At 40.7% G+C, this 71785-nt stretch overlaps 3 protein-coding genes, 1 non-coding gene and 1 pseudogene across 4 annotated transcripts; 2 read left to right on the top strand and 3 right to left on the bottom strand.

Moving 5' to 3' along the window:
* Positions 1-15025: 15025 nt before the first annotated feature.
* DEFB128 (defensin beta 128) lies at positions 15026-16614 on the top strand. Its single transcript, XM_030308993.1, has 2 exons — positions 15026-15077; positions 16379-16614. The coding sequence occupies exons 1-2, from the start codon at positions 15026-15028 to the stop codon at positions 16612-16614; spliced, it is 288 nt and encodes a 95-aa protein (XP_030164853.1).
* Positions 16615-22110: 5496 nt separating this feature from the next.
* Positions 22111-32872, top strand: LOC115511191 (annotated as a pseudogene).
* A 1545-nt stretch (positions 32873-34417) lies between these two features.
* DEFB127 (defensin beta 127) lies at positions 34418-36241 on the bottom strand. The gene is made up of 2 exons (XM_030308992.1): positions 36193-36241; positions 34418-34671 (listed from the first exon to the last, which is right to left on the bottom strand). Exons 1-2 carry the CDS (start codon positions 36239-36241, stop codon positions 34418-34420), a joined length of 303 nt encoding a protein of 100 aa, XP_030164852.1.
* Positions 36242-48929: 12688 nt separating this feature from the next.
* DEFB125 (defensin beta 125) lies at positions 48930-56209 on the bottom strand. The gene is made up of 3 exons (XM_030308991.1): positions 56152-56209; positions 49122-49445; positions 48930-49024 (listed from the first exon to the last, which is right to left on the bottom strand). The coding sequence occupies exons 1-3, from the start codon at positions 56207-56209 to the stop codon at positions 48930-48932; spliced, it is 477 nt and encodes a 158-aa protein (XP_030164851.1).
* Positions 56210-67001: 10792 nt separating this feature from the next.
* LOC115511315 lies at positions 67002-67105 on the bottom strand. The gene has a single exon (XR_003967987.1). It is a non-coding gene; the product is annotated as a U6 spliceosomal RNA (small nuclear RNA).
* Between the last annotated feature and the right edge of the window lie 4680 nt (positions 67106-71785).

Below are 71785 nucleotides of genomic sequence, written 5' to 3'. Positions count from 1 at the left end.
TCTTGGTCGTCTCCACGTTTTGGCAAAATTATGAAAAAAGCTGCTTTAAACTTCTGTCTGCAGGTTTTTGTGTGGGCTTAAGTTTTCAACTCCTTTAGGTAAGTACAGGTTTCCCGCAGTATCCAAAAGTGGAGCGTTCCTGTGAAATCTTTTGTGAGATGGCATGGTGTAAAATGAAGAGACAGTTACTATTAATTTATATGGGAAAATTTGAGGGTGTTCCCAGACCCCAAAAGTAACCTCTCTTAGCCTTTTCCGATACCTTAGGACACACCTTGCCAATGAATGCACAGAATAAATTGAGACAAAGCACAGATGCTCACAAACCCACTTTCTGGCTCTGGTGGCCTGATGCTGTGTACCACGGCCAAGCAGGGCCATGGACTGTGCTCTGCATCTGGGTTGGACTGTGGGCTGAGGACCCTCCCGGGCAGAAATGCTGACTGTGTTCCCTGGCCAGAGGGATTGTTGACTTGGCTTCACAGGTGGGAGGAGCCACTGCCCGGCCTCTCTGTTTGGGCAAGGTCATGGCTGCAATGTGGTTGCAATGCAGTGCTGGTCACTGTGAGCCCCCCACCCCTTCTTTGTTCCAGCTGCCTTGCTGTGGTCTAGGTCTGTCAGTTGTCCCAGTGTTCTCCGAGATAGAAGTGGGCTCCCAAGGAGGGACCCAGAAATGCTGGGGAGGCTAAACGTCTGGGGAGAAATTGTGGGCCCAGGAGATCGCGCTTGGTGTGGCACTGTGTTTGCCTGGGGGAGGGCTGATCTGGTCAAAGTGAACCTGCTCCTCTTACCTTTCTAAAGTAGGTTTCCTTGGTTTCGGTGCTTCAGCCTCACTCTGGGATTTTCAGAAAGGCATCTTGTCTGTGGATATTTGCTAATTTGTATTTCTGTGGGGAGGACTTGATCCAGGGGCCTCCTCTTCCACCGTCTTGCTACCTTCAACAGCAGAAGTACATTTGGTTGCAACACAGAGACTGAATCTGCGTGTATTCATGGGAGTGACCGTGGGACGGGAGAGAATGGAGAGCTCTGAGTAGAGAGCATATTCAGAACAGCGTATAAAGTATGAAGGAGGGATCTTAGGAATGCCATTCAGTTTTTCTCTGATAGTGTCCTTTCCCGCTCCTCTCATAAGCAACCTCCTACTGATTTCTCAAGTCTCTGCTTCATTGGAACTTCCAAAGCAAGTCTCTTTAAACCCTGGACTACTGTTGACCATTTTAAGCTCTTCTTTGTTTAATGTCCTCATTAGTTATTTATTGAGCATGTATCACATTCTAGAAACCGTCTCAGGGGCCAGTAGTATGTACCACAAGCAGTTCCTACCGTCATGGGGTTTACATTAAAGTGGTTTAAAATAGTGAGCAAAACCAGGTACGGCTCTCACTTTCATTGAGCCTTCTGTTGAGTGAGGCAAACAGGCAGTTCAATGGCTGCTGCTGAGGGCTCTGTAAAGATTGAAAATGACAGATTCAGATGCCACTAATCTGTACAGTTTTGTGATTTTTATCCAGCGTTCTTATCAGTTGTTCTTTTTTTTTCTTTTTTTCTTTTTGAGAAGGCAAGCACTTAAAAGAATCTGGGGGTCCAGTCAAGTGTCCAAGTTCAGCTGGGGTCATGGCCTCATGGTTCGTGAGTTCGAACTCCGCATTGGGCTCTCTGCTGTCAGCGCTGAGCCCGCTTTTGATCCTCTCTCCCACGCTCTCTGCCCCTCCACTGCTCTCTCTGTCTGTCTCTCTTAAAGATAAATATTAAAAAAAAAAAAAGAGGGGCGCCTGGGTGGCGCAGTCGGTTAAGCGTCCGACTTCAGCCAGGTCGCGATCTCGTGGTCCGTGAGTTCGAGCCCCGCGTCAGGCTCTGGGCTCATGGCTCAGAGCCTGGAGCCTGTTTCCGATTCTGTGTCTCCCTCTCTCTCTGCCCCTCCCCCGTTCATGCTCTGTCTCTCTCTGTCCCAAAAATAAATAAACGTTGAAAAAAAAAATTTAAAAAAAAAAAAAAAAAGAAAGGAGCTAAGGTTGAACTTTTTCCATACAGATAGGTGCAGAAAATGATAGCGTTTGGATTCTTAAGATGTTGGCAAGAAAGCAGTTGAAGCGATCAGTCATGGAGTGGCCGCTGATAAAGAAAAGCGAGGAAGGAAGAGTCTGATTGACACATGGAATGTACTTGAGTCAAGGGAGTATATATCTTGATGAGTTCAAGGAGAAGGCTTCCATAATAACAAAATCAGGGAGCTGAAGATGTGACTGGGTGTAATCCCAGGAGGCGGAGTTAGGCAGAACAGATTCCATTCAGCTTACACTGCTCACACATTAATGAGACCCTGGAGAAGTCCTGTCAAGCCTCTGAGCCTCAGTTTCCAAATTTAAAAAACGCTGGCAATGACACCAAACTCGAAAGTGTTATGAGTTTTTTTTTTTTTTTTTTAACGTTTATTTATTTTTGAGACAGAGAGATAGAGCATGAACAGGGGAGGGGCAGAGAGAGAGGGAGACACAGAATCGGAAGCAGGCTCCAGGCTCTGAGCCGTCAGCCCAGAGCCTGACGTGGGGCTCGAACTCACGGACTGCGAGATCGTGACCTGAGCTGAAGTCGTATGCCCAACCGACTGAGCCACCCAGGCGCCCCGAAAGTGTTACGAGTTTTAAGTGTGGTAACTTAAGTGGCATTCAGTGCATGGTTGGTGCCCATAGAATATTTGCTTCCTACTGTGTGATGCCCCCCAGCCTTCTTTTATTCCTTCCCTTTCTCCTGTTCCTATTGTTAGAGTCCTAGCGAAGTTATTGTCCCATGAAATGAGATGAGGAATAAAGAAATTGTGCAGGAAATCCAGGTCAAGGGACTAGAAGATAAAAGACCTTAAGAAGGAGAGCTTGAACAAGGTCAATTCCTTCATCTAGGTCACATGACTAGGGCGATTTCAGGGATCAAGGTAGTCCAGTGTGGGAAGTACAATGAACTTTTCGGGGAGCCGCTGGTAACCCCTCTGTCTGGGCAGACAGATCCCAATCTCTTTGTACCTGTGACTTATCTCTCCTAGTCCTACGAATGGGCCCTCACCCCAGGGCACCCCAGGGCACAGCATGATCTGCAGCCACTTACGCACATACCCTTCTGCCATCGTCCAGAGAGCAAAGACCTACAAGAGATTTCCCATCTCCCAGTGAAGACAGCCTGGCATGCAGGGGACTGAAAATTTGCACGGGTGATCATGGGGTGGGTGCAGAGTTTGTGCGCCTGTAGTTCTCCGGAGGCGAAATTTGTGTAAGTGTCAGAAACAAGATAGGTTCATTTATAAAGCTGTATAATAGCAGATAAGCAAGTTGAATACAGTTCTATTTGTTTTGGGACAATGAACCACGATTCTTTGCGTTACAATAGCAAATACAAAGAAAACGTACCATTTTAGTACAATACAATATACATTGGCACTTTATGTAATCCCAAACTGGTTGGAGTCCTCATTACCTAGCCACATGATTACTTGGGTATTTAGACTCTGGAAGCACGTTGACGCAAAAATGTCTTTTCTTGTTGAATGCTTGAATATGTAACAAATTGTGCTTTCTTTTTTGGTGATTGTTATTTGTAAAATAAGAAAAGAGTGTTCACTCGTTTCTTTTGGTGTCTGTGCCCTCCTGTCATAGACATGTGGCACTATCTTTTAGCTACCCAGCATCTTTCAACTCCTCTGTACCTCTCTGCGTCTTTCAACCCTCCTCTATACCTGTGGCCACTCTGTCCAGCTTTCCCCTGAAATGCGTCCTCCCCTTCCATAGTATATAACTGTCACTTGGAAAAGGTTGCCAATGTCGCATTCCCCCTGCATCTAAGTGTAGTCATATAATTTGTTCTTACCAATAACGTGTGAGGTGAAATGATTGGTGTCACTTCTGGGAAGAGGCTTTTAAGAATCAGTTATGATTTCCTTGTGTTTCCATCCATTGGCACCAATAGTCTGGACCTCAATGGTCTGTTAATGAGAAACATAAAGAAAGCGTATGAACTTGTGGGGCACCCGGGCGGCCTAGTTGGTTAAGTGTCCCACTCTTGATCCCAGCTCAGGTCTTGATCTCAGGATCCTAGGTTCCAGCCTTGTGTTGGGGCTCTGTGTTGGGTGTGAAGCCTATTTAAAAAAAAAAAAAAAAAAAAAAAAAAAAAGGAAAAAAAGTGTATGAAGTTGTTAAATGATCAGGGTTAAGGTCTCCTTACAGCAGGAGATGTAGATCCCGGTAGGAAAGCTTACTGATGCATATGATGGTGGCCTCTACAAGTGACATCGTGGCAGTGCCTTTCTGCAATGGAGCTAATGTGAACCCAGTCCCTGTGCTACTGCACATCATAATGCCCCTTGTTAGGATAGATCAGCATTATACTTGCTAATAGAATGGCATAATGCATTTTATGGCATAAGGCTTTACAACAATCTACTACCATATCAAGGAGCACACGAATGTCCTAGAGCTCCCTCTAGAGGAGTAAGCAGGATGTTTTACAGGTGTTTCTTGTGGGCTGAGTCCCAGTCTTCACTGTAGATCTTCTTTTCTTAAGTGCTATGGGCAGTGTGTCGCCTTCACTTTCTCCATTATATACTTCTAGATTAGTTTAATTTTTGTATAAAGTCATATAGAACCTTGCCATTTTAGAAACAAAATAGATTAGAAAAGAATCACTCTGATTGTTGGAGTACACGGTGGGGGGCAAAGAAACTAGGGAAGAGAGTTCTGTAAGAACAGGTGGGAGGTGATAGGGAATGAAGCCGGGAGGAGAAGGTAGAGCTAGGGAGTGGGGCATAGGTGTGGAGGGGTGGGGGGTGGCCAGTAGAGGAAGTAGAGGATGAAGCATCTAGGTGTCTGCTTCAGTTACCAGTGCATGTGGTGAGGACACAACCTCCACTCCCAGTGATCTCATGTACTCCCCAAATTACAGAGCGGGTCTTTCCTAAAAGGACAAAGGGGCATTTTTATCCCAGGGGATAAGCTGAACGAATAGCTTAGAATACAAGAACTGGGGTGGACATCTAGTCCAACGTTTATGTCACAGGCAGGAAAGTGAAGCTGAAGAAAGAAAAGGGAGTTATCAAAGGATCACTTAGCAAGGCTGTGAATTTGAGTCCTCATCGATTCACAGACCAGGGATCTGTTTCCTTTATTCTCATCTCCCTCTCCAGAAGAAACTAAGATTAAAAGTTGGTTGTATAGACTTGTATATATCTTAAAAATGTTTTTCTAATGTTTATTTATTTTTGAGAGAGAGAGAGAGAGAGAGAGCAAGCGTGAGCACAAGCAGGGAAAGGGCAGAGAGAGAGGGAGACACAGAATCTGAAGCAGGCTCCAGGCTCTGAGCTGTCAGTCAGCTGACGTGGGGCTCAAACCCACGAAGCATGAAATCATGACCTGAGCTAAAACCAAGAGTCAGGTGCTTAACCAACTGAGCCACCCAGGTTCCCCAGTAATGCCACAGATTTTTAAAAAGTTTGTTTGTTTGTTTACTTACTTATTGAGAGAGAGAGAGAGAGAGAGAGGGAGAGAGAGAGAGGGAGAGAGAGAGAGAGAGAGAGAGAGAGAGAGAGAGAGAGAAGACATGTGTATAAGTGCTGACAGCACAGAACCCAATGCGGAACTCGATCCCACAAACTGTAAGATCATGACCTGAGCCAAAATCAAGAGTTAGACACTTAACTGACTGAGCCACAAAGGTGCCCCTCTGAATTTGTTTATTTGTTATAACAAGGTTTTTTTTTTTTTGTGGAATCTTTAAGGTTTTCTGTATATAATATCTTGTCATCCCCGAACAATGGCAGTTTTACTTCTTCCTTCCCCATTTGGATGTCCTTTTTTTCTTTTTCTTGCCTTATTACTCTAGTTAGGACTTCTGATGCTGTATTGGATAAGTGGTGAGAGTGGGCACGCCTGTCTTTTTCCTGATCTTAGAGGAAAAGCTTTTAGTTTTTCATGGTTGAGTATGAGGTCTCTGTTCCGTGGATACAAGATAGTTTCTTCCGTTGTCATAGACTGTGGTTTTAACTTCCAACAGAATATGTCATCTGTTAGAAACATAGCCAAGAAACCTGACCCCATATCTGAGAAAGCATTATTAAAGGTCATGACATGTTTGTGAATCAGAGTATCTAGCTTTAAGTAAAGATATATATCTTGTATAATAAAACTGATTTAAAAAAAAATTCACTCCAGGACCATTCAATTTAGAGTTTTACCTTCCCTTCCCCCTCCCCTTCGTCTTCCCTTTCTCTTTCTCCTTCTCCTTCTTTTTTTTCTTTTTAAAGAGAGACAGAATACCCGAGCAGTAGAGGGAGAAAGAATCTTAGGCAGGCTTCATGCCCAGTGTGGGGAGCCCAATCCCATGACCACGAGCTCATGACCTGAGCTGAAATCAAGAGTCAGATGCTTAACCGACTTGAGCCACCCAGGCGCCTCTAGAGCTCTTTTCTAACATAGCATTTGCTTGATGTAAAATGGCTAGTGGTGTGGTTGGGACAACTTGCTTCTCCTTATACCTGATTTTTAATTTCAGAAGATATTGTGCACACAAATTTGTTTAGAGTTGCCTACACAGGGTAAAAACTATAATGGTTGCTTTTGAATTTTTAAAGGTTTTCCCTGATATTAGAAAATTCTTTTGTTAATGTTTTGAAGTCTCTAGATGTCCACGGACCATGAAGAACAATCATAGAAACATGTTCATCATGGCTGGGGCTCTGCCTTGAAGTTCTGGAGTTTGGAATGCTTGGACGGCTAATGAGAGGATTTGCTTTGGCCACTAGGTGGTGCTCGAAGTCCAAACTACCTGAATGTTTTCATTTTCATTTTATTTGTTTGTTTGTTTGTTTATGTTTTTGATTTTGGTTCCATTATAATTAGCGTACATTGTTACATTAGTTTCAAGTGTGCAGTTTAGCGATTCAACAATTCTATATATTCCTCAGTGCTCGTCGTGATAAATGCAAACTCTCTGAATTCGACAGTGAAAAGGATGGAAGAAAGGGGGAGCAAGCATGACTGCAGTGGGTTTTACGGGGGCTGCAGGAATACTGGATGGAGTATTTCAACTGGGAAAAATATGCCTAACATCTTCTGTTGCCTCTTGGGCTGATATGAAGGGAATGGATTAAGAACCCAGTTTTGCCTAACCTTGAAAGTTTATACATGCTCTCTGAGGTATATCAATTTTGTTGCTTCAAAAAGTTTACGATTATCTGTAACTATTGTTTTCAACCTAAAACAATATGGAAAAACTCCAGATGAAGTAGGTGTTTTGTTGAGCCATTACCTACATACCTAGTTTGCTCTCTCAGTAAATGAGTTTTCAAAATAACATTTTTACCCTAAAATTATTTTGAGTGAAAAAAAATCTTTTTTTTTTTTTCATTTTTCTGAACATCTGAAGGTGTATGTGAACTCCTTCTGGGAACATAGGCTTTCCTCCATAACCTGGCCTAGAGGTACCTCAGATCTCTCTGGATTGTTCTCTCAAAGGATGAATGTATCTCTAGTTTGTTTCTTTATTTTTAAAATATTTTATTATTTTTTAAAGGGTAATCTCTATATCCAGTGTGAGGCTTGAACCCACAACCCCAAGATCAAGGGTTGTGTGCTCCACCAACTGAACCAGGCAGGTGCCCCTGTGTCTCTAATTTAGGTTTTAAAACTCTCAGAGAAAAACCCCTGCAAATGAGTTATTTCAGGCTTTACTTTCTGGGCTAGGAGATACCAATTGTCCTGTGTGAATAAAGTGTCGGTTCAGGTTTGGAAGCTTGCTGGCAAAGTATGCCCTTTCTGACAGTACGTGCTTTGTTATAATCACTCGGCTGAGTAATGGAATTGTTCTAGATCACTGGAAGGAGCCTGACCTCTGGACACGAGATTGAATATTGTCTTCGTTTCCTATTGGTGCAATTACAAATTACAACAAATTTAGTGGCTTAAGCCCACACAACTTTACCATCTTACAGTTCTGCAGTTAGTCCGGAATGGGTCTCACTTGGCTAAAAGCAAGGTGTCAGCAGGGCTGTGTTCCTTTTGGTGTCTTTAAGGGAAAATCTTTCCTCGTCTTTTCCAGCTTCTAGAGGATTGGATTCTTTCCTTCTTCAAAGCTAGCTACGTAGCATTGTCAGATCTTTCTTTGACACTGACTCGTCTACCTCCCTCTTCCACGTTTAAGTGATCCTTGTAATCACATGAGACCCATCCAGTTAATCCAAAATAGTCTCCTTATTTTAAGGTCAGCTGATTAGCAAGCTTAATTCTGTCTACAACCGTGACTCTCCCTTGCCATGTAACATACATGCACAGCTTCTGAGAATTAGAATGTGGATGGACATCTTTAGGGGACCATTGCTCTTCCTACGATAAATATTATTAATGCAATTTGTTTTTCCCACCTTTAGAACTCAAAATTTCACATATAGATGGTCCCTGACTTACGATGTTTTGTCTTAGGCTTTTTGATTTTACAATGGTTGCGAAAGTGATACATGTTCAGTAAAAACCATACTTTGAGTTTGAATTGTGATCTTTATTTATTTATTTTAATTTTTTTTGCATTTATTTATTTTTGATAGAGCACGCACACAAGTGGGGGAGGGGCAGAGAGAAGGAGACACAGAATCCCAAGCAGGCTCCAGGCTCCGAGCTGTCAGCACAGAGCCCGATGCGGGGCTCAAACTCACAAACCGCGAGATAGTGACCTGAGCCAAAGTCAGACGCTCAACCGACTGAGCCACCCAGGCGCCCCTGAATTGTGATCTTTACCCAGGCTAGTGATGTGTGGTAAGATATTCTCTCTTGATGCTGGGTATCGGCAGTATCCAGTCAGCCTTGCGACCGACCGTCAGGGTAAACAACCAATACACTTAACAGCCATGCTGTAACCATCAACCATTCTCTTGTTCACTTTCAGTACAGTAGTCAAGAAACTACACGCGATATCCAGTGCTCTATTATAAAATAGGCTTTGCGTTAGATGATTTGCCCAACTGCAGGTTGATGTAAGTGCTCTGAGCGCATTTAAGGTCAGCTAGGCTAAGTTATGGTGTTCAGTGGGCTAAGTATATTAAATGTATTTTTGATTTATGATATTTTCAGCTTAGAATGGGCTTATCAGGATGCAACTTCATCATAAATTGAGAAAAATCTCTATAACATGTTGGTTTTTACTATCAATTTTTTTTTATTATTGAGGGAGAAGAGAAATATTTAGCTGAGATCAACTTGGGTTTAGATACACAGAAGATGAAACATGAAGGCATCTGGCATGTCGTTGGTTGATTGACAGATCTGGTTTCTTCTGCTTATGTTTTTTTTTTTCTTTTTTAATGTTTATTTATTTTTGAGAGAGAGAGAGACAGAGTGTAAGTGGGGGAAGGGCAGAGAGAGAGGGAGACACAGACTTAGAAGCAGACTCCAGGCTCCAGACTGTCAGCACAGAGCCCGATGTGGGGCTTCAACCCACGAACTGTGAGATCATGACCTGAGCCAAAGTTGGAGGCTTAACCGACTGAGCCACCCAGGTGCCTACCCCTCTTCTGTTTATCTTTAACTAGAGTTCACAATAACAGGATATTTGAACCATCCAGTCCTGGACACAGCTGAACCATCATGGACATGCATGTGATTTTCTCTTCAAGTCATATCAGAAGCAGAGTCAATCTGGGCCATCTAACACTCTTTGTTTTTATTTTTATCTCTTATTTTTATTAAAAAAATTTTTTTAATCTGTAATTTTTGAGAGAGACAGACAGACAGACCCTGAGTGAGGGGGAGAGAGAGAGAGAGAGAGAGAGAGAGACACAGAATCCAAAGCAGGCTCCAGGCTCCGTGCTGTCAGCACAGAGCCTGATGCAGGGCTTGAACTCATGAACTGTGAGATCATGACCTGAGCCAAAGTCGGACGCTTAACTGACTGAGCCACCCAGGTGCCCCTATCTAACACTCTTTGAACTTAAAAAAAAAAAAGTCACTAAGTTTTTCAATCATTAATTATTACTAGAGACTTACTCTGACCATCTCTAAGGCCAATCTGCTGAAACCAGATTCACTAATTATCAGTTAACCATTTATTTCTCATAACTAACATATGATCTTTTTCTTTTGTGTTCCTCTGACCTGATAGTTCTTATCAACAAAAGCCTCGAAGAACCAGGCAGACATGGGTAGCCATACATCTCACCTGGAGAAAAGTCTCTCTTTGGCATGCTACGGAATGCCGCATCAAAGCCACTGGTGATACCTCTCTATCCACATATCATGGTATTATTTAACTACCAAAAAAATAACAAAAACAAATAAAACCTCAGATTCATTTTTGATTTTATAATATGATCTGAAACACACTGCAGCAAGGAGACCAAATCATGACATTGTTTATTTCATATACTTTCATCTGTGAATAGTTCTGGGGGGGAGAAAAAGGAGAGCAATGGTTAAATGGCATATTTAAAGCTACTTAAAGTACTTATATCTTTGAAACGATTTTTTTAAATGTTTATTTTTGAGAGAGAAAGAGACAGAGCGACAGCAGGGGACAGACAGAGAGAAGAGACACAGAATCTGAAACAGGCTTCAGGCTCTGAACTGTCAGCACAGAGCCTGACACGGGGCTCGAACTCACAAACTGCAAGATCATGACCTGAGCCAAAGTTGGACGCTTAACTGACTGAGCCACCCAGGCCCCCCCAGCACCTCTATCTTTAGTATTTAAGCAAATATCGTTTGTGAACTATTATTATCACGAGACATTTGTATGCTTTTTGTGTATTGTTTCACACTTATTGTCCAAACACACACACAAAAGTTCCAAATGTGCATTTCATAAAATATGACACATTCCTGGTATACTTGGGTCTCATGAGTGCAGTGGAATGAGAATGAACAGTAATATATAGCAAATTGCAATCCTAATTGGGTCCCTCAATCTTAACCTAATAAATCTATCTTGTGAGACAATTTATGGATTAAAAGCCGATTCTCTTAAAACGAACATTGTATTTCTAAATTTATATCAACCTTCTGCAAGAAGCACATACATACTTTGTTTCTGTGATATTGCTTGCCTATTTTCTACTGGGTCATTTGTCATTTTGTTATTGATTTGTAAACACTCTTTATATATTATGGATTTTAATCCTTTTACGGTATAGAATGCATTTATAAATTTTATTTTACTCTGATTATCTTTTTTTTAAGTTTATGTATTTTGAGAGAGGGAAAGAGAGAGAGAGAGAGTGGGGGAGGGACAGAGAAAGAGGGAGAGAGAGAATCCCAAGCAGGCTCCATGATGAGCATGGAGCCCGACACTGGGCTGAATCCCATGACTGTGAGACCATGACCTGACCCAGGTCTTACACTGGGTTGAACCCTCTCCTGCATGCATTTTGTTATAAAGATGTTACGCACTTTATGTAGTCAAATCTGTCACTCTTGTCATTTTTAATAATTCTCTTTTGTCCTCATTATTAGCTTTATTTCCTTTGAAGTTATTTATCCTTATTCATTTAAGTTCTTCTTTTATATTTTTTATTTTTCTGAAACTATCTGGTGGCATATATTTAGGCATAATGGTAGATAGCAAACATAGCCGAATGTGGTTCTTCTGTATTGGGTCATGTCTGCTTTGCCAATAGGCCTGTTTCTTGAATCAGAGAGATGAATGTAGACTTTGTATGCTTATAAGTATGTGTGTGCCCACGGAGTGTTGACTAGCAGACTCTATTTTAAACTGAGTGGCTGAAAAGCAAGCAAGCTCACTTTATTTCATCTTACTTCTTACACAGTTGTCAAAATAAATGACTTTTGGAGTGTAATATCTAGAAGGCTAAACATCAGTATGTTAACAACAGAGGCAAGAGTATGGGTGGTCTATTTTCACCTTTTTTGTTTGTCTGTGTGCCTGATTTTTTTCTAGCATGAAGTGTTAATTCAACTTCCTCACATCTCTAAAGAAAGAACAACAGGGGCGCCTGGGTGGCGCAGTCGGTTAAGCGTCCGACTTCAGCCAGGTCACGATCTCGCGGTCCGGGAGTTCGAGCCCCGCGTCAGGCTCTGGGCTGATGGCTCAGAGCCTGGAGCCTGTTTCCGATTCTGTGTCTCCCTCTCTCTCTGCCCCTCCCCCATTCATGCTCTGTCTCTCTCTGTCCCAAAAATAAATAAACGTTGAAAAAAAAAAAAAAAAGAAAGAAAGAACAACAAAAGAATCTTGCTTGAGTCTTCCAGTCTTTGTAAGAGGGAATTAGGAATCCTATTCCTTGTCTGGATTTAGCCTATTCAACATTTTGGGAAGATAACATCTTGAGTAGAATTCAGAGGATATTTCTAAGAAATATAACACATTTAAAGTCCATTTATAAGTAAGGTATTAAAAGCAATTTGTATGACTATGGGTCACAGTGGGAGGTTCAGTTACAAACATTGATGGGTGATTTTTCTTTTTAATGACCACAACTAAAATGCAACATTTAATTATGCATCCCAGTCTACTCAAGGGGAAATCTCTTGCTTAGCCACAAAGGGCTTTGAAAATGAGACTGTGTGCTTTTTGTGCCCCATAAGGATTGCAAAAGGTCTCTCTGATATTAAAGAGTTGACACAGGTGACAAGGAGTTGACCAACAAAGACTTAGGAATCTATTCAAGCAGGCAAGAGATATTACTTACAGGATATAACAATGTCACCTGTGAAAATCAGAAATACGAATTCTCTCAATATAGGTTGCTCTCTGAGTGGTGAGTGGGATATAAGGAGGTGGGTGGGAGGATGTCCAGTCAAGTGCATGACCAATAAATTTTGTGAACAAAGCAACATCTTGTATTTGAATATTTTGTCTTGGCCTCCCAAAGACTGACCCAAAGGAGGCAACTGCCCAAAAGAGGCAAGTTAGCTAATAGCTAAGGCCTTTACTTTTAGGTTCATGGAGAACCTGGGTTGATCATGGGATCAACCTGGGTTGATCCTAGTTCATTCCCTACTAGCTGTGTGACATTGGACACATTAGCAATTCCCTAAATCGTAGTTTTCCAACTGGAAAGAGAGAAGTATTAATTTTGTACTTCATAAATGCAAAGGCTTAAAGTAAGTGATGTATACAAAATGCATTTGTCATATAGTAGGCACATGTGAGAGGTCATTGAGCTGAAACCAATGAGGTACTGGTGGGACTAGTACAGATCTGGTGGGGCCACTGGTCAATTCTTGTTCCTCATCTTGAAATATCAGTAGCATTTGGCACTTCCTCCTCCTTGACAAATTTAATTCACTCGGGTTACTGGCAAACATAATATGCTATACACAGTATTCATTCCTAACCCTAGCTGTAGCCTGAACCCTGTGTTGTGATACAAGTTTCATTATCATCAACAAATATTTATTCAGCCTTCACATATTCCCAGATTCTTTGTGGTCACGGAAAGCTATTTGGGTGGGCTGTAATTCAAAATTACTGTAATTACTAATTACTGTAAATTCAAAGTTCTGGTGTCCAGAAATTGGAAAACATGGTAAACAGAATTCTTTAGGAAATGTCTTAATTAACTTCATTACTGTCTTGGGCATTTTATAGAGCAATAATTTGTTTGGTTCTTTGCAATCATTCATTCCGTAATTACACACTGAGAATATAGCATGGGTTTTGTGTTGTGCACTAAGAACTCCAAATTGAACAAGGCCAGTGGCCTGCCCTTGAGGGGCTCATAGATTATTACAGATGAACAAATAATTGGAACGTGACGTATGGTGACCGCCACCAAAAATATGGACAAGATACAGTGTTGACAAAAGAAGGGAGTTTGCAGCATATTTAGTTGGGTCAAGGGAAACTTTCACAGATGTGGAGATGACTGAACTCGGTTTGGAAGGAAAATTAGGAGCTCAATAGGGCCAGCTTGATGGACAGGATGGGAGAGCATGATATAAATTTGTGAAGAGAGATTTATTTTTTATTTATTTATTTAAAAAAATTTTTTTAATGTTTATTTCTTTTTGAGACAGAGACAGAGCATGAACGGGGGAGGGTCAGAGAGAGGGAGGGAGACACAGAATTGGAAACAGGCTCCAGGCTCTGAGCGGTCAGCACAGAGCCTGACGCGGGGCTCGAACTCACGGACCGCGAGATCATGACCTGAGCCGAAGTCGGCCACTTAACCGACTGAGCCACCCAGGCGCCCCAAGAGAGATTTAAATGTGCAAAGAAACAGGTTGTGGAAGTAACAAGTTGGGTTGAGGCACCCACACCAATTTGGCAGAAACATAAGTGGTTCTCTAAAATGCCTAGAGAGGTGAGCAGAGACTAGCAGGGGCTAGTTCACAATGAGTTGAACACTGTGCTCATGAGATCTGATCTTTTTTTCTTTTTTTTTTTAATTTGCTCTTTTGAAAGACTTCATTTGTAGAATTGCTCTGTACTGGAGAAGACTTCATTGGAGACTCCAAAGTAATACCAATCTATCTGGGCAAACCTTAAGGCAGTCTTAAGATGCATTAAGACTAGATGACTTTCTGGAAGTTTCATACGTAAAAATACTATTTTTCCTACAATAGTTTCATACAGTAAAAAAATTACTGTTGGATGTGTGTATGTGTCTGCCTTTATCAGCTAATGATTTACTTAATCTTCCAAATGGGTTACTTTTGCGAGTAAAAGTTGGCATCAGCTGGATGGGACATTGGAACAAGAAGAATAAACTAGGACCGACTCACACAAATAAGGACATATGACCAACCAATTGGGCTGATGGCCCAGGTGGAGAAATCAATGTTCCTGCTCTCTGGGAGCTCACATCCTCAGTAAAGAAGAGTGGGTGTGATGCGATGGAACATTCTGTAACTGTGAACTCCAAATATGGGAATGAAGGTAGGGTAGGCTTGGATTTCCTGTCCATCCATATGGGTTAAAACGAGAGCTCAGAATGCTGATAGCACCCAAAACTCTAGTTTCGTTCTTGAAAGACCGTGTGTGACAGAGATCGCTGGGCAACGAAATTGTGCTGCCTGTTTCTCTTGGGAAGTCTGTAAACATGAAGCTGTTTCTGGTTCTCATTATGCTGCCCTTTGAGGTCCTACCAGCAGGTAACTTGTCCAAATGTACCATGAAACCCTAGGAGATACTACTCTGTCTGTAGGAGCGGGGCCAGGGCCTTCAGATTGTTGCTGTCTTGCCAATGTCATCAAAAGTACCCACTCTCCCTGAGTCTGTGTCTTAGAAGAAAGCACTCAGGGTGGTAAGAAGACATCAGGGCTGTACTCTTGGAAGTCCTTTCCAAAGGGAGGCATGAACCCATCCTCTAGAATGATCTTTGTAATTGAACATAGTTTTCACACAGGAACCTCACCATGCCTTTTTCCATCCAAACTCATTTTCAGCCTATGCTACAACAGTAATGAGAACAGTACAAGCTTTGGAATCATGTAGATGTGAGGTTAAAATATATCTTGATCACTGGTTAGTTGTATGAATCGGGCTAATTATTCCCTTTGAATTTCAGTTTTCTCATCTGTCGATTGAGTATGGATGACCCAGTTTCATAATGATTGAATTTCATGTGAGGAAATGTCTCTTTTCTCCCTCTTTGTTCTGTGAGCTTGTCCAAATATGGGTACAGGGGCAAATAAAGAATTAGAAACAGGTGATTTAGGACCTCAGTACAATACTCCGAATAGTTTGGATCTCTAGGGAGATGGGTACTCATGGAATTGAGTTTGATTCCCTGGGCAACACATTTATTTGAGACAAAAAGGAGGAGAGAGAGAGACAGAGAGAGAGAGAGAGAGTGAGAGAGAGAGAGCAGAGCCAGGAGGAGCATGGTTATGAAGACACAGAGGCTGGATAAAGGAAGTTCTCTGCAGCATTTATTGCGGAGACCCACGAGGTGTTGGCAAAGGGAGATTTCTGCTGCCCGTGTCAATGAGTGTGAAACCCACTGTCTCTCTTAACTTAAAAAGCCCTGTCTGTGATACTCTCTTAAAGGTTAACTTGGCTTTGAGTCATGCCACGGTGGCAAGTTGGCACTCTTTGGGGACACTGGACCGGGGAAAGGCTGAGCGAGTACTGACTTTGGAGCATGGGAGACAGAGTCAGATTTGCCAGAGTCCAGGGGTGGGACATAACAACAGTTGATAACCATGCGTTGGTCTCTTTTTTCTGGTCATACAGGTTCTGATGTTCTCAGAGATAACTGGGTATTGGCTAGGAGCCTGGGGTTTTGATGTCCTTAATTTGGGATGATTTGCCAGGAGGAGGCGCTTCGTTTTCTCTCACCAGCATAAGGTTGACTTTGGAACCACAGGAGGCCAAAACTTAGGGGAACCACACACGCCTTCTACTCTGCCTCCGGAACTAATCTGCGTCCAATGTTGTTTTCTGTGCACAGATACGGCACGACCCAGGAAATGCTTTAGTAATATAACAGGCTACTGCCGGAAGAAATGCGAGATGGGGGAAATCTATGAAGTGGCATGTCGAAATGGGAAATTATGTTGTGTTAATGAAGGTGAAAACAAAAAACACAAGAAAGCCCCAAAGTCACCTTCCTTTTTGGTACAGCCTGATGGGAAGATGGACTATGTTATTTTACCCACTACCACACTTCTTACAATCCAGATATGAATCAGGGGCTGGCTCCGCTGGTCTCCACTCTTCTTAAACCAAAAACGCCACCTCTTCCGACATGCTGGGGCAAGAGATGTATCTACTTCTTCTGTGACCTTGATTCTCCACATAATAAAGTTTTTTTTTTTTCTTTTTGCTTTGCTCTGGATTTATTTATTAATGTATTCACTTATTTTTTTGAACACTTTAAACATAAAGGAATAGTTATCATGTTCCAGGCATTCATCACGCTGGTAACATGGGTGACGTAGAGATGAAAAGAACATGTTGGTAGAGGTGGAAGTTAGCCACCTAACTTTTCCGCATCGTCTGCAATTTCATAGCATTTCAAATATTACTCCTCTTTTATTTATGTATTTTTGTTTTTGAGAGAGAAAGAGAGAGAGAGCATGCACTTGCGCACGTGAGAGGGGGAGGGGCAGAGAGAGACAGACTCTTAAGCAAGCTTTGTGCCCAGTTGGGAGCCCACCATGGGGCTCCACCTCACAACCCTGAGATCATGACCTGAGCCGAAATCAGGAATTGGACACCTAACCGACTGAGCCACCCAGATGCCCTACTCTTAGTCTAAGCAGATCTAAATGTCCCAGCTTTGTGTGCGGGGTGGGGGGGTGGTGGTGAATACAGGGGGTTTGGCTAACAACCAAGAATTCATTAGAAGAAGGCATGATATTGGAATATTTTCACAGCATTTATTGGCCAGGTCTAATGGACAGTAATGACAGCTAGTGATAGTTCCAATACAGGTTACCCCTCCTATCCAAAAGTAGAGTTGATCCTAGGAGACCTTTCATAGGCCAAAATGGTGTGAAGTGAAGAAGCAATTACCACGAACTTATATGGGAAAGTATTTGAGTGTGCTGGACCCAAAAAATAACCACTCTTAGGCTTTTCAGATACCTTTGGACACATCTTGCTAATGGATGCACAGAATAAATCAAGATAAAGCACTGATGCGCCCAGACACAGTTCAAAGCTATGATGGTTTCATGCTGAGATGCTGAATGTAGGTCCTCGGAAAGGAGCTTGGCGGGGGCGGGGGGGGGGGGGTGGGGCGGGGGAGGTCCACTCTCGCTGCTCACGGTGCCCACAGCCTCTGTAATGGTTTGCTGCAAAACCAACATCGGGTGCTATTTTTGCTTTTTGCCTTTTTAATGCAGCAGGCAATATCTTCTTCAGATCTCTTGCAGTTAGTGAAAACAGGTACTAATGCAGGTGTTTTGTAGAAGTGAAGTCGCGTAACTGGGAACTTTCAAAAAGTGGGGGACACCTGTACGTAATTTGAAACTCATTTAATGTGTATGGTCCATTTCCTTTTTTAGTAGCAATTTGAACATTCAGTTGACGCAATTTTAAGGCTCTTTTACTCTTAGAATCTTTAAAACCGTTACATATTCAATAGTTTGTGAACAGTGAAATTTACAAGCTCTCAGTTTCAAGGTGAATGAGGTCTGAGGGTCTGATGTGAAATTCAGTGACCATAGTTGAGCACACTATGTCCTATAATTGAAATGGGCTAGGACGGTAGGACTTAAGTGTTCTCTCTCTTTTTCTCACATACACTCACAACAAAACAAAAAACCAAAACCCAAACCCCCAAAACCACTAGGTCAACATGAAGAGGTAATGGGTGTGTTAATTAACTAGATGGGGAGAGAGTCCTTTCATGCCATATACATATATCAAAGCACCATGATGCACACTTTAAATATCTTACAATTTTTAAAAATTTTTTTTTAACGTTTATTTATCTTTGAGACAGAGAGAGACAGAGCATGAACAGGGGAAGGTCAGAGAGAGGGAGACACAAAATCTGAAACAGGCTCCAGGCTCTGAGGTGTCAGCACAGAGCCTGACGCGGGGCTCGAACTCACGGACTGCGAGATCATGACCCGAGCCGAAGTCGGCCGCTTAACCGACTGAGCCACCCAGGCGCCCCAAATATCTTACAATTTGTAAGTCAATTCCACCTCAATAAAAACTGCAAATAAATAAATAAAAAACTGTGTGGAATTTAAAGCCTCATACACGAGAGAGACATATTTAAGAAGCTTCTCATGAACGAGGCAGACTTTCAGTAAGTGATGATGCCCTCCAGATGAACAGAACAGAATATTTTGTGGTGACATCCATTAATGTTGCTTGGTTAAAGTATTGGCCAGAAATAACTTTTGTGGAGCTGACATTTGCTCATCTGAGATAAAGAAATCAATGGGCCTTATCCCTCCATGCGCAGCACCCAGCTTGTCTCACTGGGACAACAGAGAGACACATATTTAGGTGGATACGTTAACATTTTAAGGATCTACGAAGATCTTACTTTTAGTCGTTGTGGATTTTGAGAATTCTGGAGACATGTACAGGAAACCAGGACCAGACTAAATTGTAGAAATTTAGAAATTATTTTGTTGATGATTTCGCCATAGGAACTAATGTATGACTGTTTCAGTCTAACTCTCAGAGGGGTTTTTCAAGGGGCCCAGATAAGAAAGCCCGTTCTTTATCTCAATACTTCATAAGCCCCTCTTTTTCAGTATTCCGTCACTGTGGATCACCAGAGGCATTTTTAGGGAGGGTCCATTTTGTCACCATGGTATGAAGAGGGATCTTGTCCATTGTCTTTAATCTATGTGTGTCCTCTATTCTGTATGAGTCCATTGATAAATTAGATACACGAATCTGTTTTGGCTTAGTTTCAGATCAACCAGTGAAGTGTTGCCTGAGTCAGGAGCGAGGTGTAATGAACTGAACAGATAAATCAAGCCTCAAACTCCGCTTTGAGTGGTGGACCTAATCTTTGCTTGGACTTTCCCCCTATGATACTTTTTGTATCCCCTTTATACTCATAGAAGAGTGGATGTGGTCAGTATTGTTAGATACATTTTTTTTGGTCCTTATTTTTATATACAAAGTTAAGTTGAAATCCGATACTTTTATTATGTATCCTGTGGCACAGGCAATATTATTAGTGCCTTATTTCTTTTGGATCTTAGAACACTCTCCAAAGTCTTATTTATAGAATATTGTGAAATTTCCAGAATGTTCCAGATACATTTTTCTAAGAAGTCTCAGCATTTGGGACCACTAATCTCTTTGGGGGGAGGGCGGTCTTGGACAATGATCATGACAGGTGCCAGAGATAGTAATCATTTCCCATCCATATTCACACCTTCTTAGAAAGTTTGCTCATAGCCTTTCTCAGGGAATCTATTTCAATATGCCCTGGCAAGAGAGTAGAGGGCCAGAGAACCTTATTATTTTGACTACGAGTAATTGGACCAGGGTGGATGACAGATGTATATGTAGAGACTGAACTCTTTTGGATATCCAAGTTGGGTCCTGGTGCACTGATGAATAGGAAAAGATAGAAAGAGAAAGTGAGGGAGGGAAGGCGGGAGGGAGGGAGAGAGAGAGAGAGGGAGAGAGATTTCTAGTTACTGGTTCTAGACCTTTAGGCCTCATGTAATTACTAACATTTCTTATGATAGGTGGGCTTGAGTGGGCGTATGTTCCTATGACCTCATATCTAAGACATGAAAATTGTGTATAGGGCAAGTTTTCAGGCACAGAAGTACAAATAGAAGGTTTGCTCATTAGTAATAATTAGTAAAGACTAGGGTGGGGTGCCTGGGTGGCTCAGTTGGTAAGCATCCAACTTCAGCTCAGGTCATGATCTCGGGGTCCGTGAGTTCGAGCCCCGTGTCGGGCTCTGTGCCCAACAACTAGTTTTAGAGATAACCAAGTACTTAAGAGACGCCATGTTCAAAGCAACTTTATGATGATATTTTGTGTTTGTAGTTAACTTCTAATTTAGCTTCGATTACTCAGTGGCCCTTGGGAATATGTAGATATTCATTGACCCAGTGTGATACTTTTCAAGCTTTCTAAAAATAGCCAATAAATATTAGAAAACATGATCAGAGCACCTGGGTGGTTCAGTTGGTGAAGTGTTTGACTCTTGATTTTGGCTCAGATCATGATCTCATGGTGGTGGGATTGAGCCCCAGGTCAGGCTCTCCACTGACAGCATGGAGCCTGCTTGGGATTCTCTCTTTCCCTCTCTCTCTGCCCTTCCCCCACTTATTCTCTCTCTCCCTCTCTCAAACTAAATAAACATAAACAAGAAAAAAAAAAGAAAACACGATCAAACGAGTGGAAAATGATTGTATGGAATAATAATTCGGATATTATTAAATAATCCCTCCCAAATAGTGCATGTCAGATAAATGTGAAAAGCCCAGATGCCATTAAGTACTATTTCCTGAGTCCAAGAATCAGGTCATGTAAGAGTTACGTACATCTGAAATCGCTACCTTATGTCAAAATGGAAGCACAGAAATGATAGTACAGCTGTCTTGTAGCACCTTTTTTTTTTTTTTTTTTTTTGCTATCTTTCAACCTGGTAAGGGTTGGAAGGCAATTACCTATAACTTCTACAAATAAAAATGAATTACAATGTATAGTTAAAGTATAGTTAACCAGTATGAAGTAGTAAAATGTAAATTTAGTGATGTATCTGTATTCTTTAGTTAAGGTTTGTGGTATAAGCATTGCCATGCTGGGAAAGCTCCCTCCCTCCTAGAAAAACCACATTTTATTTATTTTTTTATTAAAAACATTTTTAATGTTTATTTTTGAGAGAGAGAGAGAGAGAGAGAGAGAGAGGGACAGAGCATGAGTGGGGGAGGAGCAGAGAGAGAGGGAGACACAGAGTCCAAAGCAGGCTCCAGGCTGAGCTGTCAGCACAGAGCCCGACGCAGGGCTCGAACCCACGAACCGTGAGATTGTGACCTGAGCCAAAGTCGGACACTTGACCCACTGAGCCACCCAGTCGCCCCTATTTATTTTTTTAAAGTTTATTTCTTTATTTTGAGAGAGAGAGAGAGAGAGAGAGAGAGAAAATGCACATGCAAGTGGGGGAAGGGGCAGAGAGGAGAGAGAGAATTCCAAGCAGGCTTCGAATGCTATCAGTGCAAAGCCTGATGTGGGGCTCGAACCCATGAACTGTAAGATCATGACCTGAGCTAAATTGAGCCAGATGCTTAACTGGCTGAGCCATCCAGGTGCCCCCAAAAAGCATATGTTAAGTGATATGCAATTAATGACTTACACAGACACACAGAATATCCCCCAAAGTTTGCACAAAGCCAATCTTTATTTTAAAAAGCTAATGTACAGTGAATACTGGGCATTACTCAAATTAGAAACCGTGGGGGCTTCAAAGGACATCATGGTGAAAATGTAAAGGTAGTCCACAGAATGGGAGAAAATTTTTGCAAATCATGTATCTGATACGGAATTGTATCTAGAATATATAAAGACCTATTGCATCTCAATAAAAAAAAGACAACCCGATTAAAAAGCATACAGAAAATGGCCCCCATCTTTATGTGCCTTAGGGCAACTGGTAGTGCTGGGAAGTGGATACATAGCTGTGTGTTGTCACTGTTAGTGACCACAGGTCTGTGGAATGGGACCTTAAAGACAGCCAGAATGGGTGAAATGGTGATAATAGGGGGTGGGGGGGGGGGGAAGGCTGCTCTGGAGGCCAAAATCTGCCATCAAATTGAGTAAGATTTTGGTGACTTCAGTTTTCCACTTGAAGATAAAATCTTAAAGGCATGGATCAAACTGAATAAGGGTTGGTTACCTTTAAAGATAATGATAAAATTCATCTAACCATCTAACCATTATAGAAGCATTGAGCAAACCAAGGGCAGGACTCATGGAAATAAGTGAAGCTAAAACTAAAATCAGAAGATCTCCAAGCAAACCTCATCTTGAAGTGACTGATGAGCATAAAAATGACACCAAAAAAGATCTGTTTATATTAAAAACTTCCCAACTGATGCAACTCTTGATGACATACAAGGGTGATCAGAGATAAAGGCCAAATACTAAATATTCAGATGAAAAGAACATTGCACCAAGTATTTAAGGGATCAATATATGCTGTGTTTGATACTGTTGAATCTAAGAAGTTTGTTGAGACTCCTGGACAGAAGAACAAAGACAGGGACCTGATAATACTTTTCAAGGAAGACTACTTTGGAAGGAGAAGCAGAAGAAGAGAGAAGAAAGAGAAAAAGAAGGCAGAGGGAGTGAAGGAGGAGGGTAGGGAGAAGGAGAAGGATGGTGAGGAGGAGGAGGAGGAGAAAGAAAAGGAAAAAGAAGAAGAAAGAAGGCAAAATGAAGAGGCTAAATTATATCCCAAACAAGAGAAAGAAGAAAAACAAAAGTTAGCAGAAAGTGCTGGAATGAAATCTCTAGCAGAAAAGATTGGATGCTTGATGAAATTTCGGAGGAGCTTAGATGAACAGACCATAGAGAAGATTTGCATATCTTTAAAAAAAATTTTTTTTAAATGTTTTATTTATTTTTGAGACACAGAGAGAGAGACAGAGCATGAACGGGGGAGGGGCAGAGAGAGAGGGAGACACAGAATCGGAAGCAGGCTCCAGGCTCTGAGCTGTCAGCACAGAGCCTGACGTGGGGTTTGAACCCATGGACCGTGAGATCATGACCTGAGCTGAAGTCGGACGTTGAACCGACTGAGCCACCCAGGCGCCCCTTGCATATCTTTTTCTTAAATCATGGTGAAATAAAATGGATAGACTTTGTCAGAGGAGCAAAAGAGGGAATAATTCTATTTAATGAAGGAGCTAAGGAGACATTGGATAAAGCCAATGATGCAAAGGATGGTAACTTATAATAAAGGAGCAGAGAAGTGACCTGGGAAGTACTAAAAGAATGACATGGAACCAGAAGCATTGAAAAAAGTCATAAATCTGGGATGCCTGGGTGGCTCAGTCAATTGAGCATCTGACTTTGGCTCAGGTCACGATCTCACGGTTTGTGAGTTCGAGCCCCGTGTCGGGCTCTGTGCTGACAGTTCGGAGCCTGGAGCCTGCTTCGGATTCTGTGTCTCCCTCTCCCTCTGCCCCTCCCGCACTCATGCTCTGTCTCTCTCAAGAGTAAATAAACATTAAAAAAAAGAGAGAGAGAAAAGTCATAAATCAATAAGAATCCCTAAATAAGTGGAAGTCTAAAGGTCTCAGCTTTAAAGGACAAAGAAAGGGAAATAAAGCTGTCTGGAATGGGCAAAGAAAAGTTCAGTTTCAGGGCGAGAAAACGAAACGTGATAGTGATTACGAACGTGATAAAAATGGCGCAGCTGGCCGAGGAAAAAGAGCAAGAGCAGAAACAAAGAAGAACCTGCATGGAAACAACAGAAAACAAAACAATGGTCGCTGGCGACCAGCAAGTACAGGAAACAAGTTTTTAAGTCATTTTAATTAGAGATTTTAAGCTGCTTTTGTCTTTGGAGGCTTTTAGAAAGAAAACTGAGGGGCACTTGCATGGCTCAGTTGGTTAAGCCTCTGACTTTGGCTCAGGTCATGATCTCATAGTTTGAGAGTTCAAGCCCCACCTTGGGCTGTCAGCACAGAGCCCACTTCGGATCCTCTGTCCCCTTCTCTCTCTGCCCCCTCCCCTGCTCATTCTCTCTCTCTCTCTCCCTCTCAAAAAGATAAATAAACATTAAAAAAAAAAGAAGAAAACTGAATTACGTCCCCTTCAATGTCACCTGTCAGAAAGGAAAACTTTTTTGTTGTTTAATGTGTCTTCTTTGTTATCCAAATGACGATTTAAAAAAAAAAAAGTATCATTCTGTTTGTGTTATTTAAAACATTTTTTTTAATGTTTATTTATTTTTGAGAGAGACAGAGACAGAATGCGAGTGGGTTAGGGGCAGAGAGAGGGAGACACAGTATCCGAAGCAGGCTCCAGGCTCCGAGCTGTCAGCACAGAGCCCGACGCGGGGCTCAAACCCACGAGCTGTGAGATCATGACCTGAGGTGAAGTTGGACGCTCAACCGACTGAGCCACCCAGGCACCCCTCTGTTTGTGTTATTTTAGATGATTTAAGTATCAAAAGAAAGATTCTTCCACTAAATTGCTTTTATAAGCAATGAGAATGTGTTAGTACAAACTAATAAAATATATATACAATATAAAAAGAAAAAAATGGACAAAAGATCTGATAGATATTTCTCCAAAGAAGATACACAAATGACCAGTAAATGCATGAAAAAAAATACGCAACATCACTAGCCATCAGGTAAATGCAAGTCAAAATCATAATGACATGCCATTTCACTCTCACTGGGATTGCCATAATCCGAAAGGCAGATAACAAGTTTTTTTTTAATGTTTTTAATGTTTGTTTACTTTTGAGAGAGACAGAGACAGAGTGTGAGCAGGGGAGGGGCAGAGAGGGAAGGAGACACAGAATCGGAAGCAGGCTCCAGCCTCTGAGCTATCAGCACAGAGCCTGATGTGGGGCTCAAACTCATGAACCGTGAGATCATGACCTGAGCCAAAGTTGGATGCTTAACCAACTGAACCACCCAGGTGCCCCTACAAGTCTCAGTGTGGATGTAGAGGACTTGGAACCCTCATACCCTGCTGGTGGGGATATAAAATGGTGCAGCCATATTGGAAAAACAATCTGGTGGTTCTTCAAATGTTATACATAGATTTAAAAGATCTGGGGCGCCTGGGTGGCGCAGTCGGTTAAGCGTCCGACTTCAGCCAGGTCACGATCTCGCGGTCTGTGAGTTCGAGCCCCGCGTCAGGCTCTGGGCTGATGGCTCAGAGCCTGGAGCCTGTTTCCGATTCTGTGTCTCCCTCTCTCTCTGCCCCTCCTCCGTTCATGCTCTGTCTCTCTCTGTCCCAAAAATAAATAAACGTTGAAAAAAAAAATAAAATAAAAATAAATAAATAAACGATCTGACAATTGCACTTCTAGTTATATATGCTGAGAAATGAAAACATACTTCCACATAAAGACTTGTGTTCATAGCACCATTATTGACAATAGTCTAGGTCACATGTCTGCACCCTAGGAGCAACTTTGGTTTTTTTGTTTGTTTGTTTTTAACAACTTTGGATTGTACAGACTCATTCCTACAACCAAAATAAGAATTGTGTTGAAGAAGTGTTTAGAAGCCAATACCCTGACAGTTGTCCATGACACTAGTTTTGAAATAAGAATTCAGGAGCAAGAATAAAGAATTCTTCCTTTAATGTGGCTGGAGCTAGAGTAGATTTTCAGGGACAGAATCAGAGTAATTGGCCTAGCCTTAGAGATCACTAGAAAGGGAACAGGCGTGTTGTGAGGAGACACTGCACTACAACCTACAGTGCTTCATTTTTGAGGAAACGAGAGACACCGCTCTTGGGTTACAGTTCAAGGAAAAAATTCCATATTTCTCAGGGCAATGTCTCAGCTTCAGAGCCACCTCAATGTGATCACACCACATTCCCAGGCACAGAAGACACAGTCACCTTTCCCTCTAAGAGTGGGCTAGGTGAGGCAGAGAGTGAATTGGGGCATGAAATTGTAGCAAGGTCAGTGGACGGTAGGTGACTTGGGCGACTGTATGGAAGGAAGCAGAATCAGCACCCTCTATAGTAGCTAAAACTAAAGAAGATTTATTTACTATTTCAACAGACTTACTACGCATATCCAATGTCGGATGCTGCTGTCAGTTTGGTGTATTGTCAGGATCTCACTGAGCTTCATTTGTCAACTCTGCCATAACTGTTAAAACTGTACTACTGGCTCAATCCATGGCTTCCAGAGTTCATTTAAGGGACTTACATCAGCAGCTGATGTTGCGATAATGACACAACACAAGGACATATACTATCCTTCAGGGAATGACGTCACCACCACCCAGTTTCTCATGTCACTGTGGGCTGAAACCAGGGAGTCATCCTCACTCCCACCACCTCCAATGAATAATCAACTACTATAAATCATAGCTACTAAATACCTCTCAAATCTACCCACCGTGTTCCATCTTCACTATCTTGACTTTGGTCCAAGCCAGCTGTCTCCTAGCCCATTGTGATACGTTGTATCTGTTCTCTCCCTATTTTCTCCCAGTTTCAATGCATTTTATTCACTCAATACAGAGGAATTTAAAAAGTGCAGACTTGACCACGTTATTCCCTGCTTAAAAAAATTTTTTTTTAATCTTTCCATTGGTGACTTTATTATTTTTTTTCCTGCTTAAAATTCTTAGTGGCTTCGCTTCCTATTCCTCTTCAGTTAAAGATGAAAATGGTCTACTAGCCCCTGCCCTATTAGTCCGTTGGTCTCCTTTGCCCACATCTCCAACATCATCCTTTGTCCTGCAGTCTGCCCATGAGCCCTGTTTTTTCACTTTTCTTTCTTTGCATGTGGATGTCTAGTTGTTTAAGCACCATTTGTTGAAGAAACTATCTTTTCTCCATTGAATTGCTTTCCCTCCTTTGGCAAAGATCTGTTGACTGTAAGTATGTGGGTCTATTTCTGGGCTCTCTATTCTGTTCTAGTGATCTGCTTGTCTTTTTCAACAATGCCACACCATCTTGATTACTGTAGCTCTATAGTAAATGTTGATGTCTGGTAATGTCAATCTTCAAGACTGTTCTCTAAATAATGTATATGTTTTCGCAGTGATATGTAAGCACCAAATTGGCACATTTTAAAATTATTTATGATTTAATAAACATTATATTCTACAGGGAGAACTCTAGAACTTGGAGAACTCCAAGTTTTACAGTCTGCATTGGTATACATGGATTCTGATACACGCATTTGTTTGAGGAATCAGTTCATAATGATTCCGCTTGCTTCAGGTCCCATTGATGTTTCCAAACCCTCAAGTACTATCTATTTCCGTGTGTAAATAGTGGATTTGAACTTAACAATGATCCTGGAGTGATTGTAAAGATACAAAGAAATAGCACTAGTGTTAGTTACTTCAGTTCTGTCATTCTGTGTGATCACTTTTGTGTTTATCCAAACAGTGAAAGAGAATGCAAGTTGTAATATTTTTGTATGGTTAGTACCAATTTTAATTCATATATGAAATATTTTTATGGATTTGAATTGTATATTTAAGATTGAAATTTATTCTTCTTTTAGGTTTTAGTTATTTATTTAAAAATGTTTTTAATGTTTTTATTTTTGAAAGGGGGGGAGGGGCAGAGAGAGAGAGAGAGAGACACAGAACCCGAGCATGCTCCAGGCTCTGAGCTGTCAGCACAGAGCCCGACATGGGGCTCGAACCCATGAACCATGAGATCATGACCTGAGCTGAAGTCAGATGCTTAACCGACTGAGCCACCCACGTGCCCCAAGGTCTTATTTTAAAATAAAAAAAATAGAGATGCCTGGGTGGCTCAGTCGGTTAAGTGTCCAACTCTTGACTTTGGCTCAGGTCATGATCTCACAGTCATGAGATTGAGCCTGGCATCATGCTCTGTGCTGGGCTCGAAGCCTGCTTAAGATTCTCTCTCTCCCTCCCCCTCTGCCCCTCTCCCACTTGTGCACTCATGTGCTTGCTCGCTCTCCCTCAACATAAAAGAAAATAAATTAATGAAAATTATTGCTAATTTTTACGTGATTATTACAGGCAGATTTTGTTGTATGTTGTATTTTATTGCGTGGCAATAAAAAGTGATCCACTCTCGGTATCAGCTATGCCAAGGACTCCCCCCTACCCTTTTCTACTCCATCTTCCATGGGTTACTGTCTCTGGGGAGGAGAGAAGGAAAGTGTAAATCCCTTTTTATGCGACTGGGCCAGCACTGCAACATGCTCGTGCTCTGTGAGGTAACTGATGTGTTTTGTGTGGCAGGTGTTCAAATCCTAGCTTGTTCATGGGGTACCTGAGGGATTCTTTGAGACGCTCTTCAGGGACCTCCTACTGCCCAATTCCCTCCCCCCCCCCCCCCCACCACCCGGCATTATTGAGATAGAATTGACAGGTGACATTGTATAAGTTTGAGGTGTACAATGTGGTGATCTGAAACATGTATATATATTACAAAGTGACTACCACAATAAGGTTAGTTATCACCTCACATAATAATTATTCTGTTTTTGTGTGGTGAGAACATTCATGATCTACTGGCTTAGCAATGTTCAAGTATGCAACATTGTATTATTAACTGTAGTCACCATGCTGTACATTACATCCCCAGAGCTTAGTCATCTTATCACTGAAAGTTTGTACCCTTTGACCAACGTCTTCCCATTTCCTCCACCCCAGCTCTTGCAACTACAATTCTACTCTCTGTTCCTGTGAGTTTGACTTTTTTCAGGTTTTACGTATAAATGAGATCACTTGGTATTTGTCTTTTTCTGTCTGAATTATTTCACTTGGCATAAAGCCCTTGAGGCCTATCTGTGTTGCAAATGGCAGGATTTCCTTATTTTTTAAAGCCGAATAGTATTCCGGTGTGTGTGTGTGTGTGTGTGTGTGTGTGTGTGTGTGTATCTATGTCGCATTTTCTTTATTCATTTATCCATTGACAAATATTTAGGTTGTTTCCATGTCTTGGCCATTGTAAATAATATTGCAATGAACATGGGAGTGCGGACATCTCTTTAAAATAGTTTTAGAGGCACTTGGGTGGCTCAGTCGGTTAAGTGATGATTTCAGCTCAGGTCTTAATCTCAGGGTCATGAGTTCAAGCCCCACGTTGGGCTCTGCACTGGGAGTGGAGCCTACTTAAAAAAAATAGTTTTAGGGGCGCCTGGGTGGCGCAGTCGGTTAAGCGTCCGACTTCAGCCAGGTCACGATCTCACGGTCCGTGAGTTCGAGCCCCGCGTCAGGCTCTGGGCTGATGGCTCAGAGCCTGGAGCCTGTTTCCGATTCTGTGTCTCCCTCTCTCTCTGCCCCTCCCCCGTTCATGCTCTGTCTCTCTCTGTCCCAAAAATAAACGTTGAAAAAAAAATAGTTTTAAAATTTCCGTTGGATATATAACCAGAAGTAGGATTGCTAGATCACATGGTAGTTCTTTTTCAATTTCAACTTTATATTATTATTTTTTTAGGTAGGTTTATTCAACTAGGTTTTTGTTTTTTTGTTTTTTTGTTTTTGAGTATAGTTGACACACGATGTTACATTACTTTCAGGTGTACCACTGAATGATTTGACAAATTTATACATTATACCATGTTCACCACAAGTGTAGCTACCATCTGTCCCTATTTTTAGTTTTTTTGAGGAACCTTCCAGAAGGTTTTGAGGAACCTTCCGGAAACCCTTCCACACTGTTTTCCACAGTGGCTATGCCAATTTGCCTCTCCACCAGCTGTCACACGAGGGTTTCCTTTTCTCCATATCCTTACCAGCCCTTGATATCTCTTATCTTTCTGATGATGGCTGTTCTAAAAGGTGTGAAATGATACCTCATTATGGTTTTGTTTTGTGTTTCCCTGATGACTCGTGATGTTTAGCACTTTTTCTTGTACATGTTGGCCATTTGTATGTCTTCTTTGGAAAAAATGTGCATCCAGGTATTTTGCACACTTTGATATTGGGTTGTTTGAGTTTCTGCTTTTGAGTTGTATGATTTCCTTACGTATTTTGGATATCAAATAATTAGGGGAGTATTGACATCATAGCAATATGAATATGAATAGAAATTTCCAAAAGTGTTGAGTATATGTTGACATTACGGTCTTTAAATGGGGCATTGGGGATCACTATTTATCAGAGGTCAAGAAAAGACCATGAGTCCACGTGTCACAAGTAGATAAAAAACGACAAAACCACTAACCATTAGGAATGCAAAACACATTCTTTATTAAGATAGAGGAGACACTAAGCAAATACCTTCCACAACTAACTATGGACCAAAAAATAACTGAAAAGACATTTAGATTCAGAGATTGATTGTAGAAGATAAAACATGATAGAATGGATACATCCCAGAAGACTACTGCCCCCCGAGTGTCAGTAATTATATAAAATTTTAATTCTAAGAATATAAGAACTAAATAATTGAATTCTTTTTGTTTGGCTGTTTGTATATTAATTTTTGAGAGCGAGCACATGAATGGGGGAAGGGCAGAGAGAAAAGGGAACAGAGGATCCGAAGTGGGCTCTGAGTTGTCAGCACAGAGCCTGATGTGATTCAGACTCACGAGTCATGAGATCATGACCTGAGCTAAGTGAGACACCCAACTGACTGAGCCACCCAGGCGCTCCTAGAGAATTGAATTCTTAGGTGGATTGATTGGTCCCAATGTAGTTCATAATATAGTTTGAGCCAGTCTGTGATAAAATGAGAAAAATTGGAATAATGCAATGAGATTTTAAGTAATTTGAATGAATTCAGTTAAAAAAATTCATCCTGTTTTTCCCTGCTATGTCATATGTACATATTTCTTGAAGGTAAAATTTCACTTTTGGAATCAAAAGTGACATATAATGTCACTTTTGGTGACATTTAAAGATAAATTAGTAAATGATGGTGATAACTAAAATTAAAAAAAATTTTTTTTAATGTTTTATTTATTTTTGACAGAGACAGCATGAGTGGGGAAGGGGCAGAGAGAGAGGAAGACACCAAATCTAAAGTAGGCTCCAGGCTCTGAGCTGTCAGCCCAGAGCCCCACGTGGGGCTCGAACTCACAGACTGCAAGATCATGACCTAAGCCAAAGTAGGACGCTCAACTGACTGAGCCACCCTAAAACATTTTTTAAAAAATTTACTCATCTAGGAAAGCCAGGACTAGAAGAATCATAAAAAAGGTGGATATAAATGAAAAGCAAATGTCAGTTTTTAAGCCATACAAAATCTCATGGCAAGACAGAGGATCATATTGAGAACAAACTGTATGACGGACAAGTGTGTTAACATTTCTGTGTATGATTTTTTTGTTTGTTTTCAAGTTGTGTTGTTTGACTTTGGTTTATATATCATCAAAGTAATGTTACTATACACGTAATAATAATTAATGGAGAAAATTGCATGGTCACCATGTGTCCTCATTGTCTTCATATAATCAAGGTTCTATTTATGTACTCATCTAAGAAAAGTAAGAAGTTTCATAATGGAAGAATGAATGTACTATATGCCAAAAATTTGTAGGACACTTCTAAAGCTGTGTATAGAAGGAAATTTGTAGCTTTAAAATGCTCATATTTGAAACAAAGAAAGGCTGTAAATAAGAGAGATAAACATCACCTAACAGAGTTAGAAAAAGAAAAACATATTAAAACCAAGAAAGTAGAAATACACCTAAAACAGTGAATTTTATGGCACTGGAAGTTGGTTGAAAAACAAGTGGAAATAAAAACATTAATAAAGATACTAAAGAAATGGAAGCTGGATCAAAAATTAACAAATAAAATTTAGTTTTTGTAAAGACTAATCAAATTAATAAGCAAATAGTGAGACTTACCAAGAAAAAATAAACAATGTCAGAAATGAAAAAGGAGACATCACTACATATCTTAATAAGCATTAAAAAGAAAAGGAAGGGGCGCCTGGGTGGCGCAGTCGGTTAAGCGTCCGACTTCAGCCAGGTCACGATCTCGCGGTCCGTGAGTTCGAGCCCCGCGTCAGGCTCTGGGCTGATGGCTCGGAGCCTGGAGCCTGTTTCGGATTCTGTGTCTCCCTCTCTCTCTGCCCCTCCCCCGTTCATGCTCTGTCTCTCTCTGTCCCAAAAATAAATAAAAACGTTGAAAAAAAAATTAAAAAAAAAAAAAAAAGAAAAGGAAGATATTACAAATTATTTTAGGCTGATACATTTAAAAATCATAGCAAAATGGGAGAAACAATAAAAACAAAAATATGAGTCGACAAAAAACATTACAATTGTCCTTTTAGCTTTTAAAGAAACAGCCTATAATTAAAAAAAATTCCTATAAGAAGTTGAATCTCAGTTGATTCTATCAAACATTCAAGGAAGAAATAACATAAGAAATAAATCTTAGATAAATAGGAAGAAAGAGAATATGACCAAATTGGTTTTGTGTTTAGCTTTTAAAATCTAAGTAACCTTTTTTTTTTAAAGAACAGTTTTAGATTTATAGAAAAATTACAAAGATAGTGCAGAGAGCTTCTGTATACTCCTTAGCCAGTTTCCCCTTGCTGCTAACATCTTATATGTCACGTTGCATTTGTCACAGCTAAGTGCATTAGCATTAACTAAGCCCTACACTTATCGGTAGTTTTTGCTTAATGTCCTCTTCCTGTTCCAGGAGCCCATCAGGATATCACATTACCTTTAGTTGTCATGTCTCCTCAGCCTCCTCTGGTTGTGACAATTTCTCAGAAGTTTCTTGATTTTGACAAATTTGACATGTTTGAGGAGTGTTGGTCAGATATTTTGCAGAATGCCACTCAGTTTGGTTTTTTTCTGGCGATTTCCTCATTGTTAGCCTGGGGCTGTGGCTTTTAGGGAGGATGGCCACACAGGTGAAGTGCTGTTCTCATGACGTCATTTCACATGCTCACACTATCAACAGATTTCCCCCATAGAATCCGAAGCATGGTTTTATCAGGTTTCTCCACTGTAAAATTACCTTTTTGCTCCTTTCCATACTCTACTCGCAGGAGGTAAGTGACTAAGCACAGCCCATATTGAAGGGAGAGGCGAAGCTCCCCCTCCCTGAGGAGGGAGTGTCTACATAAATTTACTTGGAATTCTTCTGCACAGAAAATCTGTCTTTTCTCGCCAAGGTATTTATTTAATTATTTATTCAGATCAGTATGGACTCCTGGATTTTATTTCTACATTGTATTACAATCCAATGCTATGTTATTTATTTTATTAGTCAAATCATCCCAACTTTGGTTGTTCAGAATTCTTTCAACCTAACTCCTGTGTCCCATTAACATGCCCCAGCCTTCTCAGTTTTAAAACACTTCCTGGCTTTCTGGCATTGCAAGGTGCTCTGGGCTCGTGTGTATTCCCTGCCCCAGCCCTAGAACGGGAGATAAGAGGGTGATTAAGAGAGCATATGCCACAAATTTGTGTGGTGGACGTTACCTTGGTGCAATGACGTAAGGAACAAAACTGGAAAATGAATGTGAAATGTAGTGGGAAAGGACATTTTTCATGTGAATCACATCCAGAAGGTATATCTTTAAGACTTAGGTGGGCTGTATACATGAATTATCATTATGTCATCTTGTATTTCAAGACAGCAATAAAGTCTCATGCAATACTGCAATTGAAACCAATTCCCAAGTCCTTTACGTTTCCTCCAAACTTCAAAGGACTCCAATCTCCAAAAGGATCCATTACTAGTGGTAACACGTAAAATAACAACAAAGGAATAACTAAAAACTTATGTCTTGGAGTTATGTATTTATTTCTGCCTCTACCTTATATAGTGAGCTCCATAGTAGTGGAATTTTATTCATCTCTGTCTTCACAGCTCACTGCTTTTGCACAGGAACTAAATAAATTAGATTACCCCATAGTTTGTCTTTGGGAACCTATTCATCAACCAAACAAAGTGCATGTATATTCTTCTGAAATGTCCTGTTCCTTCCATTTGTTGATTTTGTTCTGTTCATGCAAATTGCCTTCTCACTAACACTTACCGATTGAAATCATACACATTTTATAAGGCACCGCTTTAATCTTAAATTCACTTGCGATTTTCCCTGAATACTTGGCTTCACCTTTCCCTCTCCTGAATTCCATGACAACTTCCTTGAGTTTCTTGCTATAGTTTTTTTGTGTGCTGGTTATATCCCCTTTCTAAGGGAGAGGTTCTGAGTTGTCCTTATCAGTTCATCATTTGGTGTATTGAGTGTTCGGTCTCTGATTAAAGAAAAACAAGTCAGAAAACTGGCAATGAGCTTTATTAGAATCTACTGTAAGGTCATTCTGGGGGGGGGGTGTCAAGGAATCAGAAGGAAGAAGATGTGGACCTCTTCAGCTTACTTTATTAGAATAGGTTGAGAAGTAAAGGAACAGAAAATTGTGCTTGATTCATGTAGAGTTTGCCTTGGGTCTTGAATAATTTTCTATGTTTATATCATAATCTTGAGGGAAAGTCACTGCATATGTCCTTGGCTTTGGACGAGGTGGCTTTGTAATTTTTTTACGTGCTTCCAATTCCACGATATTGAGGCAACAGTATCTCCCATTCTCACATAGTACTTCACGTATTTCACTTATTTTGCATATTTTCCTGCAATATCCTCGTATATATTCGCCCCAGCATCTCTTAAGTTGTTCAGTTACTGTGCATATAAAGAACAATAGGCCAAGATCAGTGTTTGAGACTAAAAGGCAACTTTGGTCATGGGGAAGACAGAGGATGTTTGTAGGGATTAGGTGTATGGAAAACCTGCAGGCATATACTCATAATATCCTATGGAGGATGCTCCAAGAAGGTAAACCTCAGTGTTTATGTCTAACTGATCGCTCATATTTATTTCCTCCTGGGTTTTGGGCTTCCATCCAACATCCAATGGACTCCCCCCAAAGCATCAGCTCTTGTTGGGAAAATAAAGGAACGGAAGCTTTGATTGCAGGGTATGGAACTATTACTCCATCTGGGAACCTCAGCACATCTGCCACTGTTTGGGTGCCGCAGGGCACCACTTCTCTACCACTGCCCCACCTGTAATGCCCAGAGAATAGTATTTGTTACTCTGTATTTATGTCTGAGTGAGACTGTGTTCTTGGGTTCATACTCCCTACCATGATCAAGAAAGACTGTCTTGTTGTTCAGTCAGGTGTTTTTTTTCCCTCAGTAATACTCCTCCCCGATTCTCAGCATTGCACATTTTTGCCAGTGCAGGTCTTCCTTTGACTTCTATGTCATCATAATAATCTTGAACTTGTTTTACTCCTCTCTGAGTCCTCATTCCTCTTCCACCTCTAGAGTGAGAGTTTCTCCAATGTTCAGTCCCAGACTTTGCTCACCTTGATATATAGCCTTTTCTTTAGTGAACCTAAATACTTTTAGTGATCTACAGAGTTAAGATGTTCAGATTTTGGCTTCTGGACTTATATAATCCCCTGAGATAGACGCCAGAAGATGAAGACTGAAAACAAAGATGCTGCCTCCAACCCCAGATTCCAGAATTCCTTTGATTCTTAGGAGTTTGAGGGGCTGGGGACGGACCACTTCTAATCCTATAGTAAAAGCCAAATATAAGAGATCTGCTTTTGAAAGAGGAAAGAAAATGAATTTTTACGTTCTTAGTATGGGCCAAGCCTTATGCTGGATGTTTTACAAATGTTATTTAATAAAGCCCCTATGATCCAGGTGTCATTATCTCCACAATGAGGGAACTGAAGCTCAGAGAGCCTTTACCATTTATCCAAAGTTGACCAGCCAGTAGATATTGAAGGCATATTTCTCACACCTGACTCCAAAGTTTGTGCTTCTTCCACTATCCACACACTGTAGACTAAAATATATATTGGAGTGGAAGAAAATATGGCTAGGTGGCAGAGTAAAAACTGTATCCTAATAAATAGGGGCATTCCTAGATATGGGCTCACTCCTTTCTATAATGACACCGTCCCAGAGGAAATTATGGCTTTTCAGTTCTGTCAATACTTTTTTTTTTTTTAAAGAACAGTACCATGGTAGAAGGCATCAGGGAGAGGGAATTTCTGGTTGAGGAATTTCTGGTGAGTTCCCAAGGGGGCCTATCTTCTCCTGCCATGACTTATGAAATTCCCTTGGTTCTTAGAAATACTCCATCCCATTGTTGATTTGGGTGAGCCCCTGGAAAGCTCTGGATTACCTGTGGACTTCTGGAACAGCAGAATTGCAATGATCAGGAGGAGCTTCATGGCCAGGCTTGCCACAGGAGGTGGCAGCCAAAGCTCTTTGTCCAGTGGATTGCACACCATGTCACCTTCCTCAGAGACTTGGATTCTTATGCACCAGACTAGAACGGATGGCATGATACGAAGTGTGTTCCCAAACTTCTGAACTGTGGACTTCGTACCATGTGGGCGGGCACAGGAAATTTGAGGTTACCCACTTTTCCCCCACGTGGAATTCAGAGACACGGTATGTTCTACCCCATCTTATCTGATGCTTTCTGTCGGCTGTAGACTACTGGTGAGAATAATCTGTGCTTTCTGTACTTTGGCTGTCTGCCCTGTTAGACCAAGGTAGACATGTGCTCACATCTAGTTATGAATAAAAGAATACAAACAATGAAGCATTCTCCATTTGCAGCATTCAGCTAAGTGTAGCATCTCTGGGTGTTGTGTCTATCACTTCAGTCTGTCCAAATGGCAGCCCACTTTCATCCTAATATCCTGGATATATTTAGTGACTCACAGACAAGCAATATACAATGATAGAGGAATAATAGGATGACTACAATAAAATTTCATCTAGAAACAGCAGAAAGGGGGAGAAAAGACAGAGGTAACACAGCAATATAGCATTGTCCTGATGGACAATAGCAAGGGTTTCTCTCCTGCCAACATAGAGAATTCTTCGATTTGTGTTTTTTCCGTTCTGTTCTCTGGGAAGATTCCCTTTCTCCATGGATCTCAGTGGCTCTCTCTTGGAGGAGGTTGGGGGAGACTTCTTCTGGGGGATATGCTACTTTATGCTACTTTAGTGCAGGTATTGGAAATTATACGAATGATTTTGTTACCCAGGCTTTGATTTCTCTTGCGTTATAACTCGTTTGAAAGATAAGACTTTCCTTTGAATTGCTTTTAGTCATGTTCGTCTGTAAGATCAATCAATAAATAGTTTTGAATCATGGAAACTCATTTGAGATCCCAACCAGGGCACTGATATCGACAGAATAAGCTTCTGGAGATTATGCCATCTCTGAACCATCCCTAAGCTCATCCCTTAACTTAACAGTCTCTCACTCAGGCTCTGGCTGTAAGCATTCGATACGATAGCATCTGGACAGTGTAGATGAACTAATTGAGAGTGATCTCCATGAATTTATGGTAGTATCAACGTATGTTTTTGTGTAATGCCACCGGCAGCACTTGTCTATGTAAATTCAGAAATGTACACAACATTAATTGCGTTAATGTAGGATTGTGGTGTCCAAGGAATTAAAGGACTAAAAGAAGAAGAACATAGGAGCCCTAGTTATTGGCCAGAGAGCTATTGAAGTAGATCACGGACTCTCTTCTGGTTAGAGAGAGAAATATAAACAAAGTGGGGCTGATAAGTTGATTTGACAATTCCGTGATTAGAAAATTCACATTCTTTTGTCCCACAGGTAACATTAAGACTGCATCTTAGAAAAAGTGGTGTCTCCATACTCCCACTTCAATACTGTGTGTGTGCTTGCATGTATGCACGCGTGTGTGTGGCCACGTGTGCGTGTGTGTGTGTGCACACGTGTGTGTGTCTTTTCTGTCCCCTGCTGCCAGAGAGTCTATGAACATGATCTTCTAGATTGATTCCATAGAGAGTCTTCCTTTCCCCAGACTCCCTTAGGGCTAAAAAAAGTACATGTTCCCATGTGCAAGATGGGATGAATAAAGAACATGATGTTTCTTAGGAAAAGTACATTTTTAATGTACTTCTTATAAAAAGACATGAGTGTAATATATTTCTTTTTTTTTTTATAAAATTTTTTTTTTCAACATTTATTTATTTTTGGGACAGAGAGAGACAGAGCATGAACGGGGGGGGGGGGGGGAGAGAGAGAGGGAGACACAGAATCGGAAGCAGGCTCCAGGCTCCGAGCCATCAGCCCAGAGCCTGACGCGGGGCTCGAACTCACGGACCGCGAGATCGTGACCTGGCTGAAGTTGAACGCTTAACCGACTGCGCCACCCAGGCGCCCCAAGTGTAATATATTTCTGGATAACTCACCTATCATGCTCTGTCGAGTCGAAGAGTTAGGAGAGTAAATTATTTGATTATTTAAATGGGTCAGCCAGGGAGGTTGTGTTTGTTTGCAAGAGTTAAAAAGTTTTTCTTTTTATGTCAATTAAAAAAGATTTGAAAAATAGGGGCGCCTGGGTGGCGCAGTCGGTTAAGCGTCCGACTTCAGCCAGGTCACGATCTCGCGGTCCGTGAGTTCGAGCCCCGCGTCAGGCTCTGGGCTGATGGCTCGGAGCCTGGAGCCTGTTTCCGATTCTGTGTCTCCCTCTCTCTCTGACCCTCCCCCGTTCATGCTCTGTCTCTCTCTGTCCCAAAAATAAATAAACGTTGAAAAAAAAAAAAAAAAAAGATTTGAAAAATAGTTTTCTTGGGGCGCCTGGGTGGCTCAGTCGGTTAAGCGTCTGACTTCGGCTCAGGTCATTGATCTCACGGTCTGTGAGTTCGAGCCCCGCGTCGGGCTCTGTGCTGCCAGCTCAGAGCCTGGAGCCTGCCTCGGATTCTGTGTCTCCCTCTCTCTCTGCCCCTCCCCTGTTTATGCTCTGTCTCTCTCTGTCTCAAAAATAAATAAACGTTGAAAAATAGTTTTCTTGTATAGCGTGTGCATTATTTACAAGAATCAGGAAATAAAAACCAAACACAAGAAAGGAAATAACCAGTGGCATTACTACTGTCTAAAGAAAACATCTGAAAACATGTATACCATTTATAATTTTTTCCTTAATAGAACAAAAATACCTTTATTGTTTAATTCAGATATCATCTTACGGGGTTTTCCTGATTAACAGGAAAGATGTGATAAAACTGTCCCAGACTTACATCAATTGCATGGCTTTTGAAAGTCTAGGATTCTTCAAATCTCTGCGGGTTCCAGATGTTTACATTCTTAGGATACACTGGCTTTCAGAATTCTCTATCTTCATTTGCTAAGTCTTACTTGCACCGTATCCAGCCTCCCCGATGCAAAACTCTTCGTTAATTCCCAACAAAAGTAAAACCACACGTACTAAGCACTTTGGAATTTATCAGAAGGTATATAAGAGTTTGGGAGGGAGGGTTACTGAGAAGGTGATTACTTGGCAGTAACACAAGCAACTTTCAAAAGGACTGGAAGACATCATTGATGTGTTTTTTTTTTTTTTTTTAATTTTTAAAAAATTTAAATCCAAGTTAGTTAACATATAGTGCAATAATAAGTTCAGGAATAGAATTTAGTGATTCATCACTTACGTATAACACCCAGTGCTCATCCTAACAAGTGCCCTCCTTAATTAATACCCCTCACTTGTTTAGCCCTTCCGCCCACCAGACACCCTGCCAGCAACTCTCAGTTTGTGTGCTGTATTTAAGAGTCTCTTATGGTTTGTCTCCCTCTCTGTTTTTATATTATTTTTGCTCCCCTTCCCTTATGTTCATCTGTTTTGTGTCTTAAATCCACATATGAGTGAAGTCCTACGATACTTGTCTTTCTCTGATTGACTTACTTTGCTTAGCATAATACACACTCTAGTTCCATCCACATTGTTGCAAGTGGCAAGATTTCATTCTTTTTTGATTGCTGAGTAATATTCCATTGTGTGTGTGTGTGTGTGTGTGTGTGTGTGTCACATCTTTTTTTATGAATATAATTTATTGTCAAATTATTTACCACATCTTCTTTATCCGTTCATCCATCGATGGACATTTGGGCTCTTTCCATACTTTGGCTGTTGTTGATAGTGCTGCTATAAACATGGGGGTGCATGTGTCCCTTCGAAACAGCACACCTGTATCCCATATCCTTTGGATAAATGCCTAGTAGTGCAATTGCTGGGTCGTAGGGTCGTTCTATTTTTAGTTTTTTGAGGAACCTCCGTCCTCTTTTCCAGAGTGGCTGCACCAGCTTGCATTCCCACCAACAATGCAAAAGAGATCCTCTTTCTCCGCATCCTTGCCAACATCTGTTGTTGCCTGAGTTGTTAATGTCAACATTTGTTAGTTCTTGTCTTCCTGATGACAGCCATTCCAACAAGTGTGAGGTTATATCTCACTGTGGTTTTGATTTGTAGTTCCCCGATAATTAATAATCTTGAGCATCTTCATGGGTCTGTTGGCCATTTGGATGTCTTCTTTGGAAAAATGTCTATTTAATTCCCCTCCCTATTTTAAAATTAGATTGTTTGTTTTTCTGTCATTGAGTTGTATGCATTATTTATATATTTTGGATCTTAACCCCTTTTCTGATATATGGTTTGCAAATATTTTCTTCCATTCTGTAGGTTGCCTTTTTCATTTTGTTGATAGTTTCTTTTGCCGTGCAGAACCTTTTAAGTTTGATATAATCCCACTTGTTAATTTTTGTTTTTGTTCCTTGTTCTTTTGGTGTCCTATTTAAAAAATCACTGCTAAGATCAATGTCATTTATATGATAGTCTACAAATTGCAAACCAATCTATAGAGAATTTGTAGAAATCCAGCCTACCTGAAGGTGTGTTGCATTGTGTGCCAGTCTCAGCCTATCAGTTACTGGTGTTGTGGTTGGACGAGCCCTTGTGGTTATGATTGCAAGGTGCCTTTCAGCAATAACCATCAGGAAACTTTGAAAAAATAAAGTTTCATTACTTATAGAGCATGGAAATTACATAGCACACCTGAGGCTGCATAGCAAAGTCTTGGATAGAAAGAGAGTGTGCACAGGGTTCTGGGGTTCTGCTTTTATTGGGGCCTAGGGTATTATGGTCTAACTAGGTGAATTTAAAACATAAGAGCAGGAATTTAAAGCACGGGGAGAGAAAAAACTAGTGTCCCAACTGGTTAGTTTTCAAATTCAACCAAAATCTCTGAAACAAAGGAAACTCATTGAAGGGGGGGGGGGGGGGTGGTGGCTCTTTTTCTAGCTCCGTGGCTGGCAATGTGTTTATTAGAGATAGCCTTTGTTGAATTGGCTGCCTCTTTGAAGTGGATGCCTCAGCAATCAAAGCTTAACTCAGGCACTTGCATTACAAAAACAAACAAACAAAAAACCACAAAACAACTGCCTGGGCTTAGCACAGCAGCAGAGTGGGAAGGATATCAGTTTGGACACAGTGGAGGGGAATTTTACCAGAATCACCTAGGGTGCTACTGCACAGGGCTAAGCTGTCCAGCGTTGGGGGCGTTGGGTGGAAAGCAGTGAGTTAGTGCCCAGTTACCCTAGTTGTATGGGTTGTGGCTGGAGAAACTTGTTTCTCTTCAGAAGAACCCAGAGTACTGAGAAAAGAACCCCATGCCGGAGGTGGGGTTGGGGGGAGAGACGCGGAAGAAAGCAGATAAGAATATTAAAACGCTATAGAGAAAGCAGCGTCTGCTAGGAAGTCTGCCTACAAACCTCTGGGAGTATCCCACTGGAGACTCTCCTGGTCCGCCCGCACCCATGTGCACCCAGTGCTAAGCCCACAACCCCCCTTCCCACCCCCCACAGCCAGATCTTTGTGTGGCTCACGGGAGCCACAGCAGTTCCTACCCAGGTCTTTGGGCAAGGAGAAGCCACAAACTGGAGCAGCAGTGCCCCCTTCTGGAATCTAAAGGGAGGTTTCCAGCAGCTACACTGGTGAGTTCTAACAAGAGAAAACAATAAAAGCTTAAAAATCCTGTCACAAGATGGAACAAGAAGAGTGGTGCTGGTCTACCCGTACACAACCTAGGAAACACCAGGTAAACTGACACCAAGGAGGAATACCACATGGGAAGACAACCAGTAGAGATTTAAGGAGGTTTCTGCTGCTTCACATGTGAAAGCAACGGTGCAAAAATGTAGGAACGTGAAGAATCAAATAAATCGGCCATCACCATAAGATATCCATAATTCTCCAACAGCTGAGCCCAAAGTTAGAGAATACTGCAATTGAGTTGATAAAGAACTCAAAATAGCTGTTTTGAAGACACTTAATGAGCTAAAGAAAACTTAGTAAGACAGTTCAATGATCTCAGGGAAAAAAAATACAGGAACAAAATGAACTCTTTGTCAAAGAGGTAGACCCTAAAAAAGACCCAAATAGAAATTCTGGAGCTAAAGAATTCAATGAATTAAGTGAAGAATATAACAGAGAACATCTTTTTGAGAAGAGAGCAGATGGAAGATATTATAAGTGACTTAGGGGATAGGAATTTTGAACACAGAAGAGAATAAAGAATAAAGTGAAGAAGGCTTACACATTCTATGGGACTGAATCAAAGGGGAAATGTTGGAATAATCGGGAATCTAGAGAAAGAAGAGAGGGAGAAGGGGACAGAAATCTTATTTAAAGAAATAATAGTTGAAAACTGCCCAACCTGGGGAAAGACTTAGACATCCAAATTCACAAAGCTAATAAATAGATTGCCCTATTATCTCAAGGCCAAAAGACCTCCAAAACATAATATAATAAAACTATTCAAAATCAAAGATACAAAGAAAATCCCAAAAGGCATCCAGTAAGTGAAGAGTGTAACCTACAAAGGAAACCCCATTAGGCTGTCAGCAGATTTCTCAGCAGAATCCCTAAGGGGACAGTGGAGTGACATAAGCAAAGTGATGAAAGGTTTAAAATCGCCTGCCAAGAATATCTGGCAAAATTGTCCTTCAGATATTGTGGGGGGCCGGGCCCCGGTGCCAGGCTGAGACCGGGTCGAGCAACGTTCCCTGTTGACTTAGCCAACCTGGTGGTTCCCCCTCCCATTCCCCCACTTTCAAGGGCATACGAAAGCCTTGTCAAGGCTGAGAAAGTTAATTCCTGAAGCCTGTGGTCTGCAGGTGTTGGCAGTAATACTACCTCCCTTTTTCTATCCCGAGTCAGATAGAAACAAACATGGGAATTGTGTTTTGCTAGCAATCTTATCAACAAGGTCTTGTTGTGACCCGTCTAGAAAATTCACAAGAAACACAGAACTAAATGTTTTGGTTGGCAGTGATTATGTGAAACCTGATTATTCTTAGAATGACCTGATCCATAAGAGTCTTATATTATAAAAGATTGTGTACAGCAACAATAAAGCCGTCACTTGGGCCATCAGCCCAGGGGACCCTCCTGTTCCCAGACTTTCTCTTCTCTCTTTTTTTCTTGCATTCCCCTACCCTCAGGACCCTGACCTCGGTGTTTGTCGCGCCGGTCGCAACAAAATATGAGGTGGAAATAAAGACTTCCCCAGACAAACAAAAGGTGAGGAAGTTCTTCACCACTAGACCTGCCTTGCAAGAAGTGCTGCTGATAGGAGTTCTCCAAACTGAAGTGAAAAGATGCTAATCCAGCAACATGACAACATATGACAGTACTCAGCCCACTGCTAAAGCTGGAAAATGTTAGTCAGATATAGAAAACTCTTAATTTTATAATAGGGTGGTATATGAACCACTTAACTAAAGTATAAATGTTAAAGAAAAAGAGTGTTAAAAATAACTATAGTTACTATAATTTGCTAATGAATTCACAGCATAAAAGGTACATTGTGACATCAAAAATATAAAAGGGGAGGAGAAAAAGGGAGGAGACTTTATAGGTTAATGCAGATTAAGTTCCTATCATCATAAAATGGACTGTTTTATCTGTGAGAGGTTTTATGTAAGCCTCAAGAAAACCACAAAGCAAACATCTAAAGTAGGTTCATAAAGGATAAAAAAAGGAGGGAGAAGGGGGAGAACAGACCACACCACCAGGGCAAATCAGCAACTTACGAAAGTAGTTAGAAACAGAGGGGAAAAAAGGAGCAATGGAAATACAAAACAACCAGAAAGCAATCAATAAGATGGCAGTAGTAAGTTCTTGCATATCAATGATCACTCTAAAGATAAATGGTTTTAATTACCCAATCAAAGGCACAAAATAGCTAGAGGTTTATAAAAAACCAGACCCAACTGTATGCTGCCTCCCAGAGACCCACTTCAGCTTTAAGAACACATATATGCTCAGAGTGAAGGGATGGAAGAAGACATTTCATGCAAGTGGAAACCAAAAGAAAATGGGGGCATAGGCTGTTGGCCAAAACTGGTAGTAAGAGACATAGAAGGTCATTATATAACGGTAAAGGTGTCAGTACATCAAGAAGATATAATAATTATAAATATATATACAACCAACGTTGGAGGACCTAAATGTATTAAGCAAATATTAACATGTCAGAAGGGAGAAATAGACAAGATTATGACAACAGGGCACTTCAGTACCCCCATTTTCAGCAAATTTTAAAAAATTTTCAGCAATTTTAAAAAATTTGGAATTGAACCATGCTTTAGACTGAATGGACCTAATAGACATCCTACAAAAAAGTAAATTAAAATGGATCAATTAGGTAAATGTAGGAGCTAAAACCATAAAACCTTTAGAAGAAAACACAGGTGTAAATCCTCATGACCTTAAGTTAGGCAATAATTTCTTAGACATGACACCAAAAGCAAAAAAGATAAATGGAACTTCATCAAAATTAAAAACTGTTATATTGTAAAAGACACGATCAATAAAATGAAAAAGAAACCCAGAGAATGGAGGAAATATATGTCTAACATATCAAATCATATATGTAACATGGGCAGTATAGCTCAAGAGATGGGGAATTTCATTTAAAAAAAATTTTTTTTAATGTTTATTTATTTTTGACACAGAGAGAGAGATGGAGTGTGAGCAGGGGTGGGGCAGAGAGAGAGGGAGACACAGAATCCAAAGCAGGCACCAGGCTCTGAGCTGTCAGCACAGAGCCTGATGCAGGGCTTGAACCCATGAATGGTAAGATCATGACCTGAGCCCAAGTTGGACACTTAACCGACTGAGCCACCCAGGCGCCCCAAGAGATGGGGAATTTCAGACTGGAGCTAGAAACTACAAAAAGAAACCAAATGCAAATATTATGTTTATATATGAAGATAGCAGCAATTTGGAGGTCAGTTCCCATGTAGTGAAGTGATGGGTTATTGAGCTACGGGGGATCCTTAAGGACAAAGATAAAAAGAAGATGAAGATTATCATGCTGAATGATGGAGAAAGCATATATTCATGAAAATGTAATATCTAGGAATTGTGGAAAAACGGAATGATTGGTGTGGTCTGTGTCAGGTAACGTTTGAAGCCTTATATCACGTTTTAGGAGTGGTCTTCAAACTTTTTTGAATTTTGAGGGTGTGGTTTTCCTAACACTATTTAAAACGGAAAAATAAAATATTTCATCATAAATGTATATAATAAAAAGATATGATTACTGGTGTATTATAAAAATTGACATGTAAAAATTACAATTTAGTTTTTCAATTCAATCTGAATAGATAATAATGGCAATTATTCATTTAATAAATATGAAAAGCTTTTTAGAAAAGCAAATAGAAACATTACATTGTTTTTTTCTCTTTAAATTTTTATTCCACCAGTTTAAGTTTTTATTCCACCCTCCCCACAAAATTAAATCTTAATGTAATATATTTTTATGTTTAAAAGTCTATTATTGATCGTTCTATCATATTTGCCTGTAACAAAAGATGGATATATATTGTGATTTATTGTAAAATCTCCATGAACATAAAGCTCTAAATGTTTAACAACATACTCAAGATTGAACCATCATTGCAATATTTGGAACAAAATTGATTAAAGATGCATAAATGTATTGTCAAACATGACAAATAATTATCAACCAAAAATAACTTTGTTTTACTGTAAATGCATCTTGTTAGTAAATAGATTGTGCTTCCTTTCTATTAGTTTATTTTATTTTTTAATTTTTTTAACGTTTATTTATTATTAAGAGACAGAGAGACACAGAGCATGAGCAAGGGAGTAGAGAGAGAGGGAGACACAGAATCTGAAGTAGGCTCCAGGCTCTGAGCTGTCAGCACAGAGCTGACATGGGGCTCGAACTCACAAACTGCGAGATCATGACTTGAGCCCAAGTCGGCCGCCCAACCAACTGAGCCACCCAGGCGCCCCTCTTTCTTTAAAAAAAAATTTTTTTTTAAATGTTTTTGTTTTGTTTTGTTTTGTTTTTACTTATTTTTGAGACACAGAGAGACAGAGTATTAGCAGGGGAAGGGCAGAGAGAGAGGGAGACACAGAATCCGAAGCAGGCTCCAGGCTCTGAGCTGTCAGCACAGGGCCCAATGTGGGGCTCAAACTCATGGACTATGAGATCATGACCTGAGCTGAAGTCGCCACCTAACCGACTGAGCCACCCAGGAACCCCATCCCCTCTTTCTACTAGTTTAGATAAATACTACTTTTTACTGGAACGAGGTGAAAGTCAGCATCAACTTTTTCCCCCAGTTTTTATTTTGAAAAATGTAAACACTGAAAGATCTTATTTGTATCAATAGGTAGATGTAAAAGTTGGAAGATTAGGCATCAGGTAGATGATAGACAGATGATAGATAGATAGATAGATAGATAGATAGATAGATAGATAGATAATACACAGATAGTAGATCACACAGCTTTTTTTAACTCCTTACAAGTTATATGCCAAAAATTCTTTAGTAAGCTATTATTAAGCTTCAAAAAAGCTTAATTTCAAAGCTCTATCCACCATTAGCTTGATTCTTCCTGCTATCATTGCTTTGATAAACAAAATTTGAGTCACTTGGATTTCCAAAAGATCTGTTACCCAAAGTCTATGATTACTCATCTTGTGAACACTAGCACAAAGATTTCAATTATCCACTGGTTTGACACTTGGAGATTTGTCCACTCTGGGCAATCCATGATTGTCAGATAAAGGATGGGTGAGAGGTTAAGTTTTCTTTTCAGAGTGGGAGAAGAGAAACTGAGAAAGTGGAGGTAGAAAAGAAAAGCCTGTTAAGAATTCTCTGATCGTGATAAGACATTCAGAAATCAAGGGTCTAAAAATCTATTTCCTTAAATTCTCAATGTGCACACCTTGGAAATGCTTTTTGTAGCTGGTATCCCACTTTGAAGACTACTGATTTATATTGTGTGACCTTCTCATATTTATTGAGATGACTGCATGAACCACGTGTTCTCAAGGTTTTACTGAGCGTCCACCATGTGCAAGGCACTGGTCTAGTAGGTCAGGACATAGCCATGAACAAGATCAAGGTGTTAGGACTATATGGACACTATGGTGTTGATGACGGGCCATAAATTAGTAAATAACTCAATAATTCAGTAGGAGACTGAAGAAATATACAAAATAGGGGTGCCTGGGTGGCTCGGTCAGTTAAGCATCTGACTTCAGTTCAGGTCATGATCTCACGGTCTGTGGGTTCGAGTCCCGCATCGGGCTCCATGCTGACAGCTTGGAGCCTGGAGCCTGCTTCAGATTCTGTGTCTCCCTCTCTCTCTATGCCCCTCCCCTGCCCTCTCTCTCTCTCTCTCTCTCTCTCAAAAATAAATAAATAAAATAGAAAAATAAAAACAATTTGTTTAAATATACAAAATAATTTCAAAGAGCATAAGAAGAAGAAAATAATATAGAGTAGTGAGGAGTGGTCTCATGGCCAAGTATTGTTTCTAAGGAGTTGACATTTGAAGCAAAGATATGAAAAAAAAAGTAGTCTAGGCTGAGGCAGACTGGTGGTTTAGGGAGGCCTGCCTCTGTGAAGAGTCCACATAGGACCCGTGTGATGAAGTGTCCGCTATGCAAAGAAATAGAGAAGAGCAATTTAGAGAGAAGGTGATCAATTTGTTCTAGTTTGCTAAAGACTTTCTTGATGTTAGCACTCTAATTCTCAAGTTCTGGGACAACCCTCAGTCCTAGGCAAGCTAGGATGGCTTGTCAGCCTAACAGGGTGTCTAAGATCTACTGGAATAGAGGTCTATTGAAAGGTCAGTGATCTGATGGCCGATATCCAAACTGCAGTCACAGTCACTGGCAACTTGACTTGGACAAAACTTGACTTAGACAAAAGAATTAGAGGAAAAAACCTTCTTGATTCTGAGACATTTAGGCACCCGAGACTGTGGCTTTCAGTAGCATCCCAGATTTAGCCCAACACATTAATAATCAATCAAGTTTAGAGTTAATAATTGCTTCTTTGTGATATCAAAGAGTAAACTTGCTGACTCATCAGTCACCATACAAACCATCACTCAACATGCATACAGGCACACAAAGCATAGAAACCCTACACACAACAGGCATTCACGGACAAGATAAAGATCTGGAGAGGCATGCTGTGAGATCACCATTGTGGGAAGTTGGACTTTTGATTGGAAAGAACATTGGAAAGATGAGTCGAATTTGTGATGCAGCTATTAATTTCATATGCTGCTCTCAAGGCAAGTCACAGTTTCATCTCTATCTAGTTAACACAGTATTTGTGCAGAATGAGGTGGTTTCTGACTATAACTGGGTTAGTTTCTGGTTGAAGCCTTAAACAAAGTTTGACCTTATGATACAGATAGGGACTTAAATTCATAACTTGCAATAAAGTGGGGGTGCGGGGAATATAGGAAAGGGAGGACTTGTCTGGAACTTTTTATGTGCCTTCACAGGTTCCTCCGTATATGATAGGAGTGGTTCAGGAATTACTAAAATCAAAATCCTTGTCTCAACCATAAAGGCAGCTCCAAACTGTGGTCTTTTTTTTTTTTTTTTTTTTTTTTGGTATGGAAAAATACACAGACACACAAAATGTTCACTGAGACCAATATATTTTAATACATCAGAGGAAGACAGATAAAGAATTTCAGACCAATAAAGAGAACCCCTATGTCTTCTATGCACTTCCCTTTACACATTTCCAACTGTAGGGTAACTGTTGGTACTTGTCTTGGCGGTAGCATTCTGTCCGTCTGCATGCCATCTAATCCCCAATAGAATTGTCTCTGGTGAAATAACATCAACAAGATTGGGTCCCTGCATATTATTCCCAGTGCATATCTCTAGTGTCCCATACCCAGAGGAAATGTTAATTAGTTGTACCTTCAGTGGTCTCAAGAGAATGTGCCGGAGCTGTGGAAGAATTTTCTCTTAGGTTTCCAGGTATAGTTGGGTTAACTGTTACCTCATCATCAAACCAAGATATGGGGGAATTAGAAAATAAATCCCAATCATTCGTATTAACAGTTATCTGTTCTTCAAAGGGTACAGGATGTGGTGGCGTTTTAGTGTATCCGTCGTCTTCTTTTATGGGAATGCAGCACGTTAGCTTGTTCATACAAAGGAGCTTGTACCTTTCAACATGAAAACATCGTTTTCTGCAGTGCCCGATGTTATCCTTCCAACATCTTTTGACTTCCCAGCCAGCTGCGGGGAATAAATGAGTAGGATAAGTTTTTAACTCTAGCACCAATATGATAAGCATTAATTGAAAGACTTGACAACCATTACCCATCTAGAGCAATATGATAAATGCTACAAGCCATTGGGAGACCAAAAAATGAAACTGTATGTTAAATCTTGTGTCATATGCCATCAAGGAAACGGGGGCTGGGTGGGGAGAGAGAGAAAGAAGGAAAGCAGAAGAAGGAAAGAGGAGGAGGAGGAGGAGGAGGAAGAAAGAGAGGTAGAGAGGGAGACTTATGTACAGCTAATATTTAAGCCAAGGCAAGAAGGATGGAAGGAGCCAGCCAAGTGCACAGAAAGCAGAGAAAGGATCAGCAAATGCTCAGTCCCACTGCTGAGAAACTGCATCATGTGTTTGGAGGAGGCTGATGAGTCTGAAGTGTAACGTGACAAGGAGCCTAAGATGAAGTGAACTTCAAGTGGCCAATGCCATCACCCAGTCATGTTACACCATTGTTAAGCATTTTGGTTTCAAAACACAGTGTGAACTAATTTATTTTATGCTTTAGATGATTAGTTTGGATTTTACATGGAAATTAGATTAGGGAAAAGAAAGAACAGAATCAGGAAGGTGTGTTAGAAGCTTTGGCTAGGTATGATATAATGGTGACTGGAATTGGGGCTTCAAGAACTGTGGGAAAAAGAGGGTAGATTTAAGACATTGGTTGTTTGGATATGAGATCAGAGGAAGATGGAGAAATCAAAGTGCATTCCTGCATTTCTGTTGAGATAGGGGAGATTAGTGGTACTTGCCATTCGCAGGATGGTAAACTGAGGAAACAACAAGCTTTGGGAAGGAAGAGAAAAAGGCAGGCTCAAGTATTCACTTCAGGGCATGTAACATACACCTAGAATGTCAAAAAAGGCGGTGGAAACACCTGTAGGATCTCAGTAGACAAGTTCGGACTCTAGGTGTAAATTTTGGAATCGTTGCTTATGGATATTTCAGGCTACAGTAATGGATAAAGTATAGTGAGCTGGAATAACGTGAGATAAAAAGGGGACCAAGATTAAATTCTGGTGAGTGTCAATATTAAGAGCTCAAATAGGAGGAAAAGACCCAAAAGGAACAACCAGGTAAGTTGGAACAAAACAAGAGAATGAGACACTAGAGAATTAGATTAGTTTCTCCAAAAGCAGACCTTGGGGGGAAATTTGAGTATAACAAGTGAACCGAGAGGCATTCTCCTCCATCTGGAATCAGTTTGGAAATATGGTAGTTAGGAAAGTAAGAAAGCCAAGAAGAGGTGAGTTATAGAGTTAGTTACCAGTGTGGTTGACTAGAGCATAATCCTGTGGGAAACTGTGGCAGCCAGTGCCTCAGAATTCTCCTTCTTGAGAATGAAAGGAGCTGGAGTATTTATCTGCCACCTGGCCAGCCAATATTTGATAGATGATCCCAGAGTGAGCTCATAATTCCCTGTCATTTCTGGATTGCTCTGTACAGGGGCATTTCGTGCACAATCAACCATGCTTTGGGGAGAACTGCAAGGTGCAGATCAGGCTAGTATGCATGAAAAATGGTAAATGCCAAAAGGATACAAATAAAGTTGTATCAGTGTAACTAGGTTATGCAAGAGAGGAAAGTGTTTCTTAAAACAGTGAGTGGACATTTGTAGGCAAATATTGAGGAGAAGTTGAGTAAGATACAGGCAGAAGTGTCCATTGTGTTTAACATGATGATTGTCACTGATAACCATGAGAGGAGTGGTTTCAGAGTGAGAGGGGGAAAAAAAAAAGAAAAGTGAAGTTGGTGAAAGGTGAATGAGAGAAGTCAAAGTAGAACCTGGAGACAAAACTCTTAAGTTCCATGTGAGGAAGAGCGGAGAAATGGAGAGGTTCTTGGAGGACAATACGGAACCAAGGGAGCATTTTTCAGGGAAATGACAGAGCATGTTTGAAGACGCTTAAGAAGAAACCAGTAGAAAGGGAGAGATTAATGCAGAATAGGGAAATGAGACAAAAGGCATAGTTCTTCATGGTTGGCAAGGATCAAAATCACATTCGACAGATTGAGGCAGAGAAGGCACACGTCCTCAGCTATGTCAAGAGGGAAAGAGAAGATGGGTGCAAAGACATACTGGTAGGAATGTTGACCGTGGTAAAAAGAAAAAGTTCTATTTGAATGTTTAATTTTTTTATTTTTTTGTTTTATTTGTTTAATCGGTTTTTTAGATTTCACATATGAGTGGAGTAATATAGTACTTGTCTTTCTCAGTGTGACTTACTTCACTTAGCAAAATACCCTCTCAGTCCACCTATATTGGCTGTAAATGGCACAATCTTATACTTTTTTAGGGCTGCATAATATTTTGTGTATATATATATATATATATATATATATATATATATATATCACATCTTCCTTATCCATTTGTCTATTGATGGATACTTGGGTTGCTTCCCTATCTTGACTATTGGAAATAATGTTGCAATAAACATAGGAATGCACATATATTTCAAATTAGTGTTTTCATTTTCTTTGGGTAAATGTCCAGTAGTAGAATTATTAGATCATATGGTGTTTCTATTTTTTTAAATTTTATTTTAGAGAGAGAGAGAGAGAGAGAGAGAGCAAAGAGTGGGGCAGAGGGAGAGAGAATCTTAAGCAGACTCCACACTCAACGTGGAGCCCAACACAGGACTTGACCCTATTACCCTGGGATCATGATCTGAGCTGAAATCAAGAGTGGGACACCCAACCAAGTGAGCCACCCAGGCACCCCATGGCAGTCTAGTTTTAATTTTTAATTTTTTTGAGGAAATCCATATTGTTTTCCACAGTGTCTGTGCCAATTTGCATTCCCACCAGGCGTGCACAAGGGTTCTTTTTCTCACATCCTCACCAACATTCTTACTTCTTGTCTTTTTATTTTAGCCATTCTGACAGGTGTAATGTGTATCTCATTGTGGTTTTGATTTGCATTTCCCTGATGACTGGTGATGTTGAGCATCTTTTCATGTGACTATTTGAATTTTTTAAATCTTGAAGTGTGGGATAAAGTCATAAGCTGGGAGGGAGAGTCATGTAGAGAAATAGAGCAGGAGAATTAAAGAGAAACAAAGGTCAGTACAAAATAGCTGTCTGGGAAAGAGGAAGGATGAGCTCACAAAAGAAATATGGTAGGATTTCTAAGCAATGTGATAATTTGAGGGATGAGGATCTGAATGTAAAGTGAAACTAGCCTGCTCCATTTTACGATCATTTTTCAGGCAAGTAAATATGACCGTATTTCTCAGCAAATTGCCTGCAATGTATAAAGGTTAGTGTATCCTAGGCAGAGGAAGCAGCTAGAGCAACGATTCTATGTTGGAGAAAGCCCGGTATGTATTAAAAAAGGGAAGCCGTTCTCAAAACAACCTTTTCTGGATTTAATTTGATTATGTATGAAAAGCACCTTTCATGGGTTTACATATATAGAGATAACAGTAATTTGTCTCCTGTTGCCTCCCCTGGGCGAAGAAGTTTATTCCTCTTCTCCGATGATTCATTCTCTAATTTTTTTACTGGCTCCGATTTGCTTTGCTCATGTTAGAATTTTCTGTAAGTTTTAAGTGTAGACATTCCACTTTTTTCTTCCAAGACAAACTTTGACATCACTTCTTCATTCCTTGTTTCTACAAAGATTGTTTCTCAATTTTTCTTTTCCTCTAGGATACCCATTCTTGAATGCCCCCCATTCAAGAAAGTGTGAGCCCCTAACTATGATACAGATTTTATTCTAGGTCCGTATAGTACATTTGTGAACTAAGCAGACAAAAAATCACATAGAGCTTACTTTCTAGCAGGGGAAGACAGACGATGAAAAACAAATACATTACCTTATATGTGAGAAGGTGATAGTGGTTTGCAGAAGTAAGAGAGAATAGATTTCAGCAGAATCTATTTGGGGTGTCATGGGGGCAGACTAGCAGTTTCTTTTTTTTATGTTTTATTGATTTTTGAGAGAGAGACACAGAGCGTGAGCAGGGGAGGGCAGAAGCAGGCTCCAGGCTCTGAGCTGTCAGCACGGAGCCCAACGCATGGCTTGAACCCACGAACCGTGAGATCATGACCTGAGCCAAAGTTGGACGCTTAACCAACGGAGCCATCCAGACACCCCCTGACAGTTGTTTAAACAGAAGTTAGCATAGTGTTTGAAAGAAGGTGACAATTAAATAATGACTTGGAGGAGGTAAAGGAATTAACCACACCAGAGTCTGGGTCAAGTACATCTAAGCAGAGGAAACAGACAGAACTCTGTGGGTTGAGCAAGCCAGGCATGTCTGAGGAAGAGCAATGAAGCCAGTGGGGCTCTAGTGAAGGGAGCAAAGGCTAGAAGAGTAGAAGATGAGGTGAGAGAGTTCATCAGGGACAGATCACAGACAGCAGGTGAGCCATTGTTGGGACCTTGGTTATTGTTCTGAGTAAAGAGGGGGCCATTGCAGAGTTTTGAGCAGAAGAGGTACATAATCTGAGTTCTCTTGGGAGTAGATTATGCCATCTGCTATCTTGTGAGATGACTGCAGGAGGCAGGTGTAGAAGGACAGATACCTGTGAGGAAGCTACAGCAATAGGAGGTGAGAGATGGTAGTGACTTGAACCAGAGTGGTAGCAGTGGAGGTGGTGAGATTGGTTGGCTCTGGACACAATTTGCCAGTGGACTCCCTGATAGATACAGATGTCACAGATTAAAATGCCAAAGACAACTCCAAGAATATGGCTTAAGCAACGCAATGATGGCAATTGGGAATAATCTCTCATTGAATGTATTTTTGTTTAGAATGACAGCAGTTTTGGTTTTTTTCCCCAAAGGTCCTCAGTCTGGAATTATGTTGTTAAAACTTGTGACCTCCACCACCAATATCTCAAAATCATAAAACTAAAGAATATGAATAACAATTGTATCATTTTGGGCACATAAGCCATTCGCCAAAACATTTTCCCGTGTGTGAATTCTGCCTAAAACATACCAGATGCAGAATCAGATGGCACCAAGTTAAATATAGCCATTGACATTGATGGACAACTTGGCTTAGTAAAAAGTTACTTCACAAAACCATCAGATGCTCTCTTACTTGAAAATACAAAAATAAACTCAAATACATTAAGTAGTTAAATTTCAAAATGGAACCTATAAAGGAAGATCTATAAATCAACCAGAATAAAAGCTACCCCCCCAAATAAAAAGGAAAAACAGGCAGAACCACACAATTTGTAGACAAATTAAAATACACAATAAATATATATGAAGTTTGACTTCTCCATACTGAATGAAGTAGAAACAATTACATCTTTAAATATTATCCTTCATTTAAAATTTTTGATTTATGGCTGAGTATGGTTATATAGAACTAATTTGTAAATATAACATAAATATACTTATTAGCAAAAATAGGGACGTAAATGTCCAATTATCAGATTGGATAAATGATTTGCAGAGCATCCATTCAATGAAATTTTGTGCAATTATTGAAAATTCAGTTGTTGGAAAATATTTAATACATGGGAAAATACTTACATTATAATAGAAAATTTAAAAGTAGGCTACACATTTTTATTCACACAGTATCCAAGAAATCTGAGGGAGAGCAACAAAACAAAACTTTATTTTTAGTCCTTTACTATTTCAAAACTTTTCAAAATGTCAGCAAATAGTTCATAATCAGAAATTCACCCACCTTCTTTAAGTCTTGTGCATCCATTAATAACAATAAAGTAAGTTTATATATTGATAACAAATTTTTAAGACATATTAGTTGTACCTTGCAGAAGAATTCACATGGTTCATTTATACTGGGTTTTAAAAAATCTAAGATCTAAAAAAGAAAAAAATCTAAGACCGGTCTATCTATCTATCTATCTATCTATCTATCTATCTATCTATATCTGCTAGGATATACAAGAAATTAGTAAGATTGAGGGATTCTGAAAGAAAGATTGCAGAAATATTACTCCAGGGTAAGAGAGTACTTAAACTCATATAAACCTATCAAGTGCCTGATACTTTCCATCAATTGCAAGTATTGCTTTTCAATAAAAGTGGATAATTCTCAAAAGTAGCATTACTAAAAAGCAGGAATAAGCCCATTCATATCGATCTAATATGAGAAGCTTACTATTTCACTGGTTAACACTGGTTAGTTATAGAGAGAGCTAGCAAGAGCTGCTCAGAAGATTGAGGAAATTCATGCCTTTAGAGAAATGTCTCAGAAGATACCCCAACATGAGGCGCCTAGGTGGCTCAGTAGGTTAAGCGTCCAACTTCGGCTCAGGTTATGATCTCACTGTTCGTGACTTTGAGCCCCACGTCGGGCTCTGCGCTGACAGCTCAGAGCCTGGAGCCTGCTTTAGATTCTGTGTCTTCCTCTCTCTCTCTCTCTTTGTCTCACCCCTGCTTGTGCTCTCTCAAAAATGAGTGAACGTTAAAAAAAAAACAATAGAAAAAAATACATCATGGCCAAGAAGATTAAAAAAAAAAGAAGAAGAAGATACCCTAACATGATAGGTGCCTCCAACAGAGTCTTAGAGAGTAGGGACATTGAGCTGCCATAATGAGACCATTTTTGTGGTTCTTTATTGGCCCAAGGCTTTTCCTGCAGACCCTCTTTTCCCCTCAAGACACCTGAAAGCCCAAGGTCAACAACATCCTAGTTCCATTGTGCCTATGTTGTAGGGTTCCATTACCTTTGGTCACCAGATTTAGAAACCCACATATAATGAAGGCCAGCATCAGGAGGTTCATGGCTTCTGGCAGAGAGGAAGCTCTGTGTCCTGAGGAATCCAGAGCACTTTGCCCAGCTAGGACTCTAAATAGTCGCCTTTACTTGCCTATCGTGGGTGATGAACCAGAAATGGGGACACCATCCAGAACACCAAACCATTAACTTGCACCACTGAGTGTGCATGACAAAATCATGCTCTGTTCTAGAAACTTTTAAAGGAAACTGAGGCCTTGTGAAATGAGTTATAATCAATCCTGAGGAAGTATAGAGTCTGATGGAAAGAAACAACTCCCAAAGGAAGTTGTTCTCCTTAACCCTAGATGAGGCCAATTACTTCTCCTCTGTCTATATGCAGCATCATATATATACACCAATGGTAGCAGAATGCTACATGAAGATCCCACTTATTTCAGACCAATAGCTCATGACTTCCACTAGAGTATCCTCCTCTCCATCTGAATGATTGCCAAATCCATTTTGTATTCATTTTTGTCTAAGTTTTGTAGTTTGAGATGGATTCCTTTTTTACTGTGGATATTCAATTTTTGCAGTAACGACTTATTAAAAGTACTATCCTTCCTCCATTGAACTGCTTTGGCAATTTGTCAAAACTTGTCACAACTTATTCGGCCATACGTGGTTCTCTGTTACCTTCCATTGATTATGTGCCTGTTCTTCTGACGAAACAACATACTCTTGATTACTGTAACTGTATATGTCCTAAGATAGTGTACTGATTCTTCTCGCTTTATTCTTCTTTAAAAAAATTTTTTTAGCTGTATACCGGTTCCTTTGCTTGTCGATACAGATTTTAAATTTTTTTTTTTTCAACGTTTATTTATTTTTGGGACAGAGAGAGACAGAGCATGAACGGGGGAGGGGCAGAGAGAGAGGGAGACACAGAATCGGAAACAGGCTCCAGGCTCCGAGGAGCCATCCGCCCAGAGCCCGACGCGGGGCTCGAACTCACGGACCGCGAGATCGTGACCTGGCTGAAGTCGGACGCTTAACCGACTGCGCCACCCAGGCGCCCCTGTCGATACAGATTTTAGAATAGTCTTGTGCATATCCACAAAAGATCTTCCTGGGATTATGATAGCAATTGAGTTGTACCTGTGTATTAGTCTGGGGAGAAATGTTGAGTCTTCTAGTCCATGAACAGGTATGCCTGCGCCACTTCATTTAAGTGTCTTTTAAATTTCTTTCTGTCCTTTTTTTGTTTGTTTTTTTTCTTTCCTTTTAATTTTAATTCCAGTATAGTTAACATACAGTGTCATGTTAGTATCAGGTGTACAATATAGTGATTCGGCCCTCCCGTACATTCCTCAGGGCTCATCAAGATAAAAGTACTCTTAATTCCCATCACCTGTTTCACCCATTCCCCATCCACCTCCCCTCTGGCATCCACCAGTTTGTTCTCTAAAGTCACGAGTCTGCTTTTGGTTTGTCTCTTTTTTAATTTGTCCATTTGTTTTGTTTCTTAAATTGTGCAGAGCAGTGAAACAATATGGTATTTGTCTTTCTCTGGCTGACTTATTTCACTTAGCATTTATTGCTTGCATCAGTGTTTTGTAGTTTTTAGGATACAAGATTTAAAATATTTTTCAATTTCCACCTAAGTAATACCTTTAATTTCTTTTTTTTTTAAATTTTTTTTTCAACGTTTATTTATTTTTGGGACAGAGAGAGACAGAGCATGAACGGGGGAGGGTCAGAGAGAGAGGGAGACACAGAATCGGAAACAGGCTCCAGGCTCCGAGCCATCAGCCCAGAGCCCGACGCGGGGCTCGAACTCACGGACCGCGAGATCGTGACCTGGCTGAAGTCGGACGCTTAACCTTAACCGACTGCGCCACCCAGGCGCCCCTAATACCTTTAATTTCAACATTCACGTAAGTATAATTTGAAACTTTTAATTTCAGCATTCACATACCCTTACTAGTATACAGCAATACAATTCATTTTTATGTGTTGATTTTGTATCCTGGACCTTGTTCAACTCAGTAGTTTTAGGAGGTGTTTTTTTTTTTTTTTTTTTTAATAGATTCCTTGGTCTTTTCTACATAAACTACCATGTCAGCTGCAAATGAAGACAGTTTTCTTGTTTCCTTTCCAAACGCTGTCTTTTATTTCCTTTTCTTGTCTTACCGTGTTGAGTAGAATTTTCAGAATACATTAAATAAGAATGGTGAGTGTGAGTATCCTTGCATTTCTGTGATCTTAGAGATAGTCATTCTTTTACCATTAAGTATAACATTAAGTACATTAAGTATAACATTAGCTGTAGGTATTTTGTAGATTTTTTTTATCAAGTTAGGAAAGTTTCCCTACATTCTTAGTGTTTTTTAATGTTTATGTATTTATTTTCAGAGAGAGCACATGTACACGAGCATGAGTGGGGGGAGGGGTAGAGAGAGAGAGAGGGAGAGAGAGAGAACCCCAAGCAGGCTCCACACTGTCAGCACAGAGCCTGATGTGGGGCTCGATCCCACAAACCATGAGATCATGACCTGAGTCAAAATCAAGAGTCGGATGCTCAACCGACCGAGCCAACCAGGTATCCCCATTCTTAGTTTTCTTAGAGTTTTTATCATGAATGCATTTGAAACTTATTCAGATGCTATTTATACATCAATTGATTGGATCATTTGATTTTTTTCTATTAGCCTGTTGATTTGTTAGGTGATATTCATGATTTTCAAATATTTAACCACCTTTCATTCTGCATCAAATCCCACCTGGTCATGACTTTAATTCTTTTTATATATTGCCCAATTCCATCTGCCAATATTTTTTTTTTAATTTTTTTTTTTAATTTTTTTTTTCAACGTTTATTTATTTTTGGGACAGAGAGAGACAGAGCATGAACGGGGGAGGGGCAGAGAGAGAAGGAGACACAGAATCGGAAACAGGCTCCAGGCTCTGAGCCATCAGCCCAGAGCCTGACGCGGGGCTCGAACTCACGGACCGCAAGATCGTGACCTGGGTGAAGTCGGACGCTTAACCGACTGCGCCACCCAGGCGCCCCTTAAATTTTTTTTTTTGAGAGAGAGGGAGAGAGAGGGAGGGAGAGGACACAAGTGAGTGAGGGGCAGAGAGAGAGAGACAGAGAATCCCACTAGAGGGAGAGAGAGAGAGGGAGAGAGAAGTGGGGCTCACTCAAAGTGGGGCTCATGTTTTACCTGAAGCGGGGCTGGAGGTCACCCAATGCAGGGCTTGAGCTCATCCAAGGCGGGGCTCGAACTCCCCCGAAGTGGGGCTCAAGTCCTGATGTGGGACTCGAACTCACAAATCGTGAGATAATGATCTGAGCCAAAGTCAGATGCTTAATGACTGAGCTACGCAGGTGCCCCTGCCAGTATTTTTCTAACTGAAATAATTGTAGACTCACAGGTACTTGTAAGAAATAATTTAGAGCAAGCCTGTTTGCCCTTGATCTCGTGTCCCCCAATGGTCACATCTTGTAAGCCTATAGTACAGTCTCAACGAGGATGGTGACACTGATACATCCCCCCAATCTCATTCTGATGCCCCAGTTTTACTTGTAATCATTTGTGTGTGCATGTGTGTGTTGTGATAGTGTGTGTGTTTGGAGCTCCGTGCAGTTTTACCACACGTTAGGTTTGTGTGTCCACCACCACACTCAAAAGATACGGAGCAGTTCCATCATCATAAGGGTCCCACCTTTCATTCACTATGGCCTTGCCAAAAGTCAGTTGAGCATATTTGTCTGATCTGTTTCTAGATCCTGTAATTTGTTCCACCAATCCCTCCACTAATACAACACAGCTGTACCTAAGCCTTGCTCTCTGATGGAATGATACCTCTTACTTTATACTTTATACTCTGTCAAGATGGTAGGGCTGATGTTCTTGTATATCAATGTTATAACAAACTTGTCTATGTCTACAAAAATCTTGCTTAGATTAGATAAGAATTTCACTAACCCTATAGATCAATGTGAAGTCTTCTAATCTGTAAACACAGTATGACTCATTGCATATTTAGGTTTGTTTTGCTTCCATCAGAATTTTGTAATTTTCAGCATTCAGACCCTAAACTTGTTTTTTTTTTTTTAACTTTTTAATGTTTTATTTGTTTTTGAGAGAGACAGAGACAGTCAGTGGGGGAGGGGCAGAGAGAGACGGAGACACAGAATCCAAAGCAGGCTCCAGGCTCTGAGCTGTCAGCACAGAGCCTGAAGCCAGGCTCGAACTCAGGAACTGGGAGATCATTACCTGAGCGGAAATCAGATGCCTAACCAACTGAGCCACCCAGGCGCCCCTAAACTTGTTTCGTTAAAAGTATACCTAAGTATTTCATTTACTTGGGAGTGACTGTAATTACTACTGCCTTTAAATTCCAGTTTCTGTGAGTTTATTGCTAATATATAGAAATGGAATTTACTTTTGAATAATTTTTTAAGCAAACAGACATTTATTTGGGCCGTTAGAGTTGTAATTCAGGAGACACAGATTCAAGTAGAAACCTGAATTCTTTTGTGTCTTGTCTTTTATCCTGCAACCCAGCTGAACTCACTAGTTGATTCTTGTGGATTTTTTAAAATAGATTTTTGATGCGATTTTCACCTAGAGAATCATGTCTTGTGCAAACAGGCAGCCCTTTTTTCCTTTTAAATCTTTGTCTATTATTTCTTGATTTATTGTGATGACTACGACTTCCAGTACTGGTAATGTGAAAGCAGTTAGCCTTTGATCACTAAATATGAGGGATTTATTTTGTAGATGTTCTTTATCAAATTGAAGTAATTCCCTTCTACTCCTCACCTGAAAAGAATTTTTATCATGAACTGGTGTTTTGTAAAATGTTTTTTCTGTGACAATCAATAGGCTCATATTATTTTTATAATTTCCTTATTGATATGGTTACGTTGATTTTTTAATTTTTTTAATTATATGAAACCAATCTTGCATACCTGAAATAGCTTCCCCTTGGTCCTGGTGTCTGATTTTTTATACATTGTGGATTCTATTTGCTGATATTTTACTGAGGTATTTGCATGTAAGTTCACAAGGGCATTTGGTCTGTAGTTTTTGTTTTTAGAAATGTCTCTAGTTTCGGTAGTAGGGTAATGCTGATATCATACAATGAGTTAGGAAGTACTTTCTTCTCTTCTAGTTTCTGGGGGAGATTAAATCTTTGTACATACAGGTATCCCTCACTATATGAAAGTTTGGGTCACACCACCCTGCTTTTATGAAAGACCTACATTAGTACCTGTTTTTGCTAACAAAGAAATCTGAAGAGGACTTTTGCTTTTACAAAAGGCGAAAAGCAAAAATAGTGATCAGTTACGCGTTTGCTTTGCAATGAGTCATTATTGAGGCAACTCACGCCTAGAGCAGCCAAAATAGCCCCACCAAGCTGCTGCCCTGGGAACTACACTCAGTATCTCAGCATCAAGTTGCCATGGCTTTGCACTATGTCTCTGAGCATCTGGGCTCTGTCTGGATTTTGTGCATCCCTTAGCAGGCTGTGTCCCAAGATATCAGAAAGACTAAGAAAGGTTATCTTTCGGTCTGGAAACACTCAACAAATTCTCCATATGAATTAATGGTAATTGCGTCTTTGCTTTATGCCATCGGGCTTACAAAAGCGTTCATAGAAACATTCTACCCTCAGATAGTGGGAAAAACCCATATTGGGTCAAATTCTCCAGCGAAAGCATTTCGGCCTGGAGATTACTGTTTGAAAGCTTTTAAATTAGAAATCCAATTTCTTTGATGGTTATAGAACTAATCAGGTGGTCTATTTCATCGAGATCGAGTTTAAATTGTTTTTGGTTTTTGAAGAATTGACCTATTTCTTCTAAGTTGTAAAATTTTTGAGTGAAAAATTTCTTGTGGTTTTCCCATCTTATTTATTATTATTATTTATTATTATTTGTTTTAGATAAAGAGAGCACACATGCTTGTGCAAACTAGAGAGGGGCAAAGGCAGAGGGAGAGAAAGGAGCAGGCTCCACACCTATTGGTGGGGGGGGGTCATCATGGGGCTCGATCTCATGATTGTGAGATCATGATCTGAGCTGAAATCAAGAGGCATAGGCTCAACTGACTGAGCCACCTAGGCGCTCTTCTTTTCTTATCTTTTTTTTTTTTACACATTTATTTATTTTTGATAGAGCACAACCTGGGGAGGGGCAGAGAGAGAAGGAGACACAGAATCTGAAGCAGACTCCAGGCTCCGAGCTGTCAGCACAGAGCCCGACACGGGGCTCAAACTCACAAACCCCGAGATCATGACCTGAGCCGAAGTCGGACGTTTAACCGACTGAGCCACCCAGGCGCCCCTCTTATCTTTTTTAATGGCTGTAGGATCTTAATGATATCAATGTTTCATTGTGGACATTGATGGTTTCTGAATTGCTTCCTTTTATCTTTGTCAATTTTGAAATTTGACTTAGTAACTTTACAGATTTTTTTTTTGAGAATCAGCTTTCTGTTTATTTTTTCTTTTTTTTTTGTTTTCCATTTTATTTTTCTCCTGTTCCCCTTATTATTTCCTTTCTTCTGCTTGCCTTGAGTTTATTTTGCTCTTCTTTTTCTAGTTTTGAGATAAGATCTTAGATTATAGAGATCTTTCTTTTTCATTTTTTAATTAAAAAATTTTTTTTTTCTATTTTTATTTTAAGTAGGCTCCACACCCAGCGTGGGGCTTGAACTCACGACCCTGAGGTCAAGAGTCACATGCTCTACTGACTGAGCCGGCCAGGCACCCCTTTTTCTTTTTAACTATAAGCATTTAGTGATAAAAACTTCCTTCTAATTATCACTTTAGATGCAACCCACATATTTGGATATGACCTGTTAATTAGGAGGAAATGTGAAACACAAAAACATGCAAAAAGGTGTCGCACAAATTAGGGTTTTATTCTTCTCATATGGTATAATGTCAAGGAATGCTATAAGACTTTCACACTGACATCAGGGACCAGGCAACATCTACCCTTTTTTTCACACACTCCTAGCACGTGCTTTTGGCCCATGATTATAAGACGGCTACCTCGCCTCCAGCAACATGACAGTGATTCAAGCAGAGGGAAGTGGCAGGACAAAAGCTAATGGGTACCTGCCACTTCAATCTTTGCCCCGTCCCTCTGAAGTATCTTACAAGATCCCCCACCAAATATATTCTGCTTAACGTCACTGACCATAATTGCATCACGTTTCACCACTCTGTGTTTGCCAGATTTGGAAAAGTTGTTGACATGGGCGTGCCGCTGCACCTAAACTATCATCCAGACACAACAGGCCGTGATAAGGAGCAAAGAGGCGGAAATGCCCAGAGCACGCTCACTCCTCGGCAGATAGCACTAGGCACCCGGAGTTCTCCAAGAATGACGGCATCCCTGTGGGGCCAAACTAACGATCCCATTCTTGGAACATCAAGATCTACTCGTGCTGATGGCCCGCAGGCACACCCCAAGTTCTGTGGAACATCACACTGGGTCAGGTGAGGAACCGCATGTTCAGACCACCCCCCGGGAGCAGAGCAGGCTGGAGACGTGGCAGATGGAAGAGCTCCGTGGACAGGTGATCAAGCGGCACTACTGAGAGTTCAGGAAGCTGAAGAATTTGGGCGACCGGTACCAATCTGCAGCCCTTGGAACACACGGGGGCTTCTCAGAAAGCCTGTCATCTCAGGACACAGTATGTGGCCAGGCAACACTCTGAGCGTCCGTGACAAAGTATTCAGGGGCAAAGTTCTTTTATGCAAGCTGCCTATGGCCCTGCATGGTTGCATTTTCTTTCTCTGTTTCTTGGCATATCATTTAAACTTATTTTTACATTGTTTTAAGTGCTTGACCTAGAGTTTTAGTTATATCTTTTTAAACGATCTAAGTCTGCTTAGAAACACCAAGAGTCTGTGTTCAGCCCTTTCAGCTGAAATCCACTGTTAACATACTGAAGGTTTTTTGGTATATTGGTACAGTGTGGTAGAAGGAAAAAGATCTAAATTTTTCTGATTTTGTCCCATACTTTTACTGAGGCTGTGTCTCAGGGCTATGACCTTCACCAGTATTTCTGTCCCCTTTCCCAGCATATACTCTTTTGCCCATCTGTTACTCCCTTCCCTGAGAACAGTGCCCCCAATGTATTTCCTTGAAGATATCTTCCCTGTCGCCTATTTTTTTCCTTAGATGAAATAAGTTTAGAGCAGGTTGGAGTGGGCAAGATACCTTTCTTTTTTTTTTTATTTTTTAAAATGTTTATTCACTTTTGGGGGGGGGGATGGGGGGGAGGGAGAGACCATGTGTGGGAGAGACACAGAATTGGAAGCAGGCTCCAGGCTCTGAGCTGTCAGCAGAGATCCCGATCCGGGCTCGAACCCAACCAACTGTGAGATAATGACCTGAGCCCAAGTCGGACGCTTAACCGACTGAGCCACCCGGGCACCCCAATACCTTTCATCTGGGATAAAGTCTCGGAATTGCCTTCTATGAAATTCTTTCTCCCTAGAGACTAGACCTTTGTTAGGAAGAAAGTCTTGAAGAGTGTCGGCATTGCCACTAGCCAGATACTCACTGTGAGAGCCTGATTGTTTTAATTTATTTTCTGTCAAATTGCAGCTTTTCCTCAAAGTGTGGTAATCCTAGATTTCCTGTCCATACTTAATTGACAGAACAGAAATTGTGATTGTACGCATTTTTTATGTGGTTAAGCCTATCCTCAATTAGCTTTTGATTTAAGATGTTTATGAATATAGAAAAACATATTTTTGGAATGCATGGCACTGAAATTTCCTGCTTTATTCTCTTTATAAAAGGTACATAAGCAGAAAGATGGAGTAATTTTTTTATATGCAAATACAGCACCCAAGAATATTTATGCCAACCCAGGAGTTTAATAATAAGAATTTTTTTTTTGAGTTTATTTATTTGAAAGAGAGAAAGAGCACGAGCTGGGGAGGGGCAGAGAGAGGGAGAGAGAACCAAGCAGGCTCCTGTCAGCGCCGAGCGTGACACAGAGCTCTATCCCACAAACAGTGAAATCATGACCTGAGCCAAGGTCAAGAGTTGGACGCTCAACTGACTGAGACATCCATGTGCCCCATAATAATGAAAACTCTTTTTAAAAAATTTTTTTTTAATGTTTATTTATTTTTGACAGAGACAGAGACAGAATGCGAGGGGGTTAGGGGCAGAGAGAGAGGGAGACACAGAAGCAGAAGCAGGCTCCAGGCTCTGAGCTGTCAGCACAGAGCCCGACGCGGGGCTCCAACTCACGAGCCGTGAGATCATGACTTGAGCCGAAGTTGGACGCTCAACCGACTGAGCCACCCAGGTGCCCCATAATGAAAATTCTAAAATGACATCCCTGTACCCTGTCTAGCAAGTAATGAGTTCACATTGTAGAAGGAAGAATAAGGTTCCAGTGATAAGATATAAGTGAGATACACCCTCATTTACTACAGAAGAAAATAGATGATAACTAATGTAGGCAAATTATAGTCATTAATTATTAAATAATAGCAGCAATTCAATATACCATTTTACCTTGTAGCATTAGTTTTCTGGAACATATATTGGATGATCTGTTTAGGACATATAGATTTTTTACATTTTTCTTCAAGTATTTTTGCACATAAATCAAGGTAATCACTTTCTGATTTGGAAGCTAGTGAGCCTATCTATGTGAATTATTTGCTAAATCAAAAGCTAACAAAAAGAAACCTAGGTGGTAACAGGTCAAAGCAGTGAGCAGGGCCATAGGCAGCTTGCATAAAAGAACTTTGCCCCTGAATACTTTGTCACGGACGCTCAGAGTGTTGCCTGGCCACATACTGTGTCCTGAGATGACAGGCTTTCTGAGAAGCCCCCGTGTGTTCCAGGGGCTGCAGATTGGTACCGGTCGCCCAAATTCTTCAGCTTCCTGAACTCTCAGTAGTGCCGCTTGATCACCTGTCCACGGAGCTCTTCCATCTGCCACGTCTCCAGCCTGCTCTGCTCCCGGGGGGTGGTCTGAACATGCGGTTCCTCACCTGACCCAGTGTGATGTTCCACAGAGCTTGGGGTGTGCCTGCGGGCCATCAGCACGATTAGATCTTGATGTTCCAAGAATGGGATCGTTAGTTTGGCCCCACAGGGATGCCGTCATTCTTGGAGAACTCCGGGTGCCTAGTGCTATCTGCCGAGGAGTGAGTGCGCTCTGGGCATTTCTGCCTCTTTGCTCCTTATCACGGCCTGTTGTGTCTGGATGATAGTTTAGGTGCAGCGGCACGCCCATGTCCACAACTTTTCCAAATCTGGCAAACACAGAGTGGTGAAACGTGATGCAATTATGGTCAGTGATGTTAAGCAGAATATATTTGGTGGGGGATCTTGTAAGATACTTCAGAGGGACGGGGCAAAGATTGAAGTGGCAGGTACCCATTAGCTTTTGTCCTGCCACTTCCCTCTGCTTGAATCACTGTCATGTTGCTGGAGGCGAGGTAGCCGTCTTATAATCATGGGCCAAAGTGATGAAAGAAAGAAAGAAATTGAAGACAGAAATAAATGGAAAGATATCCTGCGTTCACAGACAGAAGGTGATATTGTCAAATATTGTGCAGCCACTGTGGAAAACAGTATGGTAGTTTCTCCCCCAAAAAATGAAAAATAGCACTCTCATACGATCCAGAAATCCCACTGTGGGATATATAGCTGGATGAAATGAAATCATTCTGTTGAAGAGATATTTGCATTCCCATGTTCTTCACAGTATTTACAATAGCCAAGGTATGGAAATAGCCCAAATGTATGTTGACGGTAGAATGGCTAAAGAAAGTGTGTATATATAAAGTGGAATAATCATCAGACTTTTCTTCATGAATTTGTGTGTCATCCTCGTGCAGGGGCTGTGCTAATCTCTGCATCGTTCCAATTTTAATACATGTGCTGGTGAAGCGAGCACAATAATCAGGAAGGAAGTCCTGCCATTTTTTGACAACGTGCGTGAACCCAGAAGACATCATGCTAAGTGAAATAAGCCAGATGAAAAAAAGAAAAATACCGCACCATCTTATTTACATGTGGGCTCTCAGTAGTCAGATTGTGTGGCGGGGGGAGTGGAGAGATGGTTTCAGGAGGTACAAAATTTCAATTATGCGAGATGAGTAAATTCTGAAGCTCTGTCGCACAACAACGTGACTATGGTTAACACTGTTGTATTATATACTGCAAATTTGCCAATGGACTAGATCTTAAATGTTGCCACCACAAAAAAGGTCAAAAAAGAAAACCGTAACTAGGTGTGGTAATGAATAAAAAAAAAAAAATGGAAAGGATTAAAAGAGATCATAGACTGAAAGATGTTATTTGCCAACTGCATAGCCAACAAAGAACTCGAATAGAGTACATAAACAACTCTCAAAATGCAATAATTAAAAATATTCCATTATCTTTGAGTAAATACCCAGAAGTGGCATTTCTGGATCATAGTGGCATTCCCACTAACAGTGTACAAGGATTCCTTTTTCTCCACATCCTCACCAACACTTGCTGCTTCCTGTCTTTTTGATTTTAGTTGTTCACAGGTGTGAGGTGATATCTCCTTGTGGTTTTTGATTTGCATTGTCCTACTGATGAGTGATGTTGAGCATGTTTTCGTGTGTCTGTTGGGCATTTGTGTGTCCTCTTTGGAAAAATGTCTATTTGGGTCTTCTGCCCATTTTTAATTGGATTATTATGTGTGTGTGTGTGTGTGTGTGTGTGTGTGTTGAGTTGTATAAGTTCTTAATATATTTTGGATATTAACCCAATTTGAAAAGATGTATGCACATCTATGTTTACTGCAGCCTTATTTACATTAGCCAAGATATGGAAGCAACCCGAGTGTCCATCAATAGATGAATGGAGAAAAAAGACGTGATATATGTATACACAATGGAATGGTACTCAGTTGTAAAAGGGAATGAGATCTTGCCATTTGCAACTATGTGAATGGACCTAAAGAGTATTATGCTAAGTGAAATAAGTCAGAGAAAGACAAGTGGCATACAATTTCACTGATATGTGCAATTAAAGAAACCAAACAAATGAACAAACAAAGAAAAAGACACACAAAATCGTCTCTTTGATACAGAGAACAAATTGTGGTTGCCAGAGGGGAGTTGGGGAGAAGTGGGTGAAATAGATAGAAAAAGGAGGGACTAAGAGGTACAAATTTCCAGTTACAGAATAAATAATTCATGGAGACAAACAGTACAGCATAGGTAATAGAGTCAGTAAGATCGTAATAACGTTGTTTGGTGACGGATGGTGACTTCACTTACCATGGTGAGCACTGGGTAATGTAGAGAATTGTTGAATCATTATATTGTATACCTGAGACTAACATAACACTGTATGTTAGTTATGCTTCAATAAAAAAGTGAAGACATACTCCTCATAAGAAACACAAATATTCCATTTAGAAAATGGGCAAATGAACAGGGATTTCACCAAGGAGGATGGCATCTAAGTACAAGAAAAGATGATCAACATCAGTAGCAATTAGGGAAATGCAAATTAACACCAGCAGGAGATACTACACATTATCGGTTAGAACAGATAGCATTTAAAACCATGGCAATACCAAATGCTGATGAAGAGAGACTGAATCTCTCATACATTGTTGGCGAGAATGTTAAATGGTGCAGGTACTCTGAAAAATAGTTTGGCAATTTTTTTTAAAAGCTAGCAATCACCCCCTAGGCATTTATCCAGAGAAATGAAAACTTTTGTCCACAGAAAAATCTGTACACAAATATTTATATCAGCTTTGTTTGTAATAACCAAAATCTGTAAACAGCCAAATGTTCTATAACTGTAGTATATCCGTCCCACGGAATACTACACAGTGACAGAAGAAACAACTATTGATAGATGCAGTGATCTCACAAGGTTGCGTACTGTATGATTCCATGTATATAACATTCTCAAAATGACAAAATTAGAACAATGGAGAATATCTTGTTAGTTGCCATGGGTTAGGGATGTTGGGGAAGTAGGGAGCTAGGTAGCACAAGGAAGATCTTTGTGGTGATTGAATAATTCTGCATATTGATTGCTTACACTAAACAATGCCTGTGATAGAATGACATAGAAATATACGTAAACATTGCACCAATGTCAGTTTCCTTGTTTTGACATTGTGCTGTAGTTATTCAAAACAACATTTGGGGAAACTATGTAAAGGCCACACAGGATTTCTTTACTGTCTTTGCAACTCCCTCTTAATCTATAATAATTTCAAGATAAGATTTACATTAAACTAAAAAACGAAGACAGTTATAGCCAGAAGATGTATGTGTTTGGTGAGACATTTTCCCCTGGTTGCAAGGAGCAATGGATTTGGAGTCATTTGGGACTTCATGGCTTACCAACTGTGTGGCCTTAAGAAAGTCAATTGACCTTTCTGAGCTTGAGTTCTGTTGCAGAGAATGGTCTTTATCAATTTCCTAGCCCAAACTTTAGTCATTTGTATATCTTCTTACAAACTTAACAACCTGCCATATTATCTACAGGCTGTAGTGTTACATATTTGTTGTCTCCCACCCCCATCAGAATGCAAGAATTTGCTTTCTTCTTCTCTCAGAACTCTGTCTAGTACAGAGATTCACACCAGCCAGTTCACCAGTCCTCCCTGCAGGACCTGAGAGCAGTGGTCAGGCAGACTCCATATGTAGCATTTGGACACCAGGAACCACCCCATCTCCCAGACAGTCCAACCGGTTTCAGATGGTTCTAATCATCAGAGGTCTGTCCAATTAGTGAAAACCTGCCCCGCTGCTGTTTCCAGCCAAGACTTCTGGTTCTGCCCTCTAGGCCTGCATAGAACATGTCTTTCAGAAGATAGTGACCCTACCTCTCATCCACCCATCACTGCTTTTCAGTTTAATAGATCCCTCCTTCCATCGTTATTCAGGCACAATCCCCCCAGGGTAATAGAAAGAACATGTGCTCTTGAAACAAGTAAGCCAGACCCGAATCCAGACCTCAGTCCTAAGCACTGTGTAACCCTGGGCAAATTACATTTGCCTATCGGGATCCTGTGAGGATTCTAGGGGCTCATGTATGGAAAGTGCTTACGATGGCTACTGAAAGACAGTAAGGCTTCAGTGGGTGGCTTCACGCTCACTGCTTTTCCTGGAGAAGGGACTACTTGGATATCAAGGGCAAAACAGGTCTCCTGATATCCACCAGGCTGTCCCTGATACCTGCAACTGTAAGAAGAAGAGAGTAGACTGGAAGAGCCCTGGGCCCATCAAAAGGTGTAAAATGACTATACCACAGACTAAGGACTCCAAAAAGAAAACCCAGTGGACTCACAGACACACTTACTGATGGAGCCCAGGCAGTCTCCCCTTTTTGTTGGAGAATCTGGTGAGGGGGGAGGGTAGATATTTTTGCTGTACTCTTTGATGGCTGAAGTCTAAGAAAGTCGCAGAAAGAGCCAGTGTTAAGGATGTGGAGTAGGAAATAAGGAGTAAAGGCATAGTTAAAGAGTTGGATGTTGGGCCGGGTTAGGAGGGTCTTAGTCTGGTTTTTTTCTTGCCCGCAGTATGACCCGAGGCAAACATCTTCCACTCTCTGAGGCTGCATTTAAATAGCTGAGAAATGCCGGTTCTAAGATCTATCAGGGTATGAGTGAATACCAACATGCATTCATTAATTCATTGTTTTCAACAAACGTGCATTGGACCCTCTGGATATACAGAAATCATAGCCAGTCCCTACCTTCAGGGGCTCACTGTCAAAAGTTGCCTTTGACAGTGTCAGTCTGATAGGGGAGATGAACTAGAAAAATCCTTAGTCCCAACTCAACATGAAAAACATTATGGCAGAAAGAAGGAAGCAGAAAGGCTGTGAGAACATAAGGGAGGAGGCTCCATTGCCCAAGGAGAGGAGCTTGAAAGGCTTCTTGAAAGCGGGTCCATTCTCTCCACAGTGTCACAGACTCGTGACAGACTTCTAGGTCCTCTGCTAATGAATGCCTTCGGCCTTCCCAGATGATGTCTCGAGAAGGGCTCTGAACATTGGATCATCGATTTATGTTGCTAACCCACAAGCTGATGGGTGGTGGGGCGCTCTGCCCTTCTCTGATTTATTGTCCATGACTCAGCCGTACCCAAGACAATAAAATCCGAGTGAAGACCAACCTTTCCCGGCACATCAGTATGCTGCTGCCGGATCGTTCCTCTTCCCTCTCAGGATACATTAAACTCTTGTTCCTGGCCTTACCTGTCCTTGTGCTCCTGGCTTAGGCTTCCCCAGGTAACCAGACCATGGAGAGGAGGGAAAAGGGAGTGAGAATGGGGTTCTACGCATAGAATTATTGAAAAACTGATCATGTGCGGCAGTGAAGACAATCTACACAGATAACTGAGATGTAGTGAAAAGCCTTGGTATAGTGACTACGTCCCATAATAAGGGTGGTCTGTCACTTCCGACCATTATGGTGTTTTTCATGATGGCAAATATGGGCGGAGCCCAAGGTTTCTCATATGATGTCCCTTCCGGATGCAGAAGCAACTGCAGCATCCCTGGTGTCCTTAATATCCTTGTCCCAAATGGCAACGGGGTCTCATCCCAGGTGTCTCTCACTCCAACC

The sequence above is a fragment of the Lynx canadensis genome, chromosome A3 (genome assembly GCF_007474595.2).
Source record: "Lynx canadensis isolate LIC74 chromosome A3, mLynCan4.pri.v2, whole genome shotgun sequence".
Classification (NCBI taxonomy): domain Eukaryota; kingdom Metazoa; phylum Chordata; class Mammalia; order Carnivora; family Felidae; genus Lynx; species Lynx canadensis.
The sequence above is the reverse complement of the archived record's forward strand: the minus strand, read 5'-3'. Positions and strand labels throughout refer to the sequence as shown.

Bases quoted from the DNA above. Each gene is read 5' to 3' on its own strand.
- DEFB128 (XM_030308993.1), top strand. From the start codon at position 15,026: ATGAAGCTGTTTCTGGTTCTCATTATGCTGCCCTTTGAGGTCCTACCA. The intron at 15,078-16,378 runs GTAACTTGTCCA...TTCTGTGCACAG, and splicing joins CTTTGAGGTCCTACCAGCAG to ATACGGCACGACCCAGGAAA.
- DEFB127 (XM_030308992.1), bottom strand. From the start codon at position 36,241: ATGAAGCTCCTCCTGATCATTGCAATTCTGCTGTTCCAGAAGTCCACA. The intron at 34,672-36,192 runs GTAATCCAGAGC...TTATATGCACAG, and splicing joins GCTGTTCCAGAAGTCCACAG to TAACTGAACAACTTAAGAGA.
- DEFB125 (XM_030308991.1), bottom strand. From the start codon at position 56,209: ATGAACCTCCTGATGCTGGCCTTCATTATATGTGGGTTTCTAAATCTG. The intron at 49,446-56,151 runs GTAATGGAACCC...TATTCCCCGCAG, and splicing joins TCTAAATCTGGTGACCAAAG to CTGGCTGGGAAGTCAAAAGA. The intron at 49,025-49,121 runs GTACAACTAATT...TTATTTCACCAG, and splicing joins TTCTCTTGAGACCACTGAAG to AGACAATTCTATTGGGGATT.